The sequence below is a fragment of the Gastrolobium bilobum genome, unplaced genomic scaffold (genome assembly GCF_033153095.1).
Source record: "Gastrolobium bilobum isolate Gb01-03AN ecotype WA unplaced genomic scaffold, APGP_CSIRO_Gbil_v1 utg187581, whole genome shotgun sequence".
Taxonomy (NCBI): Eukaryota; Viridiplantae; Streptophyta; class Magnoliopsida; order Fabales; family Fabaceae; genus Gastrolobium; species Gastrolobium bilobum.
Genome location: NW_026898643.1, coordinates 1 through 55,353, shown reverse-complemented (window position 1 = coordinate 55,353; position 55,353 = coordinate 1). Strand labels below are relative to the sequence as shown.

Here is a 55,353-nt window from a genome sequence, read left to right as displayed (position 1 = left end):
TGCTCCAAGAACTCTACCCATTTGGCATGCCTTTTGTTAATTAAGGACTCATGGTCACTGTTGATGACAAACTCTTTGGGCAAGAGATAGTGTTGCCATGTTTGCAAAGCCCTTACCAATGCATACAATTCCTTATCATATGTGGAATAATTAAGAGCAGCCCCATTCAGTTTTTCACTAAAATAGGCAATGGGATGCCCCTCTTGCATCAAAACAGCCCCTATCCCCACATTAGATGCATTACATTCAATCTCAAAAGATTTAGAAAAATTAGGCAATACAAGAATAGGTGCATGAGTTAATTTATCTTTGAGGGTAGCGAAGGCTTTCTCTTGTTTTTCACCCTATTTAAAACCAACATGCCTTTTAATCACATCATTCAAGGGTGCAGCTATGGTACTGAAATCTTTAACAAATCTCCTATAGAAACTAGCTAAGCCATGAAAGCTTCTCACCTCACTTACATTCTTAAGAGTTGGCCACTCTTGAATAGATTTCACCTTCTCTTGATCAACTTGCACTCCTTGTGAGCTAACAACAAAACCAAGAAAAACAACATTGCCTTAGTGCTTCCACAACATACCTCAAGTGAACAAGATGATCATCATAGGATTTGCTATAAATCAGAATATCATCAAAATAAACCACAACAAACTTTCCTAGAAACTCCCTTAACACATGATTCTTTAGTCTCATGAAGGTACTAGGAGCATTGGTTAAACCAAAGGGCATAACCAACCATTCATACAACCCATATTTAGTTTAAAAAGTTGTTTTCCATTCATCCCCTTCTCTAATCCTAATTTGATGGTATCCACTTTTTAAATCAATTTTAGAGAAGAAACAAGCACCATGCAATTCATCCAATAAATCATCCAATCTAGGAATAGGATGTCTATACTTTACCGTGATGTTATTGATGGCTCTACAGTCAGTGCACATTCTCCAGGTTCCATCTTTCTTAGGCACTAAAAGGACTGGGACTGCACATGGACTTAAGCTTTCTTGCACCCATCCTCTTTTCATCAAGTCTTCAACTTGTCTCTGAATCTCCTTGGTCTCTTGGGGGTTACTCCTATAGGCTGGCCTATTAGGCAATGCAGCTCCCGGCACGAGATCAATTTGATGTTCAATGCCTCTTAGAGGAGGCAGTCCATGAGGCACCTCTTTGGGAAAGACATCTTCAAATTCCTGCAACAAAGAAGAAACCTCATTTGGAAGAGAGTTAGTAGGACTGGCATCTTTGATATTATTACACTCTTTACTCAAAAGTAAGAGCATTGGCTTTTTCAATTGTATATCCTTTTTCACCTCTTTTTCTTTTATAAACAAATTTTGTGTTTTTCTCTCTTTTTTTCTCTCTTTTTCTTGCTCTCTTCCACTCTCTTTCCCCTTTTTCTCTCCACTTTCTTTTCTCTCTTGCTTTCTTTTATCTCTCATTTTCAAATGATCCTCACTAACTTCTCTTGGAGTCAAAGGTGCAAGAATAGTCTTGCGTTCTTCATGCACAAAAGAGAATTTGTTGGTGTAACCATCATGCATAAACTTTCTTATCATATTGCCAAGGTCTCCCAAGAAGCAAATGACAAGCCTCCATTGGTACCACATCACATAAAACTGTATCATCATACTTTCCTATGGAGAAGTTCACCTCCACTTGTTTGCTTACGGTCACTTCACCATCCTCACTAAGCCATTGAAGCTTATATGACAGCGGGTGAGGTTTGGTTTCCATGCCCAATTTAGACACCATTCTAGCACTTGCAACATTGGTACAACTCCCTCCATCAATAATTAAAGAACATACCTTTCCTTGGATAAGGCATCTAGTATGAAAAATGTTCTCTCTTTGACTATCATCCATGTCTTTTACTTGGCTACCCAACATCCTTCTTACCATAAACAAATCTCCTTCCGATATAATTTCCTCGTCATACTCATCTTCATCATCATGTGAGGCAGAATCTGAAGAAGACTCACTAGTAATCTCTCCATCCTCTTTAAGTAACATAGTCTTCTTAGTTGGACATTCTGAAGCTATGTGACCTCTTCCCAAACACTTGAAACATTTTATTTCACTATTCCTTATCTTCTTAGGGGTCTCATTGGACTTAATTTGAGTCCTTTGAGGTGCAGCAGTGGGGTTGCTTGATGAAGTACCTCCCTCCTTCTTATTTCTGTCCTTCCAACTTGAAGAATTAAAATTAGAAGAGTTTTTCCTCATGACACCCTTTCTCTTGAGTTGTTGTTCTACCTTACAAGCTTGATGCACTAAATCCTCCAACTCCACATAATTTTGCAACTCCACAACATCCCTTACGTCACTATTCAGTCCATGCAAGAAACGTGCCATAGTAGCCTCCCGTTCTTCACTAACATTTGCTCTAATCAAGGAAACCTCCATCTCTTTATAATACTCATCTACACTCTTGTTACCTTGTGTAAGCCGTTGAAGTTTATTGTGAAGGTCTCTATGATAATGGGAAGGAACAAATCTTCTTCTCATTAGCCTTTTCATCTCCATCCAACTATCCACCAATGGTTCTTCATATCTTACCCTCTCCTTTTGCAATTGGTCCCACCAAATAAGAGCATAATCACTAAACTCCATGGCTGCCACCTTCATTTTCTTTTCTTCAGTATAGTTGTGACATGAAAATAAATGCTCAATCTTCATTTCCCACTCCAAATAGGCCTCCGGATCACTTTTTCCTTTAAAAGATGGTATATTAAGCTTCACCCCCTTAATTATATCCTCTCTAGCAACATCCTCATTATCTCTTCTCCTTCTATCAACCCTTCTTCTACCTCCATCATCATCATGAGTCCCTTGATTTTCTAAGTGCTCAATTCTCTCATATAAGTCCTCTGTTTGCTCCCTCATCATCGTTTGCATTCGATCCATAATGGCATCGATTAGCAACCTGTTTTCTCTCTCACGAGGAGGGCTACCTTCACCACCTGCACCTGCCATAATTCAAGAAAAAGAACAAGAATAAAAGAAATTGGACCTCACCATTCGCTCACGTGTTTACACTCTTAAAATGTATCACTCGTGTTTGTTGCTTTCTATTAGGCTTTTGTGTAATGTGCTCTCTTGCCTTTTTCCTCTCAATAGCTCTCTTTAAGTTCTTAACAGAATCTCCAAGAACACTCAAGAGTACAATCCCAAACTCAAGAATTCGTAATGACAAAATGGAAATATGTCAAAGAAGGCAAAACAAAGAAAACCAAAACAAATTGGAGGAATTATTCAAGGAAGACACTTTGGACCTGATTTGAGAGTAGTAGTGTGTAACAAGTAGCTGTATAGCATTTTTTTTTTTCAACTTTTTTTTTTTTTTTTTATAAAACCTGATGCTTCAATAAAATGGAATTTGTAATTTTGGAATGAAAAATTCAGATTGCAGTAATGCTAAACTGAATTTGATTGAATTCTCCACAAAACAAGCTATTATTTAACACACTAACATCATACTACTCAAGGAACAAGGATTGAAAGGATTAAAAATCAAGAACAATGATGAACATAGGACGAACCTTAAGAACACAAGTGCAGAAATTATGAACACAACAAGAAATTGAAACAAACAGAATATCAAAGGAACAAATTAGGAACCAACAACAAAGGCTAAAACAGAATTGCACAATTCAAAATTAAAAACACAAATACTAGGGATTAGGGTTACCAAATGTGTGATCAGAATTGATGGAAACAATGGAGAAAAATCAAACCCAATTCCAATCCTAGAACTGAGCTCTGATACCACATGATATGATCCCCAATAGGAATGGAGGAATGGATCTACTAGGAATGGAAATTCTAACCCCAAATTCATCCACCAACACGACCTGTTAAGAACAGAGCGTATCTTACGCTACAGACCTCGGATTTGGGTGATTCCAAAACTAGGTGAAAGATGGCTTCCTGAATCACGATTTTGGCACAAGAATCACCGGAAAAGGATAAGGAATTCGAGAGATATGAATCCAAGATAATATAGAACGAAATTGGAGTTTAAGGATTATAGGTAGGCGCCACAATTCGAAAGAATTGATAAGCCCAAGAACGCCACAAGGATTGATGCCCTTGATAAGTTCAGAGATTCTCAAAAGAACCCAAGAGAACTAGTCTCACCAAAATAGGTTAACTTGATATTCCAAATCTGTCTTCAAAAGCCATGGTGTTCCCTTATATAGTGGGCAACAACCATATTGAGTTTAACCTAAAAGTACTTACACATAAAAGAATATAGACAACCCAATAATCCAGCTCAATAAGCCTTATCACAAAAAGTTTAATTAAATATAAGAAAGTAAAAAATTAAGTGCAGAATTTGGGCCAAGTAAAATAAAGCCTTCATGCATATCCATTGAGGCTTATTCTTCAAGGTCTTCAATTTTAATTAAGTGTATCATTTTGGGCTCTTCTTCCTTTAGACTTGGGCTTGTCTCGAGTAAAGTGGTCACCAAGAGATTTAGAGCCTCTTTAGCCTTTTTAGCTTTTGCTCTTGTCATTGGGCCTCCAAGACCTTGTATGTCCTCCAAGTTTGTTGTCTTGGTCATGCCACCTCCTATGTCCTCATCAAGTTGCTGTCGTATTTTGTCCAAAGCGAATTCGGACTTTAGATGCTTTTTGCTGGTTGCAAAATTCAGAAGGAACTTTTGTCGAAATTCCTTAAAAGATCAATTGGAATTGGGAGGAAGTGTTAAGAACCATGCCTACGCTTCCACGGTCAGAGTTATGGAAAATATCCGATATATGAGGGGCTCATCTATCCCTCGGATATACATGTCTGTGTCGAAGGCGTCTATGTGGACCTGTGGGTCATAACTTTCCATCATACTTCGGTAAGCGTGCCGAACAAAAATCCTCAGGGAAAAGAGCATTCAGAATTTCACCACTGAAGGGGCTATTATTGTACTGCCCTCTACTGTATTTCCTCCTATATCACCAGGTTCAACTCGTCCTCTGGTGGTTTGAACACTTTGATTTGGATGTGTACCATCCCAGTTTCTCTGGCCATTTGCTCTTGTGAAGAATTTTGGTCCAAAGTTTGCACAACCGCGTTCTGATCACCTGTTCCAATGTCCTACATATTTGGACCCATTGTGCTCCCAGGATTAGGTCTTTCATTGTTGCTTGGGTTCGTACCCGGTGTGATCACTGGATCGGGCCTTCCGTGGTTTCCCACCTCAGCAACCGGGTTGCGGTCCCCTTCCCGGCCATTTACATCTCGACCTTGGGCTCCTCTTGTATTTTCAGATCCTGCATTCTCCTTGTATTTTCTTCCTGTATCCTCTAGAAGTCTTCTTTTCGTTGGAGATTGTTTCGATTCTCCATCTCTTCCATTTGTCTCAAAATTGTAGCGAACGCATTTTGAGCAAGCCAAGAATCAGGATTTGCAGATTTGGCGACGTGCGCGGCTAAATCGCCAGGATGTTGAGGGGGATTGTTTAAAATTGGAGCCACAACTTGGTTGGTATGTGACAGAGTGGAGACTGTGTCTGACACATCCTCACTGACATGAACATGTTCATAATCTATTCATTCTCAGGCTGGTTTTGAGGTTGATTCACCTCTTCCAAGACTGGATCCAGCGACTGATTCTGAGGGTGTGGCTGTTGGCGAGTGCTTCTTGTACGGACTGCCTGAAAGTAAAATGGCCTTGAAGGCCGTAGCATGTGAGAGGGAAAAACAAAATTTTCATATGCGGAATTACACATGCAATCAAGAATCATGCTTTATGGCATGTGATGTTACCTTTGATTGTGAGTTCAAAACTCCAAGACGATCAGTGTTAGGTTTGAAGGGTTCAAACCCTTTAACGTTGATCCGCACCACCCACGTCAAGATGCAAGAACGCTTTCTTGAAAGCCACCAATTGACCACCACAGAGAGGCTTGCTATGCGCTCAATAGGTGAAGAAGGAGGCTAGGTATATGTGTTTAGAAGAGTGAAGTCTCCAGCATGAAAACTTCACAATAGTGGGAATGGTATATAGAAGAATTGGCTAGGTTCTTTTGAAAAACCTTAAGGAGGAACTCACCAACTAGGCGCACAAAAGTGGCGCACAAGTGAGTGAGACAAAGGTGGAGTTGTTGCAATTCAAAAATCCCAACAACCTCCCCTTTGAATCCTCATAAGACTAGGTCTTTATCCAGTCAAAATTCTGAACCAATGGTCATCATATGACCACTAATTCATCCGCCCCTATTCAGCCTAAAAAGGGTCCAGATACATTTGAGCTGTTGTTGCATTCAAGTTTGAACCAACTAGCTCACTGATTCTCTCAACAACCAAATTTGATTGGAGCTTGTTGGTTTGACAAGATGACAATCATTTCCCACCAAAATGGCGCCCCAAATCAGCCCTTGGAGATCTCCATAGATCTTCTCTTGATACAAGGGATTTGTTCCAACAAGATCTCATCTTATCCTTTTGTTATGAAACAACTTTTCATAGCCAATTCAAATTCGATTTCAAACATTTAAATTCAAACGTTCAAACATTTAAATTCTTAATTCAAATTCAAATTCAAATTTCAAATTCAAAATTCAAATTTCAAAATTCAAATTTCAAATTTCAAAATTCAAATTTCAAAATTCAAATTTCAAATTTCAAATTCAAAATTCGAATTTCAAAATTCAAATTTCAAAATTCAAATTTCAAATTCAAAATTCAAAATTTAAATATTTGATAATTAATTTAACTAATTAAATTAATTAGTAATGTCTTGGACCATCCAAGCCCATTAACAATACCATGCGCCCTCTCCCTCTTAGGTGGGCTTCCAAACTTCATCTTGGGGCAACAACCATTATTAGGCCCAATACCTTTAATGCTATATCATCATGACATTAAGGTGTTAGTGTGTGACCCATTAGGTCCAACATAGCCACTGACATAAATGGGCTCGGGCCCAACAAGCCCATAACCCATTTAATGACAACACAGAGCACTAGCAATGCTTTGTTGCCCCAGAGCTAGTTAGATTAATGACTTGATCATCCTATTACACATATTTGGTTGCCGTATGTATTTCTTTTCGTCTCGGTTACCTTCCCATAAAACCTAGGGTAAGGAAGCGTATCAACCCTTGCGGTTTAGGGTAAGCTTTATTCGAAATAGGGAATCTTCAATTTACTGACTCTAAAGGCAGATCATCTCATGATCTCTTTTACTATGCATAGATTCCCGAGTCCCTGTAAATGTCATCCCGATTTCTCCGGTTTACAGATAACCTAATCTCTCACAGAGATTTGACGAATTCCTTCATCTTATCACCCTAGCCCTGTGCTCTTTTAGGACAAGCCCAACAGTATACCTATGAGTCTCCATGTTTCAGGCAGACGAGGTATACAGTTAAAGGATGCCTTCTAGAACACAGTCTAGGTAATAACTTCTGGTCTAAGGAAAGACATACCCAATTATAAAGAGACTACTCTAATGATACTCTCTGTGAGATTTCCTTGAGTGCCTTCTCCAAGATATTTGTGGAAGAGATATCCTTGAGTCAAGCAGATCACTGTGTACAATAGACTACTAATGGCGTTAGCCAAAGGGGTGTGTGTGCACAGTGACAGCATAACAGTAAGAGAGAGTGTAACATACCTTTAAGGTTTACCTTGTATTTATAGAGGTTGCATGTGGGTAATGTGATGTGGGCCTTTAGTACCTCTGATAAGGGCTCAGGTCTGTCCGCTATGCTGTCGTATTAGGATTAGTATCTTTGATGGATACTATCCATAACTATACTTGATTTGAATCTTGGATTACCCCTTATTAGGCCTGTCATTCTATGGGCCCTTTATACGGGTCCATAACAAAAACCAAAAATCACGGTAAGACAATTTGGGGCTTATGTTCTCTCTTTTCCCGATAACAATGAAAACAAACTTGTTGAGGTGTTGGAATACGAGCCAAGGTAACTTGTGTGTTCTAAATTTTAGTAGTACTATAGCAGATACGGTAGAGAGGGAAATTAGATCATATTATATAAGTGATTGGAGATCAATGTTAAAATACATCTGTGATCAATTGACTTTGAATCCGGAAGGGATTACAAATTCACAAGCTTTGATTTTGATAGAACATGTGATAGGATAATAGTTATTCTGTCTACCTGAAGATTTTATGTTCTATAAGCCTCCAAGATTCCATGGGGTAGTCAAGAAATGAGATAGATTGTAAACACTACTAGTGTTGATTAAATAAGAGTTAGTCATACTACAGAAATTATTTGTAAATATCTGTTAATTTTAATTTCTTACATTGAGTAAATGGAATCCTTACGCTGATATTTTATGGGATAATTTTATGCTTGGATTGTTTTTTTTAATTTATCATCAATTTGGAGCATTTTGGTGATCCAATAAAATCATGATAATTGCTAATTGCAAATATCAATTATGAGTTACAATGAGCTACCCATGACACTTATTAGTACCATGGAATAGTAATATTAGCACTTTTTTTTGAAGAATTGGTATCTATTCAACAAATATTAAATTTATTATGTAATGTATATATTTTAAAACAAATAAATAATTAAATTACTTGAGTTTAAAAAATAAATCAATAACTATAAAAAATCAAATAAAAAACAAGTTTTGAAACCAAGTTAAAAGTGGGTCAGGTAGGATTTGACCCGATTTTGAAACCAAGTCAGACCGACTTCAAAAACCAAGTCAGGTCGGATTTGATCCAATTCTGAATCAATTCAAAAAAGATTCAAATAATCAGACCTGACTTGGATCAAATTAAATTGGGTCGGGTCAAAATACTTTGACCTATAAAACCAAGTTGGGTCGGGTCGGCACAAAAACTCGACTCGACCCAACCCATGCCCAGCCCTAATCGTCTCTCTGTCTTATTATCCTTGGAAAACCACCTCCCAAAGCTGAAATAGCTGACTTCAAGTAATCTAAGAATAAAACTGGTTATAAACCATTGTCACTGACCCTACTAAAACTCCCAAGTAAGGACCGAATGCAGGTGAAACCCAAAACCTCACACCCACCATTCTCCAAGAAATTACTACCCATTTTTGTAGTTAATAGTGCCTTGAAACACTAAATATGAATGGAAAAACCAAGAAACCAAGGAGAGAAAGCCGATCAAAAGAGTAAACCATAGGGCAGCTTATAAGCTCTTTCCTGAAATATATGATGCAAAAATCTCGTTGCTAAAATAGAGTTTGGCTATTTAAATTCATAGCTTGACTATCTTGTTCAGCAATGTGACAATTACACAATGATCCTTTAAACTGAATTATTTTTTAAATGAATTAAATAATGATAACGGTCCTATAAAATAATAATTTTTTTTTATACAACGTTCCTAAAGATAAAGGAATTTAATTTATCCAAGATTACTTGAGGGACAAACAATCTTGTATGTTCAACTCATGTTGACCCTTTTTACTCACGCCAAGCCATTAATGGGCAGCACAGATCTCCAAACACTAATTGAATTCAAATCACCAATCAAGAGATTTAACGTAGTGATCAAGTGTTCTAATAGTTAGTACCCAAGTTTACGGATCTTGATCTTAGCCGAACATTGCCACCTTTATATTAAGTTGTTCCATTACTTCTAGTATCATATATAGTGTGCACAACACAATGGCTAGCGTTTGGAAGTCATGGTGTGTTTTGTTTACTGCACTTCATTTGTTGCACATCACGTCTTCAAATTTCTTGGTCGATAATCTACCAGGTTTTGGGAAACTTCCATTCATGTTGGAAACCGGGTGAGTTACTATTACTTACAAATTGATGAAGGCATGAGAGTGGCTAGTAATAATGATTAAACTGTGCTTGCTCAGTGACACTGACATACAAGATACAACATATAATGAAGGTACATAGGAGTGGGTGAAAGAGAAGAGGTGCAACTATTTTATTATTTTGTTGAATCTGAAAGTAGTCCCATGAATGATCCACTCCTGCTTTGGCTTGTTGGAGGTCCTGGTTGCTCTGGCCTTTCTGCTTTCTTCTATGAAAATGGTAAACATTTTTCTAACAAATCCTCTTAATATTTTTATATTTATTGAAATAAACAGTATTAAATAGCAATTACTAATGCATTACAAAAAATATAGTATTTTTTCTGTGAGAAATTAATATCTCGATATACAGAATTAATCTCCCTGCAGATATTCCTTACCAAAGGCCATTGCAGTGTTTAGATATCATTTGAGTCAATACAGTCATCCTAGGAAGCCGACGTTCCTATTAGGTTGAATAGGATGACTTGTCAAATTTATCGTTTAAGTATATTTTAGGTAACTTATTGACTTAATTAATATTTAATAAACGTTTTCATGCAAGAAAATCACATAACAATAGAAAAAGAGTGAACGATGCTTTGAAATATATTATTATAAAATTACGATTCGATAAATAAAATTATAATTTACTATGTAACTAAATAATAGTAATAAATAAATTAGTATTATATATATCTTTTGTTATCTCAAATAATAATTTTTTATCATTGAATACATAAATATATATAGTTCATTTTTTATTATTTAATAAATTATAAGCCTACGTAAGGATAGTATAATTATTGTTATCAACTACTTACCCTTAGCATTGAATTTAATTTTCTCTTTTAATGTATAAATTTATCTTGTAATGACAATATGTGTATAAAATAGTAAACTAACAAAAAGGATATTTTATAAAAGAAAAAATAGAAAAGTTTCATAAATTGAGTTTAAGTTTCATAATTTGAATAAGTAAAACACAAAATTTAATTTTAATTAGAGTCATTTAATTAAAGTATTTAGACTTCAGTAATTTCTATTATAAGGATTTAGTTCTATTTCTTTAATTAAAGGATTTCGTGAGTCCAAGAAGCCCATATTAAATCTTGAGCAGACTTGGTTGCTCATGGTACAATTGATTTTCCTTACTCGGTGAAGCTACGCTGCTTGTTTTAACATCTTTTGCAGGACCATTAAAGTTTAATTATGACAATGTTAATGGGAGTTTTCCAGAACTTCAATTGAATCCAAACGCTTGGACGAAGGTATTCACTTTGCAGAGTTAATTCTAAATCCACCTAACTGTTTCTCCTAATAATCTTTTTAATTGTTATCAAAAAAAAAAATCTTATTAATTACTAAATAAAAAATAATAATATTTATATTTTTATATTCTTAATATATATATATATATATATATATATATATATATATATATATATATATATATATAGCAATCAATAAATATAAGTCTTAAACAATAACGTTATTCATAAATCTCTGTAAATTTTGTTATTGTGTTAATATATGTCTTAAATTTTCAATATCTAAATTTTGAATAAGGTTACTTTAAAGTGAGATTATCTTTAAAGCGTAGAAGCAGTAATAACGTTTTCACTTTAATTATGTCAAGTATGATCGCAATGTACTTCAAATTAAATTAAGAATGAATACACTCTTACTTGTATGCGCATTAGGCTTTTTGAATTGTGAGGAAAGATGTGACAGTGAATTGTACACAGTCTTACTCATGTATTTTTTGTAAAAAAATGTGTCCTAGACTAGAGTGCGTAACCTTTCGATCACAAGGAGCTAGTTACTGTTGTTCCAAGACTTGCCTTATTTATTTTTAAAAAAACTCTTTATCAAAAATAAAAACTCAGTGTGATCCACCCTTAAATTTAATTTCAACTACAGTGTGGTTTTAGAGCCCATTTATCAAAAAGTAACTTTTATCTCTTCATTATTTTAAAAATATTTTTTACAAAAGTTAAAACTATTTATATTTTTATAACAATATTTAGTTTTTGAAAAAAATATTTGACTTTTGACTTCGGATTTTTTAGAAGTTAAAATTATTAGCTTCTAAAATAAAGTAGATTTTTGACTTTTTTTGTGACTTTTACTTTTTTTGAAAGCAGACATCCAAATGAACTAAAAAAGAGAAGTTATTTTTTTCAAGAAAAAAAGCAACTTTTGAAGGAAAAAAGCATATCCAAACGGACCCTTAACCCTTTAAATTTCATGTGAAACATCATTATTTGTATACTTTACAAATAAACTTAATTTAAAGGAACATTATTCAAAGTTTACATATTAAAAGGTTAACACTTACCTTAACACAAATAGTAAGTATTTTTCTTCATTAAGTTATTTACTATTCTTCCTCCTTGGTAAAGTTAGTTATATTTATATTTTTAAATTTTACCACTAGAGTTACATTTATATTTTTTTTCTTTTTAATTAAATTATTTTATTTGAAATAATCATGGGCCTATGACATGTGCGTGCAAGATTGATAAAATCTGGTCGTGCGTGTACATGTAAATAACCTTCAAGCTCTTAGAAATAACTCCTATTGACTGATCGATCCATATAAGTTTTCAGGTACTCAACATGATATATATCGATGCACCTGTTGGCACCGGATTTTCTTACTCAAAAACCCAACAAGGTTATTATAGCAATGACAAGCAATGGGTGGAGCATATGTATGATTTTCTGAGAAAGGTTCACAATGTTTTTTAATTATTACTTTCAAGGAAACTTCTAGTTGCTGTTGTATTTGATGTTCTTTGCGTATGATAGTTGGAAGTTGTGATTGTTTTATCTTCTTTCTAGTGGCTTGTGGATCACCCTAAATTCAGATCAAATCAACTTTACATAGGTGGTGGTTCATATTCAGGCATGATTGTTACTCCCCTTGTGCAAAAAGTATATGAAGGTGAATTTTGTGAATTTTGACATTAGGATGAAGCGATTCCACAATAAAATTGTAATTTTATTTTCCTACAAAAGTTATTATTATTGTCATTTTTATTGACCTGCAGATTACAAAGCAGGGAATTTACCGCTCCTAAACATTCAGGTACACAAAGATGTCCCTGATTTATGTTGTTAGATAATATGGATATTGTTGCGACTTCGACAAGTGTACCGATCGTAAAAGTAATAAAAGTGTACGTGAGTACGAGATCGTTCCCACGAGGATTAGATTTCAAGCACTAGTTCACTATTTGCGCTTTATTTGGAGAAACGATTACGAGAACTTTGAATTAAAACTAAAATCGATTAGAAGCATAAGAATTCAGAATTAAAAACAAGCAATTAAAAAGAGTGTTTTGACAATTAAGAAAAATGTAGTTAAGGTTTCGATTTCCCCCAATTTCCTTATTATGATGTTATAGATTAAACAATTAAGTAACTGTCCTTAATATAATGCCAATTGATTCCTCTAAATTAATGAAGGTTCAATCCCTTGTTACCTCAATTCTTTGTGATATTAAAATAATCCTAGTTCCCTGGCTATTCCTCAAGAAAACATGCATTAATATCAAGAATTACATGATTGCATAATTACCCTATGTCTATCCCCAGATCACAAGAACTATGATGAATTTATCAAATCAGGGTTCATGCACCAACATCTCTATTGTCATACAATTACCCTAAATTAGTCTACAGGGAACAAACTCATTAAAAGCATTAAACATAGACAAATTCATTCAATTATAAAAAGCAAAATTACAGAGACAATTTAATCGATAAGCATAAGAATTCAATTGGGTTCCATATACTCTTAACTATATAAAAATCTAGCCTAGTATAGTGAAATCAAAGACAAGAGAAACTAAAGAAAATTTTCCAAACTCCATTGGTGTCAAGGCGTGAAGAGACCTTAAAACTCCCAGCTTATTCTTGAATTCAACTCGCTCCCGATACTCCAAAGCATGAAAGACGTGCTTCTCTCTCCAAAGTAGGGTTCACTATTCTCAATTATCAAAAGCTTCTCTTAATGGATCTGGCATTCCCTTTTAAATAGTGAAAATCGTGCTCTAAGTGAAAACAACGAGTTGGGCCTTTATTGGATCATAGATGGGCGGTACAACACTGGTTATAGCATTTTAACGCGCTAGCTTACACTTTTTAATTGTAGGAGAGCATTTTAACGCTCTTTAGCGCGTTGTAACGCGCTCATCGAAGGAAATTTCCTTTGTTGTAGTACGTTGTAATGCTCTGGAGCACGTTAAACTGTGCTCCTCCCGAACCTTTTTTCATGATTTTCACGTGATTTGCGCGTTGTAACACACTTTGTAGCGTTTCAATGCGCTCCTTCACTGTTTTCTTTTCTTCTTGGGTGCATTCCCGGACTTCTCTGATCTTTCATTCCTACTCCAAGTTTTTTACTTCATCCTTGCACCCATTTAAGTCAATTTTCCTTCAAAACACACAAGAACGAATTACGTTAGATCACATTCCATCTTTCATGTTTTTTAACTATAAAACCTAAGTATTCATGCCTTTGACTCTATGTAAATCATGTAATATTAGTCCTAAAAACATAATAAATTAAAGGTATATATCAACCATTCCCAGATTTGAATATTGTTTTCCTCAACAATCAACTAGAATAAATTAGAAACAAGACTATGAAGTATTCAGACTTAATTATAGAACAATAATGATGCATCGCTCAAGCAAGATTTGTAATCCATCAATCATATAATTGTAACAAGAATTCTCAAGACAAAGAATAGGAAAATTTAGCTAAAACACCCCCTCACTAGGATTTTCAATTTACTCACACTCAAGTGTTTGAGAGTTTGTGTCTCATTCATCCTTCACTAAATGAACACCATCATAGGCTTGCTTATATTCTCACTCTCCACATTTTTAATGATATATAAAGCATATCAAGAGGCCTTTGTTAGAATTGTAACATGGCCTTGCTAAATGGAAAAGAACAATTAGCAGAGATTGTAACATGGCCTGGCTCATGGGGTTGCACTAGTTCTTCTGATTATACCAGATCTCATTCACTTCAGCAGACTCTTGTGCTCTGTAACACCCCGTGTATACCCTGTTTGTTATCATGTCATCGTATTAAGCTATGCTTAATTAAAATTGCGGAATAACTTTTTCTTTTCAATTATGACGTCATTAATATTACCAAGTTGATTACTTAATCTATTTTCATAAATATTGCCTATATGTAATTTGCAACAAAGCTAAATAAATACACTGAATAACCTCAATATATAAATAAAGGTGGGTATCTAAGTCACGGAACTACAACACGTAGTCCAGACCATAATCCTGATACATTTAAATAACTCAATACTAAAGTCAAAAATAGTTAATCAATGCGGCATGGACAACCCCTATGCTCACCAAATAAGGCAACAAAGCCCAACAGAGTCAAATAACAGAATAATAAGAATAAAGCAGCATCCAACCAAAGCAGTATAATCATCATGCAACAGTCAACTAAGCTTCGGCCTCCTGCCGCCCGAGGTCTCAACCCCTGAGTTACCTGAACCTGAAATATGTGCCCCAAACGTGGGGTGAGATCTCTAAACAGAAATCTCAGTAAGGCAAGGGGTCCTCAAGGATTTCTCCACCCCAAGCTCACTTACACGTGAAATATAAGTTCTAAAAGCAATATACAATATCAGTTCCAAAACCAGTGCAATGCAACAGATAATCATGTCATATGTGTCAAGATATTCTACTAGCCAGAGAAATGTAGAATTTACATACGTCTATTACCTACATCAGTGCAAGATGCCACTTGCACCACCCACAGAATCACAGTATTGTATGACGCCACAAACTCAGACTTACCGTCTAGGTGGAACAACACATGCATATTATAAGGCCCTTGTACATAACAACTAACAACATTTCAAAATCAATACATAAAAATACATCATGCATATAAATCATCCCCCCATGAGGTACGGTGGAACCAACAATGGCTAAATCGAGGACACGAAAGCTTACCTCTAAGCGATCAATCCAATCGAAGGTCCACACCTGCTCAAAGTCCACACACAACACAATCACAATATGTTTGGGAACAATAATCATATCAATATTCACACTCTACAAGCATATGACATAAAGACCACGCCTTCTTTTTACGTTTCATGTCTTTAGGCTTCTCACAAAGCCATAAGCCTTTAATCACTTAGATTATGACTTAGATTAATTATTACAGAAGTCCACGTTAACCAATCATGGGTTCACAAACCCAAAATAGCATTTTGTATGAACAGTACAGTTACTGTCTCGAAATTCCCAGAATATCCGGATATATATTGGGGCCATATATGGATATCCATATCCGGATATCACAAAGCCCATATACAGATGTCAATATCCAGATATCAATATCCGGATATCATATCCGGATATTTCGCGACAGAATGCAGTTTCTGCATTTCGCGAGATATCACTCCCAAGGTTCCATTTTTAATCCATTTCAACGACTAAGCATGCATTTTTACAGACATTTAGGTTCATATATAGGTTGGTTACTTAAACAATTCATTAAACATGCCAATACCCCACTTTTAACCAAGGAAACTCATGATCAAAGGTGGTGGAGCTTACCCAAAGGTTCAAAACAGAATAGGAATGCTCTTGGAGCTCACCAATCAGCCCCAAAGGTTCTGACTACAAGGAACACGAAAATGCCTCCACAAGAATGGTCATTTCTCTTCAAAGGTCACTCCTTGGAGCTCCCACAACCAAGGAAATGGTTCCCTCTTCAACAACCAAGAAATCAGCTTCCCTACCACTACTAAACAGGGGCCAAAGCTCAGAAAATGGCAGACTCCACCCTCACAAACCACTCTACCAAGTGTTTACCATGTATAGAGGAGAAGAATCAATGGAAAAGAGGTGACTTGAGAGGTTTTTCAAGCAAGAAAGACCATGGAAGAAGGTGACAAGCATGAAGACACACTCAGCAGCCAAAACCGACGCATAAAGGTTGAAGAATTAGCCTAGGGTTGTGTGAAAAGATCTATTTATAGGCCACTTAAATTAATCACAATGTATTAGCGCTAATAGCTACGCTTAGTATTTTAATCCCAAACTTTGGAATCTGAACCTACTCATTTTTCTAAGATTTGTCATATTTTTTTTTATTTTTCGTAGTACTTTTCCGGTACGCGCTTTTACATAGCCAATATCAGTTCTGACACCAATTCTCATTATTTCGACTTGAAACTTGTTTACAAGTCCTATATATTTTTCTAGGAATATTTCAACACTTATTATAATTTTTCGGGATACTTCATCGGTACGCATTTATACCGAGGAGCGGAAACGGTATCTGCACTTTTCGTCAGAAAAGCGACTTTCAGCATTATTAAATCATGTACCATAATTATTCAAGCCTTATCATAATTATTAGGGTCAGTATGGAATTATTTATTTAATCTCATATTTATTTAATTAATTTCTCAATTTAACGGTGCGGGTACTTACATTCACCCCACCTTTTTAGAATTTTGTCCTCATAATCAGAAACATACTTGTCCCGAAACTCGGGGTATTGCCGGAGAAGCTCGTCCTCTCTCTCCCAAGTACACTCCTCAAAGTTCTTCCCGTCCATTGCACCTTGACCATCGGAATGATCTTGCTCCTAAGCTTCTTCTCGCCACGATCGAGAATCTTGAGTGGTCCGACGGGAGTTTTCAAGTTCTCCCGAACTTCCACATCATCTGATTGCACCACGTGCGAAGGGTCTACTATGTACTTCTGAAGCTGAGACACGTGAAACGCGTCGTGGATGTTGGCCAAGTTCGGGGGCAAGGCAAGCCGGTAGGCAACAAGTCCTACTCTACCAAGGATCTGGTAGGGCCCTATGAATCTCGGGCTCAGCTTCCTCACTCTGAGGGCCTGACCAACATCAGTGACAGGTGAAACAAACACGTGCTCACCCTCACTGAACTCCAGTTGACGATGCTTAACATCATAGTAACTCTTCTAGCAATTCTGCGTCTGCTTCAGCTTTTCCTTGATCAACTGGATATGCTGGGTAGTATCTTGGACAAAGTCCAAGCCAAAAAGCTCCTTATCTCCAACCTCAGACCAGCAGGTAGGAGTCCGACACCTCCTACCATACAGTGCATCGTAGGGTGCCATGCCTAGGCTAGCATAGAAACTTTTGTTGTACGAAAACTCTACCAATGGCAGGTACCTATCCCATGCTGAACCCTGCTCCAAGGTGTAAGCCCTCAACATGTCCTCTAAGATCTGGATGGTCCGCTCAGTCTGTCCTTCAGTCTGAGGGTGATAGGCTGTACTCAATCTCAATTGAGTACCAAAAAGCTTCCTGCAACGCCTCCCAGAACTGAGATGTAAACTTCGGGTTCCTATCACTGATGATACTCTCGGGCACCCCGTGAAGTCTCACAATCTCGCAAACATACAGTCTGGCCAACAGCTTAGTAGTGAAGCTCACCTTCACTGGAAGAAAATGGGCAGATTTGGTCAATCTGTCCACAATGACCCAGATAGAGTCACAACCAGCCTGAGTCTTCGGCAATCCCACAACGAAGTCCATGGAAATGATCTCCCATTTCCATTCCGGAATCTCAAGAGGTTGAAGTTTACCAAACGACTTATGGTGCTCAATCTTAACCTTCTGGCAAATCAGACACTTGGACACAAAATAGCTATGTCTTTCTCCATGCCCGACCACCAGTAATTCCTCTTCAAGTCTTGGTACATCTTTGTTGCACCAGGGTGGACAGTAAACTGGCCCTTATGAGCCTCTGTCATCACCTCAACAGTCAAAGGACCCCGAGGAACCACAATCCTCTTCTGGAAGGTCAACAAACCATCCTCGTTCCAAGACACATCGTCCTGGTTCTTCACATTATCTAGGCATTCTATCTGCACTTGCGCCTCTTTAATCTTCTCCATGAGCTCATTTTCAACTTGCACGATTTCCATTTCGAGAAGTGCACCCCCAAACAAGGAGGTCACCGTCAGATCTCGAAACTGCTCAATAATATCATAGTCACCCATGGTCAAACTGGATAGACTCACGGATTTCTGACTCAAAGCATCAGCTACTACCACATTGGCCTTGCTAGGATGGTACTTCAGCTCAAAGTCGTAGTCCTTCAGATACTCCATCCATCTCATCTGTCCCATGTTCAACTCCTTCTTATCAAACAGATACATCAAGCTATTGCGGTCACTGAACACGGCAAACTTCATGCCATAGAGATAATGCCTCCAAATCTTGAAAGCAAACACAATAGCAGCCAAATCCAAAGCACGAGTCGGGTAGTTCTCCACATGAGGCTTTAACTGCCTCGAAGCATAGGCAACCACCCTGCCCAACTGCATCAACACACATCCCAGCCCCTTTCCAGAGGCGTCAGTGTAAAGCTCAACTTCCTCAGCAGGATGAGGAAGCACCAACACAGGTGCAGTCGTCAGTCTCTCCTTCAACTCCTAAAAGTATTCCTCACATTTGTGAGTCCATACAAACAGAGTCTCCTTCCGGGTAAGGCGAGTCAATGGTAGAACTAACATGGAGAATCCCTTGATGAACCTCCGGTAGTAACCTGCCAAACCCAGAAAACTCCTCACTTCAGTAACTATCTTGGGCCTCTTCCAATCTAGCACGGCCGCAATCTTGTTGGGATCCACTGCAACTACCTCAGTAAAAATCACATGCCCAAGAAACTTCACAGACTTGAGCCAGAACTCGCATTTCGAAGGCTTAGCATAAAGCTTTTTCTCCTTCAGCACTTGCAACACAATCATCAAGTGCTCAGCATGCTCCTCCTCTGTCTTGGAGTAAATCAAGATATTGTCGATGAAGACGATCACAAACTGATCTAGGTACGGCTAGAAAATCCTGTTAATGTAATCCATGAACATTGCGGGTGCATTGGTGAGTCCAAATGGGATCACCAAATACTCAAAGTGACCGTATCTCGAGCGAAACACGATCTTGGGGACATCCTCTGACTTAACCCGAATCTGATGGTATCCGGACCAGAGATCAATCTTTGAATATACACAAGCACCCTTAAGCTGATCCAACAAATCGTCAATACGAGGAAGAGGATACTTGTTATTAATTGTCACCTTGTTCAGCTGCCTGTAATCGGTGCACAATCGCATAGTCTCGTCTTTCTTTTTCACAAAGATGACCGGTGCTCCCCATGGAGACACACTCTTTCGAATGAAATCTTTCGCTGAAAGATCTTCAATGTGCTTCTTCAGCTCCGCCAACTCTGGTGGTGACATCCGGTATGGAGCTAAAGAAATGGGCCCCACACCAAGCAACAAGTCTATGGAGAACTCTATCTCCCGCTATGGCGAAAACTCAGGAATCTTCTCAGGAAATACCTCAAGGAATTCCTTCACCACAGGAATGCCAGCGATATCCTCCTGTGTCCCACTCACCAAACCTCCCAACATGACATAACCAAATGCCCCTGCTCTCAAGGCTCTCCTAGCCTGCACCACTGAAATATAAGGCGAGGAACTGGTTGTGGAATCACACGAAGACATCACCACTCGCTTGGCACAACAGTCAATCATCACATAATTTCTGGGCAACCAATCCATGGCCAGAATGATCTCCAGATTAGCCATCGGCAATCCTATCAGATCTATCGAAAAATCACGGCCATCCCACTGAAACACGACATCTCGATGCACAGTGGAGGTATCACACTTTTCTCCAGCGGCGGTGGTCACCCGCAACGGTGGAGAAAGCACAACAATGGGAAACTCGAGCCCCACAACAATCGGGGTTGCAATAAAGGAATGTGTAGCCTTGGAATCAAGTAACACATCAACTGCAGAACCACCAATAGAAACGGTACCTCTCACAAGGTCCGGAGCTCTATTCGACTGCTGACGATCTAGCGTATACACGCAGCCGGTGGCAGGTGGCACAACAGGTGTCGCAGAAGATGCAATAGAAACCATCTGTAACGAACTTCTTGAACCGCTGCAGCTCTCGCCGTCGACGATGGACAATCTTTGGAATAGTGGCCCTCCTTGCCATAGTGAAAACAGATCAGCTGGCCGGTAGCACATCGTCCTGCATGCTCTTTTCTGCACCTTGAACATCTAGGAGTGGAAAGAGGTCTAACAAAATCTCCCTGTTGCGAAGAGGTCCTCTTGAACTGACTAGGCGCCTGCCTAACAGCTAATTGCTTTCCATTTCCCTTACCAGCAAACTTCCTGTCCTTCCAGGAAATGGAACTACAAGTTCCCTTGACCTCAGCAACCTTGGCCCTCTTGGCCTTACTCAGGATGCATACATCCTCGATGTCCCGACACTGCTGTACCAGTGTCCCAAAGTCTCTCGACGCAGCTCCAGCAATGCGATCAGCTATCTCCTCATTAAGTCCCCTACGGAACTTAGCATCCAAGAAAGATGGAGTAGGCATAGAGATCTTGAAATGTGAAAACTTGACTAGTTCATTGAACTTAGCCAAGTACTCGTCAACAGACAACGAGCCCTGCACCAATCGGTCAAACTCTCCCTGCTTCCTCTCCTGAGCATCATAAGGAAAGTATCTGCCCAAAAAGCAGTCCTCGAAGAATGGCCATGTCATAACATGACCCTGCATCTCATAAGCTTGAGAGGTGTTCGTCCACCACTCGTGTGCATCGCCCTCCAGCATATATGTCACAAACATCAACTTTTGCAGATCAGTGCACTGCATGCCTCGGAAAATCTTATCTAACGCCTGAAGCCATCTCGCAGCAGTAATAGGATCATAAGATCCATCAAAGGAAGGTGGCTTATGCTTGCGAAAAGCATTAAGCCGGCAGTCTATCACATTACGGTCCTCCATAGGCTCATGTTAGGGTTCCATCACCCTAGTATGATGACTGATACCCTCCACGTGACTCAGGCTATCGTCCTGAAGACTGGGTGGAGGCGGTGGTGGTGGTGGCGATGGAGGTGGTGGCAGAGGGAACTGACCCTCATTGCGGCCAGCCCGCATCTCCTCCAACATGACCCTCATCATGGTTATGTTCGCCAACCTGTTCGCCTCAAGAATATCTTCTGTGGGCTTCCGATTCGCCTCGCGAACGACGTCTTTCATCGCTTGGTTGGCCAATCTAGCGGCCTCCTGATTGGCTAGTCTAGCCGCCTGCATCTCAGCTAATGCAGTCAGGACAGGATAAGGCTGATCCTCGTTCGTCTCTCGGTTTCTCCTAGGCATTACCATGACTCTGCATAAGTTCCACAAAGAATGAGTTGATCAGGCCCACGCAATGTGGTCACAATTGCATCATCATAGCAAAACCAAACAGAGAAACACACAAGACAAGACTTACAGCACAACATCCTAAGTTATTGCAATACATACAGACTTTTCTCTAGAAAGTGCTCTGATACCATAAAATGTAACACCCCGTGTATACCCGATTTGTTATCATGTCATCGCATTAAGCTACGCTTAATTAAAATTGCGGAATAACTTTTTCTTTTCAATTATGACGTCATTAATATTACCAAGTTGATTACTTAATCTTTTTTCGTAAATATTGCCTGTATGTAATTTGCAACAAAGCTAAATACACTTAATAACCTCAATATATAAATAAAGGTGAATATCTAACTCACGGAACTATAACACGTAGTCTGGAGCATAATCCTGATGCATTTAAATAACTCAATACTAGTCAAACATAGTCAATCAACGCGGCAAGGACAACCTCTATGCTCACCAAATAAGGCAACAAAGCCCAACAGAATCACAAGTCAAATAACAGGATAATACGAATAAAGCAGCATCCAATCAAAGCAGTATAATCATCATGCATCAGTCAACTAAGCTCCGGCCTCCTGCTGCCCGAGGTCTCAACCCCTGAGTTACCTGAACCTGAAATATGTGCCCCAAACGTGGGGCGAGATCTCTAAACAGAAATCTCAGTAAGGCAAGGGGTCCTCAAGGATTTCTCCACCCTAAGCTCACTTACACGTGAAATATAAGTTCTAAAAGAAATATACAATATCAGTTCCAAAACCAGTGCAATGCAGCAGATAATCATGTCATATGTGTCAAGATATTCTACTGGCCAGAGAAATGTAGGATTTACATACGTCTATTACCTACATCAGTGCAAGACGCCACTTGCACCCACCTACAGAGTCGCAGTATTGTATGACGCCACAAACTTAGGCTTACTGTCTAGGTGGAACAACACATGCATATTATAAGGCCCTTGCACATAACAACTAACAACATTTCAAAATCCATACATGAAAACACATCATGCATATAAACCATCCCCCATGGGGTATGGTGGAACCAACAATGGCTAAACTGAGGACACGAAAGCTTACCTCTAAGCGATCAATCCAATCCAAGGTCCACACCCGCTAAAAGTCCACACACAGCACATTCATAATCTGTTTGGGACCAATAATCATATCAATATTCACACTCTACCAGCATATGACTTAAAGACCACGCCTTCCTTTTATGTTTCATGTCTTTAGGCTTCTCACAAAGCCATAAGCCCTTAATCACTTAGATTCTGACTTAGATTAATTATTACAGAAGTCCACATTAACCAATTACGGGTTCACAAAACCAAAATAGCATTTTGTATGAACAGTACAGTTACTGTATCGAAATTCCCAGAATATCTGGATATATGTCGGAGCCATATCCGTATATCCATATTCAGATATCATATCCGGATATCATATCTAGATATTCATAATCGGATATCACAAAGACCATATCCGGATGCCAATATCCGGATATTAGATCTGGATATTTCGCGACAAAATGCAGTTTCTGCATTTCGTGAGATATCACTCCCAAGGTTCCATTTTTAATCCATTTTAACGAACAAGCATGCATTTTTACAGACATTTAGGTTCATACAAGATCCCACTTTTAACCAAGGAAACTCATGATCAAAGGTGGTGGAGCTTACCCAAAGGTTCAAAACAGAAAAGGAATGCTCTTGGAGCACACCAATCAGCTCCAAAGGTTTTGACTACAAGGAACACGAAAATGCCTCCACAAGAATGGTCCTTTCTCTTCAAAGGTCACTCCTTGGAGCTCCCACAACCAAGAAAATGGTTCCCTCTTCAACAACCAAGAAGTCAGATTCCTTACCACTACTAAACAGGGGCCAAAGCTCAGAAAATGACAGACTCCACCCTCACAAACCACTCTACCAAGTGTTTACCATGTATAAAGGAGAAGAATCAATGGAAAAGAGATGACTTGAGATGTTTTTCAAGCAAGAAAGACCATGGAAGAAGGTGACAAGCATGAAGACACACTCAGTAGCCAAAACCCACCCATAAAGGCTGAAGAATCAGCCTAGGGTTGTGTGAAAAGGTCTATTTATAGGCCACTTAAATTAATCACACTGGATTAATGCTAATAACTACGCTTAGTATTTTAATCCCAAATTTTGGAATCTGAACCTACTCATTTTTCTAAGATTTGTCATATTTTTATTTTATTTTTCGCAGAAACGCGCTTTTACATAGTCAGTATCAGTTCTGACAGCAATTCTCATTATTTTGACTTGAAACTTGTTTTTACTAGTCCTATATATTTTTCTAGGAATATTTTCACACTTATTATAATTTTCCGGGATACTTCATCGGTACGCATTTATACCGAGGAGCGGAACCGGTATCTGCACTTTTCGTCAGAAAAGTGACTTTCAGCGTTATTAAATCACTTACCATAATTATTCAAGCATTATCATAATTATTAGGGTCAATATGGAATTATTTCTTTAATTTCATATTTATTTAATTAATTTCTCAATTTAACGGTGCGGGTTCTTACATGCCTCTATGACATCACATTCTCCAGTAGCATGTTCACCCGCACAGACCTCGCAAATAGCCAGAGGAGTGTTAATGTAAGAGACTTGTTGAGAAGCTAACTATTTAGTGAGAGCATCTAATTGTTGTTGTTGTTGCTTCTTATGCATCTGCATCATCTGATCGTTCTGCGCCAACAACACATCATAACCTTCCAACTTCATGATCACTACTCTCCTCTGAGGCACTGGAGCATTGTCAAACTCTTGAGAGGCTAAAGATCCAGCAGCTCCAATTCATCCTCTAAAGTCTTTGTTTTCAAAGATCCTTCTGTTGTAGCGTTAATTAAGCATCTTGAAGTGATCTAAGCTTTTTCCTAAGCCGGTAACCCGTGTTGCGGACATGTCCTGAGCAATCCCTTGAACCTTTCTCATGCTTCATAAAGGTATTCGTTGTCCTTCTGAGCAAAGCAAGCTATATTAGATTTAAGCTTGGCTAACTTCGAAAAGGGAAAAAAATGGGCTAAAAGCTTTGTTGAAAGATCATCCCAGGTTGTGATACTTCCTTGAGGTTGTGTCTGCAGCCAAGTTCTTGCATCTTTCTTTAGTGTAAAGGTTTCGCCTTAGAAAGATTGCATCACGAGAAACTCCATTCATCTTCAAAGTGTCACACAATAATAGAAAAAAATTTACATGAAGATGTGGGTCTTCTGCGCTTCCTCCTCCAAATTGTTCCTTTTGAATTAATGACAACAATAAGGGCTTGATTTCAAAGTTGTTAGCATCCACGTTTGGCCGAACAATACTTGGAGTAATGTAGTCCCTCAATGCCCATGGAAGATTTTGTATTTGGTTGTCCTCAGCCATGTTTTCCTCCTTTGGTTCAGTAGAGCTTGAAGCTTCTTTTTCTTTTCTCTCTTTTTGTGATTTTTCTGTTTGGTCCAGCTGTCTTTTCTATCTATAGGTCGAGCTGCAAGAAGATGGATTAACAGTACCTCATATAAACCATAACATAGAAATATTAAAAATAAAAACTAAAACTGAATAAAAATGCAAAAAATTGAAGTGCACAATTTTAAATTGCAGAAAATTAAAAATCCAATCTAAAGTACTTATAGCTACTTCTAATGTTGAAGATTCTAATCCTCAGCAATAGCGCCAAAAACTTGTTGCGACTTCAATAAGTGCACCGATCGTAAAAGTAATAAAAGTGTACGTGAGTACGAGATCATTCCTACGAGGATTATATTTCAAGCACTAGTTCAATATTTGCGCTTTATTTGGACAAACGATTATGAGAAGTTTGAATTAAAACTAAAATCGATTAAAAGCATAAGAATTCAAAATTAAAAAGAGTGCGTTTTGACAATGAAGAAAAGCGTAGTTAAGGTTTCGATTTCCCCTAATTAAAAAATGCCCTTAATATAATGACAATCGATTCCTCTAAATTAATTAAGGCTCAATCCCTTGTTACCTTAATTCTATGTGATCTTAAAAGAATCACACGATTGGATAATTACCCTATATCTATCCCTAGATCACAAGGATTACGATAAATTTATCAAATTCACGGTTCATGCACCAACATCCCTATTTTCATACAATTTTCCTAAATCAGTCTACAAGGAGCGAACTCTTAAAAAGCATTAAACATAGACAAATTCATTCAATTATAAAAAAGAAAATTACGACATAATTTAATCCATAAACATAGGAATTCAGTTGGGTTCCATCTACTCTTAATGTAACAGCCTGTTACATACCGGTAATGTTATCATTGCATATGGTATTAAGCGCAGTTACAATCACAGTCATTGAGTTAATTAAATTACGGGTAAACTTTTCTTTTTTAAATCCTTATAGTTAACATTAACCAATTCCATAATCAATTAAAAACAATACCATAATTGTAAATGCAAAACTCGCGGAAGTATAAAACTCATTTATTACAACCCCTCCAAGTAATACCCTTAACTCTAGGTTATAAAACACTTATTTTCAAAAATTACACAGTGGTAATCGATTACCCTTCTTGAGGTAATCGATTACCAAAAGTTCTAGAATGAGACAGTAGCTCAATTTGGGCTCCCCTGTTTTGGGTAATCGATTACCTTGACATAGATAATTGATTACTGAACTAGGTAATCGATTACCTATGCTCAGGTAATCGATTACTTTGATCACAGTGGATCAAATCTTGCGTCCTCTGTTACAGGTAATCGATTACCAAATAAAAGTAATCGATTACCCTACTGTCAAATGACAGATGACAGCTTTTAAAACACCAAATAGGTTATGTATTCTACGCTCGACACTTTACTACTAAATATACAACTTACACAAGAACTAATGTAGGCTATAGGCCCTTCCATCATGCATAATCATTATCCAATATGTCAATTACAATGATTCCCAATACCATAGCCATTTAAACATCAAATGGTCTATTTACAACACAAGTTTCCAAATGCCTTTAAGAACAAAATATGTGGCCATGGACAAGTCCCATGCTCACTCTAAATGTCAATACAAACCATAGGCATCAATGTACAACAACTACATAGACTTAGAATCTAGTCATGAACACCCAAAAGCATGGCAATAATAACATGCAATATGTTCATGATCTAAGTCCAAAATACTAAATGTAATGTTATGTGCATCAAATAATACTCCTCCAAAATGCCATGCCCTCCATATGCACATCATGCTCAAACTCTTATACGCAAGCTTCTTGCCCGATGGTCCTCCATGCTCACCATAACTTGAAATGATGTCCCCAAACGCAGGGTGAGATATACAAATATATCTCACTAAACCAAGGGTACTAGAGGATCACTCCACCGCATGGCTCACTCAATGTGGAACAAGAAACATCATGTAAAATGCATAACATACAAAGTCACAACCAACTGGGCTTACATCCAAGAACATCCATAGCAGGATTTCGTTCAAGGACCCCGTCATATAACTCCTGGGAATCTTCCTAGTGCCTCTCCCATGGATGAGATGACCCTATGGCAAAACCCAACTGGAACTCCTCAAGAGACCTATCTAGCGGAAGTCCCACGTTTGGATCATCCTGGTACCGCTCCCAGAGTCTGCCCACGGCAAAACCCGATCGGAATCTCCCAAAGGGATATCTCCAGCGGAAGTCCAAACCACACACTTCTATTGGCCAGAGATCATAGATATATCACACAATTCAAGCAACAATGCATGAACATACAATTTCACATAATGTCAAAAACACAAAATCCAACCACAACCTTCCACCAGGTGTGGCGGAACACACGAGGGAATAAAACCCAAGTTCCAAAGGTTTACCTCAACTCCGTACAAAGCTCCACAACATAAGCTCCAAGTTTAATCCTCCTCTATTGCGTCCGTAAGAGGCAACCTATATAGGCCAATACCAAGATCATCAACACATGTATTGCCATAAATTCAAATACACAACAATACTACCCAACTTAATTACATAGGCCTAATGGTCGAGAACCCTTAAAATCAAAAATTATAGTGATTCAACGGGTTCTCACAAACAACAAACCTATTCAATTACAATTCAAAAACATAAAAAAGTTAATGCAACAGAAAAATCCCTTTTTACTTTACATAGGGTTTATTTCTCCTTTTTGATTTTTTGGTTTTATTCATTTAGTTACAAAAAACTATATATCTTACATTCATTTCAAATAGCTCAACCATTTTAATCATCAATCTAACTCACTAATCCACCAATCATGCACTATAGCATCAACCATTGATTAAACCACATTTTTCACTTTATTTTTTCCTAAATTCCCTTTATGGTTCGAATTCTTCCAAGAAGCATACACCAAGGCTTTCAATTCAATTTAACACTTTTACACATCCTTTAATCCTATAATTAATTCATACCAATGCTCCATAATTCAATTATTCAATCCTACCTCCACACCAATACACAAAGTATTGAAATCCCATCACAAAATTACCTAAGTTATAATTTCCAATTCACTATAATTTTTATTACATCAATCATAATCATTTATCATTCTAAGCATTTAATTCCAAAGGAGACATACCATTTAATGCTCCTAACTACCATAACTCAACATACATCATCAAAACCTCATCCAATTTATGATCTCCATTAAAACTCAAAAAGAGTAAGAAAACTTACCACCAATAGCTTCCTAGGATCCAATGGGATGATCTCCAACCAATGAATCAACACAAGGATTTCCAAAAAACTCTCCAAAATATCACAAATTTTATGGCTCACTTTGGGGTATATCTCCCTCCACAATGCTCCCCTCAAGATGCACTCTGAAAGTCATTCACAAGAGGGTGGGGAACAACTTTGTAGTTGGGAGTTTCTCCTAAAAATGGCTAGAAAAGGGAGTTGGAATTCAAAGAGCTCAAACCCCAACAATGGCCAAGACTTCCACGGGAAGAAGGAGAAGGAGGAGAGAGAAAGTGGGAGGAAAATCAGATTTCAAGTCACTTTATCCACTTAAGTCACTTAAGTGGGTCCCACAAGTCACTTAACTTTCTTAAATCACCTAATTTAATCCACAAATTCATAACCTACGTATTTTTCTCGTCCACGTCATATTTTTACTTTCTAAAAATACTGATCATATTTTCGCGCTTATCGGTACAATTATACTGCAGTATTTTACACTGGTAAAATCACTATTCATCAAAATTTTCAAAACTTGCCTATCCACTCGATTTTTCGTTCTGAATCCATTTCTGGCATTATTTTTACCATTTGAGACCTTTTACTCAATTTTTCATGCCTAGGGTTGCGTGTTTGGTAAATTACCATTTTGCCTTTTTTACGTATTTTGGCCCTAATTTCAGGATTTTCACTAATCCTACCCTTTAAACCATATTTTCATATATAATAATACATTTTAGACATACGAGGTGTTATATTCATCCCTCCTTTTTGAAATTTTGTCTGGAAAATTAATTCATCCTCCCGTTCCGAAGTAACGTCCTCAGGTGTACGACCTTCTCATTGAATCTTTAACATAGGGATTACTATACTTCTTAATCTCTTTTCACTGTGGTCCAGTATTTCAATGGGACCAATGAGAGTCTTCAGGTTCTCCCAAATTTCAATATCATCTGGTATCACCACATGTGATCATCCAGAACATAACGACGCAGTTGCAAACTTTCTCTGATTGACCAATTCATTTCCACTAGTTGGGTTATCTTACTTATAGAGCCCATAATTTCTTTTGAAGAGTGTGATAACCTATTTAGCTTATCACAAATATCCATATAGGATCATATCTAGTCTAAATCTAGGGCAATTCAATCCCTCATTTTCCTAACGTTCAATCCTTGCCTCACTGACACATATCACCCTATGGCTCATTTCAACCAGAAATTTTCCTCGATTGAGTTTTAGTCCTGCAAACTCTAGAATGTTTCCCTCACTTTGATATACAACTCAAGTTTCTAAATATCTTAGTTCACATTAAATACCGTTCCGGAATATCATCAGTTCCTCAGTGCAATTTCACCGATTTGATCATATAGTTTACGCTCATGGTAATTTCATTCTGTGAGGGAATAATCCCCATTTACGGCCTTTAGCCCCAGGTTGTACATACGTGTATTCCTACCCATGTTTTTAATCTAAGAACGTGCAGTTGCACTTCTGCACCCAATACAGAACATGCACATTTTCTGTACCTTAATATCACATCTAACCTTACAGGTTTACTAACTTCCACCAAAACACATTGGCGAATCAATATCGCACCCCCTTTCACTTTTACCTAGTGGACCACTCATTATAGTTTGTATATCATATTGGTCATTCCAAAGCCTTCAACCACAAATCCACTCATGAAATTCTACATATAAGGCCGTACCTACAATTTACATCAATTGTTCATTTCTTCATCAAATTAGTCATCTCAAGGCTTACATACAATCCATCAATGATTTTTCACATTCAAGGCACCTGCCTAAGATTTCCACCAAGAACTTTGTTTACATATCGTTCTATACTCATGCTATAAATTTTCACATATATTTCAGTCCTGTATACCTCAATTTTATGATCATCACATTTATCCATTGATGTACCATTCGAATATATCATATCATATCTCTTGTAATTAGGTCCCATCATATAGGGATTTTCAGAACCTACTTATCCTGTCATATGGAACTAAATCCATCATTGTCATTACTTTTAAAATTCGACATCAGTGGATATACAAATCTCTCAAAATATTTCAGGCTACTACAAGCACATGACCATATATCGTAGTATCGAGCCAAAAACAACATCGAAATTGTGCATTTTCAACACATCTCCCACCATAAGTTGCATATACAATATACAATACTCCATAAGTCACTCTACCAATAAAGCAAAACTATCAATTTTTTAGTTAACCAATTGCAATTTCAATTTCCAACTATTATTACACATTCGTACTTGACTCCATCACAATTAACCTTTCATGAAAGGGTAATAGGTTACTGCCTTAACTTAAAATCTCGATCCTCACTAGCCTTCCTAGAAAGACATTTACTCAATCTGTCAATGCTTAATCAAGCTATTACTTCTTTCACATAGGATGAGAATCCCATCAAACTTCACAACCTCACTTGAAGCCGAAAATTATATCATACTTAATTAAAACACACAACAGTGTGCTTCAAGATCACACCTCAAAAAACTCCTACACATTATGCCTCACATCTGATATCCACTTTGACACTTTATTGTCTACTTACAAGTACATGACATCACATCTTGCGTTATTTACATGGCACAATCTCAGTTGTGCACAAACATACAACCTCTCACTTATACCAGTCATCTCCTCAATTTAGGATACTTCCAAGGATCATAGTCCTTATAGAAGATAACAATAGTATCTGGGAATATAATCCGCACAGAGAATACAATAGTCTCCGGGCACATAAGCCGCACAGAGGTAATAACAGTCTCTGGGCACATAAGCTGCACAGAGGTAATAACAGTCTCCAAGCACATAAGCCGCACACAGGTAATAACATCAAGTCATATAATGTGCACCCAGTGCATAGGGGAATCCATATTTATAATATATCCATATATAACGGCAAAACATGTACCCAGTACACTCCGGATCACACATGAACCTAGTCCATTTGGTGTCCTATCACATCCGTATATAACGGCAATATGTGTTTTATATAAACCCATGAGACTACCCCTCATCATAGGAATAGTGGTATACTAACATATTTCATATATGCATAAATCACTGTGACTTCCTGGGTATGTTCCTTTCCATGAATGGTCTACACATTTATCTTGACTAGTCATCAGACCTATTCCATAACCTAATCATTATCACATGATTCCATAATCTTTCTCATAACCTGCACAACGTTACAACTCTGAATAGTTCTCATCTCGTGTTACAGCTTGATTCCATTGCCCATCATGGCTCATATAACCTATGCTCAACATTGTAGGGCAACCCATCAATTTTCTCGATTAATCCTCTATTTTGTGGTTGGAGAATATTTATCACATTGAAAATACCACCACTTCAATACTTCACTATGACACGAGGAGTGCCATCATTTACTAGTTTCCACTATCCGCGTACAGAGATCGCTCGACAAGCCTTAATTTTAAGCGGTGTCCAACTGGAACTTCCAAGAGTCACACCTCTTAGGATCCAATCCCCAAAAGGGAAGTCCAGGACATTTTCATTAGTCACGTTACTTCAAAACATATATGTCATCATGTAACTTGTACACCAGGACTCCTTAATGAATCCAATATTAGTTGAGCGTCCAACGACACTCCTAAGAGATAATATCTTCATATACTTCCCATCATAGGGGATTTCATTCGACATCATTGTCCTTTTACCAATGAATTTAATAATTTATTTCAACACGGATATATAGGCACTCAGGCCATCCCAAACTGAATATATATATATATATATATATATATATATATATATATATATACTAGCACTTAGGCTATCATAGGATTATCATCCATCTTTTCATCAGAGAATGTATACAGGCCATTAAGCCATTATGTATTATTCACTATCCCTTACAAACATCCCCTAGCAAGTAAGTCATTTCATAATACAATATTCATCCCTTGGGATTTTTGAGAGACATCCATCATGGATCAATTCTCTTATGCATTATACCACCTGAACCTTTACGAAGGAGCCATTTCCAATAAAATCCCACACATTAATGCACACCTATAAGCATGTTACATCATAACAAAATCACAAATAATCTGACATTATAAAAGCATACTACTATTATTAGTACATAACATTTCGTCATACTTTCTTATATAACATTTGTTTCCTTCATGGCATATCCTTCCAGTTAAACTAGTATTTTCTTATTGACAATCGTGCTTTCAATGAACCTTGTCCAATGCCATCTATGGCAATTCTCTCAACTTCTTCCATTGTACTCACAGTACATCATGATATCCTCACTTATGTCCAATCAATATTGAATCATCATGGACTAAAATTCCATATTCCGACATTGAAGTACCTATATCACTATCATAGACATCCCAAGATACTCACATTCCCCAAAAATCACATTTCAAAGATTTAGATTATTTTTACACCCGATCTCAATTTATTCAAGAATATGCCCTTCATTAGGGATTTATAACTTCCTTATCTTTCCTCAATGTATCTAAGTTTACATATACACATACCTATTCAAATTTTCAGGAGTTCACCGGGGTTCCAAGTCACCCTCCATGTCAACGTTCGACCACTAAACCCATATGTATCTAATTATTTTAACTACTCCCCACATATAGGGAACGTTCACTAACAATAATTTCATGATATTATCCCATCTCCTTTATCTTTTCTAACCGTAATACCACACAATCCACCTATAATAGTGTAACATCCCATGTATACCCGGTTTATTATCATGTCATCATATTAAGCTACGCTTAATTAAAAATGCGGAATAACTTTTTCTTTTCAGTTATGACGTCATTAATATTACCAAGTTGATTACTTAATCTTTTTTTCAAAACAATTCCTGTATGTAAATTGCAATAAAGCTAAATACACTGAATAACCTTATGACATAAATAAGTGAGTATCTAAGTCACGAAACTACAACATGTAGTCCTGACCATAATCCTAATGCATTAATACAACTCGAATCTAAAATAAGACATAGTCAATCAATGTGGCATGGACAACCCCCATGCTCACCAAATAAGGCAACAAAGCCCAACAGAGTCTCAATAACAACAACATGGTAATCAATATAAAGCAGGTCAACATCCAAGCATATCATTATAAAGCATAAATCTCAACTCAGCTCCGGCCTCCTGCCGCCCGAGGTCTCAACCCCCGGGTTACCTGAACCTGAAATATGTGCCCCAAACAGGGGTGAGATCTCTAAATAGAAATCTCAGTAAGACAAGGAAGGGATCTTCAAGGATTTCTCCACCCCAAGCTCACTTACATGTGCAAATATAAGTTCAAAATCAGTAATATAATATAAGTTTTAAAATCAGTGCAATGCAGCAGAATAATCATGTCATGTTTGTCAACTATTCTACTGATCAGAGAAATGCAGGATCTACATACGTCTATTACCTACATTAGTGCAAGACACCACTTGCACCCACCCACAGAATCATCCTATGGCATGTCTCCTACATACACAGGCTTACCGTCTAGGTGGAACAACACATGCATATTATAAGGCACTTGCACATACCAACTCAACAGCATTTCAAAATGAACATGAAAATACATCATGCATATAAACCATCCCCCCATGGGGTATGGTGGAACCAACAAATCGCTAAACCGAGGACACGAAAGCTTACCTCTAAGCAATTAATCCAAGCCAAGTTCACACAAGCTCAATGTCACCAAACAACACAATCACAGTCTGTTTATACAATAATTAATCATCAATAATCGTTGCCCAAGGTTCCATTAAGTGATTAAGGCTTTCCAACTCATTTTAAGTGATTTAAGACTAAATCTGCAGGAGGTATTCGAATACTCCTCGACGAGTATTCGAATACTCCAAGTCTCCAGAAAGTATCCGAATACTTTCACTAAGGTATTCGAATACCACATGGTATCTGAATACTTTTCCCATGATATCCGAATACTACTCAGTATTCGAATACATTTCCCCCAGTATCCGAATACTTCCCAGTATTCAGATACTTCTTCAAAGGTATCCGAATATTTTTCTTTCCAGAAAAGTATCCCAATACTCCTTTAAGGAGTATTCGACTACCACAAGATAAGTATTCGGATACTACACGAAAAGTATTCGAATACTTATCAGACAGAATGCATAAATTCGTGCATTCTCTGCATAAGTCCCATTTTAATGATCCAAACTTGATCTAGAGTCCATTAATTCCATCAATAGATGTTCATTTATGTATTTTAAGCATGGTTCATCAACTTTTAGCTTAAATGATTAAAGTTTAACCCTTTAAGGACACACACAAGCTCAAATCATGAAAATACCAAAAAACGACGGAGTAGGCATAGCGATCCTGAAACGTGCAAACTTGACTAGTTCATTGAACTTAGCCAAGTACTCGTCAACAGACAACGAGCCCTGCACTATTCTGTTAAACTCTCCTTGCTTCCTCTCCTAAGCATCATAAGGAAAGTATCTGCCCAAAAAGAAATCCTCGAAGAATGGCCATGTCATGACATGACCCTGCATCTCATAAGCTTGAGAGGTGTTCGTCCACTACTCATGTGCATCGCCCTCCAGCATGTATGTGGCGAACATCAACTTTTGCGGATCGATGCACTGCATAACTCTGAAGATCTTATCCATTTCCTGTACCCATCTCGCAGAAGCAATAGGATCATAAGATCCATCTAAATAGGGTGGCTTATGCTTACGAAAAGCATTCAGTCGACGATCAACAACATCACGATCCTCAGCGGGCTCCAAGTAGGGTAGCATCACACTAGTAAGCTGACTGCCACCATCAACGTGACTTTGGCTATCGTCCTAAAGACTGGGTGGATGCGGTGGAGGTGGAGGTGGTGGTGGAGGAAACTGACCCTCATTGCGGCCAACCTTCATTTCCTCCAACATGACCCTCATCATGGTCATGTTTGAAAGAACGATCCTTGAAGGCCGTAGGCATGTGAGGATGAAAACAAAAAAATTTCAAAGCAGAAACACACATACCAATCAAGATACATACTCTAGGACAGAGAGATACCTTGTTCGTAACTCAAAACTCGAAGGTGATCAGTGTTAGACTTGAAGGTTCAAACCCTCTAATGTTGATCCACACCACCCTTTGTCAAGATGCAAGAACTCTTCTTGAAAAGCCACCAATTCGAACACCACAAAGGAGCAAGCTAGGCGTCCAATAGGAGATAAAGAGGCTTAGGTTTCAAGGTGTTTTGATGAGTGAATTTTCAGCATGAAAACTCACAAAAAGTAGCGCATAGATTGTAGGAGACAACGACTTTTTATTTTTCAAAAAACGCTAATAAGAACTTGACCAAAAGGAAGCATTTTAAGGAGATGAAAGAGCAATAATTTTGAATCAGATTTTTCACCAAAAATCTGATCATGGAGCGCCCCTTTTGTGGAGGAAAGAGTGAAGTTGTTGCAAATAAAATCTAGTCAACAAACTCCTATCCCATCCTCTTAAAACTAAGTCTGCACCTAGTCAAAAATCTGACCTAATAACCATTATATGGTCAGCCATATTGTGCGCCCCAATCAGCCCAAAATCATTCCAAAAATATTGATTAGTTGCAATTCAAATTGAATCAACTAAATCAAATATTTCTACAACCAACCAAATTTGAATGGAGCTTAATTTGTTGGTTAAATTACCATCATTAAATCACCAAATCAGTGCCCCAATCATCTTTGATGATGTCCAAAGATCTCCTCTTGATACTCGGGATTTGATCTTGACAAGATACTATCAAGATCTCATCTTATCCTTTTGTTATGAAACTTCCTTTTACAGCCAATTCAAATTTGAACATTCTAATTTAAATATTCAAATATTTAAATTCAAAATTCAAATTCAAAATTATAATTTTAAATTTAAACATTAGGTAATTAATTTAACTAATTAAATTAATTAATAATGTCTTGGATCATCTAAGCTCATTACAACAATCCATGCGGCCCTTTCCCTCTTAGGTGGGCATCCAAACTTCTTGGGCTAACAACCATTATTAGGCCCAAAATCTTTAATGCTATAATGTCAAGACAATAAACTGTTAGTGCGTGACCCATTAGGCCCAACTTAGCCACTGACATAAATGGGCTTAGGCCCAATAAGACCACAACCCATTTAATGACAACACAGAGCACTAGCAATGCTTTGTTGCCCTAGAGCTAGTTAGGTTAATGACATGATCATCCTATTAAATGTATTTGGTTACCGTATGTATTTCCTTTCGTCTCAGTTACCTTCCCATTAAACCTAGGGTGAGGAGATGTATCGAACCTTGCGGTTTAGGGTAAGCTTTAATTCGAAATAGGAAATCTTCAATTTACTGATGATAAACCCTTGGTTTACCATGGTTTTAGGCTTAATTATGCTTGATATATATCATGAATTGCAAGGAAATTAGGGTTTTAAACTGTAAAGTTACAGTAATTAAATATCTTGCTAACATGTTATCATAATTCTAATTTTCAAGGGTTTTTGACACCTATTATGGCATTTTGGAACCAAAAGAAGACATCAAGTTGAGTTGAAGTCACAAGAAAGCAAGATTCCAAGTGTGTACTAGCTGAAGAATGACGTTTTGGCATCCATGAATCATGTTTAAACGCACAAAAGGAAGAAAACAACCATTACTTCCTGGAGGAGAGCGTTTTGGCGGCCAAACAGCACGCCAAAACGCTCCTGAAGCAACAAGAAATCCTTCGAAGAGCACGTTTTGGCGTGCTGTTTGGCGCCAAAACGCTTGGAGGCAGACAAGAATGCACTGTAAGCACGTTTTAGTGCACAAACAGCACGCTAAAACGTCTATGCACGGCCAAAGCTAACTCCAGGAAAGATTTGATCAAGATATGCAGCGGATTCTATAAGATACAAAGAGGAAACACATTAACCTTGATTGAGATAAGATATAACTCCAATAAGAAGATGTGGTGGAAGATCACAACGAGGATTCAAAGCTCAAAATCGTCAACCAATCTCCAAGATATCAAATGCAAAAAGGAAACAAACATGAAATCAACCACAAATCTGATATGGATTCATTGGAGATTTAATGAAGAATACAACTCCAAAAAACTATAAATAAAGAGCTTGGGGTCAACAACAAGTCCAGAGCATTACACCAAGACGGAAGGAGGAATCCTGTTGCGGAGCGCTGGAACACTGAGGAACCAAGTCAACATAACACCAATGGAGACTTGGGGTTCTCTTTTCTTTATTGTTGTTTTTCAAATCAGTATGCTAGAGTAGTTTTTTTATGTAGTTAATGGTAGATGGAACCCAATTGAATCTTTATGTTTATGAATTAAATTGTCTCCGAATTCTGTTCTTTTTATAATTGAATAAATTATCTGTATTTAATGCTTTCTATGAGTTTGTTCCTTATAAAATGATTTTGGGAAATTGTATGACAATAGGGATGTTGGTGCATGAAACCTGACTTGATAATTTATCGTAATCCTTGTGATCTAGGGATAGACATAGGGTAATTATGCAATCTTGAAATTCTTGATCTTAATGCATGTTTTCTTGGGGAATAATCGGGGAACTAGAGTTCTTTCAAGATTACATAGATTTATGGTAACAAGGAATTGAGCCGTAATTAACTTAGATAGAATTGATTGGCAATATATTAAGAAACGGATTCTTGACTGTTTAATTCATAACATATTGAGGATGTTGGGGGAAGTCGAAACCTTAACTACGTTTGTTTTTAAATTCTTCATCAAACATCATCTTTTCATTCATTCTTTTTAAATCTGAATTTTCTTTAATTGAATGCTTTTCATTACTTGTCTTTATTTCCAAGTTCTTCAATTACAACTCTCTTCATCTAAACTCTTGATTGTCCAACTAAAACGCAATTAGCAAACTAGTGCTTGAAGATTCTGATCCTCATGGGAACGATCACGTACTCAGTACACTTTTATTACTTTTACGACCGGTGCACTTGCTGAGTCGCAACAACTGACTCTAAAGGCAGATCATCTCATGATCTCTTTTACTATGCATAGATTCCCGGGTCTTGTAAATGCCATCCTGATTTATCCGGTTTACAGATAACCTAATCCCTCACAGAGATTTGACGAATTCCCTCAGCTTATCACCCTAGGCTTGTGTTCTTTCAGGACATACCCAAATAATAAGAGGCTGCTCTAATGATATTATTTGTGAGATTTCCTCATAGAGCCTCTTTGTGGGTCTGTTCAAGGCGAGCTATACCCTTATAGGTCCACCCATGACTTTAGCTAAGACATCTCCATATCTGTAGCTCATGAGGTCTTTACCTTGCATCTGAATACAAGTAGATAAGTCGTGCTAGTTTTACTCGAGATTACTGATCCCCATCCTCAGTGTCTCTAGACTAGGAACATAAAATTAGGAATAAACATCTGGTATCCTTGAATCCTCATGATCGTGATCTGTGATACTCAAGAGATACCTATTCTATTCCAAGAGGTTTATCCAGTTACTCATATAATATACAAACAATGATATCGAGACAAAATATGAAACAGGATAAAGAGTGCTTATGATTCTATTTGCGACAATATAAAAGGTACACATATCTCCTAATCTAATCAAAAGATTGTCTCTAGGACATCCATATACTAACAATATTCGCCAGCCTGTTCGCCTCAAGAACATCTTTTGTGGCCTTCCAGTTCGCCTCTCGAACGACATCCATCATCGCCTGGTTGGCCAGTTTAAGGGCCTCCTGATCGGCTAGTCTAGCCGCTTGCATATCAGCTAATGCAGTCAGGACAAGATCAGGTTGATCCTCGTTCGTCTCTAGATTTCTTCTAGGCATTACCATGACTCTGCACAAGTTACACAAAGAATGAGTTAATCAGGTCCACACAATGTGGTCACAATTGCTACATCATAGCAAAACCCAACAGAGAAAATGTAACGCCCGACCGCTTCAAGAATCAATGACTATCCCCACATACTAACACGAGACTTCTCAGTGTGCTTTTTCCTCACTCGCACATTTCCCGGGAAGTGTGCGAGTGAGGAAAAAGCACACTGAAAAGTCTCGTGTTAGTATGTGGGGATAGTCGTTGATTCTTGAAGCAGCTAGGCGTTACAAGTGGTATCAGAGCAGGGCCTCTCATCCAGTACGGTGTTGTTCGAGGACGAACCAGACGAAAGCTGGTGGGCATGTAACATCCCGAGCGCTGACGAGGGCGGGGAGTGATCACCGGTGCAAAGAGGCATGGACAAAGAGCGGCTCCTGACAGGCTTCCAGCAGGGTGTTACATGCATGAATGAATCGAATCGACACCCGGAAGAGAGGGATTCCAAAGGCTGTGCAGGTATAAGGCTGCACAGTTTGGGATAGCTTATAAGAATTAATTGGTACTACCTATGCAAACAAGATGCATCTGCTTTTCGGTAGCCCGGATCGGAAGAACTCCACAGTTAAGCGTGCTTGACTTGGAGCAATTCTGGATGGGTGACCTCCTGGGAAGTTTTCTCGGGAAGTGTGCGAGTGAGGAAAAAGCACACTGAAAAGTCTCGTGTTAGTAGTCGGGGATAGTCGTTGATTCTTGAAGCAGTCTGGCGTTACAGAAATCACACAAGACAAGACACAAAACATCCCATAAAATGCGATACCATAAAATGTAACATCCCATGTATACCCAGTTCATTATCATGTCATCATATTAAGCTACGCTTAATTAAAAATGCGGAATAACTTTTTCTTTTCAGTTATGACGTCATTAATATTACCAAGTTGATTACTTAATCTTTTTTTCAAAACAATTCCTGTATGTAAATTGCAATAAAGCTAAATACACTGAATAACCTTATGACATAAATAAGTGAGTATCTAAGTCACGAAACTACAACATGTAGTCCTGACCATAATCCTAATGCATTAATACAACTCGAATCTAAAATAAGACATAGTCAATCAATGTGGCATGGACAACCCCCATGCTCACCAAATAAGGCAACAAAGCCAAACAGAGTCTCAAAAACAACAACATGATAATCAATATAAAGCAGGTCAACATCCAAGCATATCATCATAAAGCATAAATCTCAACTCAGCTCCGGCCTCCTGCCGCCCGATGTCTCATCCCCCAAGTTACCTGAACCTGAAATATGTGCCCCATGAAGGTTCAAAAATTGCACCATAGTCATACTATGGAGCGCATACATGGGTGAAAAACAAAAATTTCGCAGCGGAAGCATAGACCATCTATACACCCCATGTATGAATGCTTTACGTTGAAACAATATGGGGTTTCAGAATTGCCTTTTTCACTTGTAGGCACAAAAAGATGATCCCCTCCAATAGTGATCCACCCGATGCTTTACGTTGAAACAATATGGGGTTTCAGAATTACCTTTTTCACTTGTAGGCGCAAAATGATGACGCCCTCCAACGGTGATCCACACGGTTATCTCCTTCTTGCTAGCGAGAACTCTTTCTCCTTGATCCCTCCTTATCCTCGATGGCTGGCTAGGCGCATGCAAGGAAGAGGCTACCAAGTGTTTGGATTATCTTTCTCAAGACTGTAATGGTGTCTTGAGGCTAGGTGATGGTGCAAAAGGAGAGAGAAGAAGAAAGGTTGGAACTTTTCCTAGAACCCTAAGAGGAGAGAGGGAGCATCGGGTTTTTCTAATTATTTGATCAACTGCATCAGCCCCCATTTAGTTAGGCGCAAATTTGAATGGTGAGAGGATCTTTCTTTGCTTGATCCTCTCACTTAACAACTGACCAGACTGTTGGGAGCCTTTGGAAGCTTCATGACTTGAATTCAAAATTCAAGTATGGATCATATATCCATTTGTTCCGTGAAATCTGATACAGAATCCAGTCAAGATTTCTCTCTCCACATAGGCGCCCCTCTTCCTCTTCTTCTCTCAGAAATTTTGTTGCAACAGTATTCATTCGAATTCTAAATTCAAATGAAAAAGCAGTTGAGAGAATCTCCATCCAATCTCTATTGGATAATTCTTTTAAATAATTTTAAATTATCCTCAACAACCTAACCTCATAGAATTTAAAATTCAAATTTCAAATTCCAATTTGAAACTTAAACTCAAATATAAATTCTATCTTATCCCAGTTCGTAATTCGAAATCCAAATTCAAATTTCAAATTTCAAATTTCAAATTCAAATTCAAATTTGAAATTTGCACAAACCTTATTTTAGTCAAGTCAACTCTTTGACTTACTAGGATTCATGCCCCGAGGCCTCTTTGGCCTACCATCATATTTGGGCCCATTAGTGGAGAAAACTCTTTCACCACTAATGCCCCAAAAGGGCGCATGGATCAAGTGGGCTTGGAGTCCCTACTCCAACCCAACTTGACTCATAGTCTTGACAAAGCCCAATAACTTATTATTGGTCCAAACTTGCTATAACTTGCAATAAGGAATAACCTTTGTGTGTGACCCATTAGGCCCAATTAGTTACTGACATAAATAAACTTGAACCAGTTAAACTCCTTTAAAAAGGCCCAATCCATTTAGTGACTACATGATACACTAGCAATGCTCTGTAGCCCCAGAACTAATTGAGTTGATCAAGTGATCTACCTTTCTGATTTGGATACCGTGCCAGCATTATCCCTCACATCGTTGGTCACATTTAGTCGAGATCAATTTACTAAATATAATATTTCACAGGAACTAGGAATCTTCTTCTATTGACTCTAAGACAGATCATGACTCTTCATGATCTCTTACTATGCATAGATTCCCGAGTCAACTAGAAGTCATCTCAGCCCTACCGGTCTTTGTGAACGACTAATCCCTTATAGAGGATTGTGAGTCCTTTCGGCATGTCCATCTATACTCATGTATTCGGGTTATTCCCAAGAGTACACTGTTCTCCCCATTTTCAGGCGAATAGAGTTGTACAGTCAAAGTAGAACTCTAGGACATTGTATTCGATGATATCCTTAAGTCTAGGACGATCCGCACTACCAAACGTTCAGAGACTTTACAAATCCAATGATACTCACCATAATGAATCCTTGTGGAGTCTCTAGGGGGTCAGTTCAGTGTTATCTGTTCTCCAACAGATCAACCCACGACATCAGCTAAGGCATCACCATGCTTGCATTCTATGAGGTCCCTATCTTGTATCTCCATACAAGTAGATGATGTCGTACTAGTCTTATTGAGATCACCAATACCCTTTCTTGGTGATTCAAGACCAGGAACAGATTTTAGGTAATAGACATTTAGTGACCTTGAGTCCTCATGATCATGATCCCTATCATAGATCCTCGAGTGTACACCTGTTCTATTCTTAGGGTCTTTATCTTTAAACCTATATTTACAATGAAATATTGGCGAGACATAAATATGATAAAGATAAAGTTTGATCAAATTTATTAATCATGAAATACTAAATAGAAAAAGGTGTTCATCTGATAATTGTCTCTAGGATACCTATACTAACACCCCAAACGTGGGGTGAGATCTCTAAACAAAAATCTCAGTAAGACAGGGATCCTCAAGGATTTCTCCACCCCAAGCTCACTTATATGTGCAAATATAAGTTCAAAAACAGTAATATAATATAAGTTCCAAAATCAGTGTAATACAGCAGAATAATCATGTCATGTGTGTCAACTATTCTACTGGCCAGAGAAATGCAGGATTTACATACATCTATTACCTACATTAGTGCAAGACACCACTTGCACCCACCCACAGAATCACCCTATGGCATGTCTACTACATACATAGGCTTACCGTCTAGGTGGAACAACACATGCATATTATAAGGCACTTGCACATAACAGCTCAACAACATTTCAAAATCAATACATGAAAACACATCATGCATATAAACCATCCCCCCATGGGGTATGGTGGTACCAACAATGGCTAAACCGAGGACACGAAAGCTTACCTCTAAGCAATTAATCCAAGCCAAGTCCACACAAGCTCAATGTCACCAAACAGCACAATCACAGTCTATTTATACAATAATTAATCATCAATAATCATTGTCCAAGCTTCCATTAAGTGATTAAGGCTTTCCAACTCATTTTAAGTGATTTAAGACTAAATCTGCAGGAGGTATTCGAATACTTCTCGATGAGTATTCGAATACTCCAAGTCTCCAGAAAGTATCTGAATACTTTCACTAAGGTATTCGAATACCATATGTATCAGAATACTTTTCCAACGATATCTGAATACTACTCAGTATCCGAATACATTTCCCAGTATTCGGATACTTCTTCAAAGGTATTCAAATACTTTTCTTTCCAGAAAAGTATCCCAATACTCCTTCAAGGAGTATTCGACTACCACAGGATAAGTATTTAGATACTACATGAAAAGTATTCGAATACTTATCAGACAGAATGCAGAAATTCGTGCATTCTCTGCATAAGTCTCATTTTAATGATCCAAACTCAATCTGGAGTCCAATAATTCCATCAACAGATGCTCATTTTATGTATTTTAAGCATGGTTCATCAACTTTTAGCTTAAATGATTAAATTTTAACCCTTTTAAGGACACACACAAGCTCAAATCATGAAAATACCAAAGAGGTGATCATGGTTTACCTCCAAGGCTCAAAACTCCAAAAATGTGACAAATTATAAGCCTCCAACACAGCACCAAGACTCTGACTTTACAAAGATGCAAATTTGATGACCAAGCTTGGCCCTTTACACTTAAAGATGGCTCTTTGAAGCCACCAAAGACAAGAAAATGGCTCTCACCAATGAGAACCACTAACTCAGCCCACAAAACCACCACTCACAGCCACAAAACTCATCACACAACAGCCTCCCTCCCACACAAGGATAGTTCACACCTAGTGAAAGTGTTTAGATGAAGAGACAAGGTAGAAAGGTGGTTACTTGAAGGTTTTCCATGGAGGAAGTTCAAGTTTTTGAGAGAAAGAGAGGGTGGCAAGGGCACTCAGAATTCTGAAATGAAAGTCACGTACGAAATCAAATATAGCCTAGGGTTTTGGGCCAAAAGGATATTTATAGCCCACTTAAGTGTAATCGCACAGTATTAGCACTAATAGCTACGCTTAACATTTTAATCCCAAACTTAGGATTCTGAACCTAGCCATTTTTCTAAGATTTGTCATTTTTTTATTTTATTTTTCGCAGTACTTTGCCGGTATGCGCTTTTACGAAGCCAGTATCAGTTCTGACACCAGTTCTCATTATCTTGACTTGAAATTTATTATGCTCATCCTATATATTATTCTGGTGACATATACATAATTTTCTGGGATACTTTATCGATACGCATTTATACCGTGGAGTAGAACCGATATCTACACTTTTCGTCAGAAAAGCGACTTTCCACATTATTAATCACTTACCATAATTGTTTAAGCCTTCTCATAATTATTAGGGTCAATTATGGAATTATTTCCTAAATTCACATTTAATTAGTTAATTTCCTAAATTAACGGTGCAAGTTCTTACAAATAGCACTCTACATAACAGGTTAGACATACCTCCAAATTGTTCTCACTAAGTCATCAACTATATATAATTTACTTACAAAGTATTTGTCTGTGGAGCAGTCAACACTGCAGCCACAACCTTAGGCTAAGGACTTGTATTAGGTGCTCCAGGGTTACCACGCAGGCTTCTTATGATGACCACACATATAAAACAAAGGAATGGGCTGATCAGACCCACACTAAGGAATCACATACGCAGTAATCAATAAGAGTCTACATACAACTATACGGCACTTAACCCAATCATACAATAATCAGAGTTCCCTAAGAAACTGCTCTGATACCATAAAATGTAACAGTCCGTTACGTACCGGTAATGTTACCATTGCATATGGTACTAAGCGCAGTTACAATCACAGTCATTGAATTAATTAAATTATGGGTAAACTTTTTCTTTTTGTTAAATCCTTATAGTTAATATTAACCAATTCCGTAATCAATTAAAAACAACATCGTAATTGTAAATGCAAAACTCGTGGAAGCATAAAACTCATTTATTACAACCCCCAAGTAATACCATTAACTCTAGGTTATATAACACTTATTTTCAAAAATTATACAGTGGTAATCGATTACCCTACCAGAATGAGGAAAAAATTGCTCTTAATGGATTTGAAATTCCCTTTTATATGAGTGAAATATGTGCCCTAAGTGAAAACAATGAGTTTCGCAGATGGGCATTACAACGCTGGTTAAAGCGTTTTAACGCGCTAGCTTACACTTTCTAACTGTAGCAGAGCGTTTTAACGCGCTAGCTTACACTTTCTAACTGTAGCAGAGCATTTTACTGCTCTCTAGCGCGTTGTAGCGTGCTTATCAAAGGGAATTTTCTTTGTTGCAGCGAGTTTTAATGCTCTGGAGCGCGTTAAAATGCGCTCCTCTCGAAGCTTTCATCATGATTTCCATGTGACTTGCGCGTTGTAACACACTCTGTAGCATTTTAACGCGCTCCTTCACTATTTACTTTACTTCTTGGATGCGTTCCCAAGCTTCTCTGATCTTTCATTCCCTACTTCAAGTCCTTTACTTCATCCTTGCATCAATTTAAGTCAATTTTCCTTCAAAGCACACAAGAACAAATTATGTTAGATGACATTCCAACTTTCATGCTTTTTCACTATAAAACCTAGGTATTCATGCCTTTGACTATGTAAATCGTGTAATATTAGTCCTAAAAACATGATAAACTAAAGGTTTATCATATACCTTTCTAGTATAGTATATATAGAATATGTTTTAATCTCATTTTTGGGTTTTCCCCCCCTGAATTGCACTAGGGTTTTGTGCTTGCAAGTCCATTGATTGACGCTTACATGGACTTTAATACAAGAGTTCAATATGCTCACCAACGAACACTTGTATCAAACGAGTTATATGAGGTTATTATTCAACTCATTTTGTAGCAATTTAGTTCATTAAGTGTATTTTGATGTTCTCTCTCAATAATGAACCTATTACGATATTTTGTGAGAAGTTGGCTCAGTATTTGGAGAACATATCTCTATGTAAACTAAGGTGCCATTTCACTTTTACAGTCAATTAAAGCTAGTTGTAATGGAGATTATATGAATCTTAATCCGAACAATACAAATTGCATGTCAGATTATGAAGCCTACTCAGAGGTCAGAAACCATCTTTGGATGTATATATGTTTATATTTCTGACCTTGAATTTGTTCATTTTCTTGGCATCCATTAATTTAATACTTCATTACTTTGCACAGTTAGTTCGTTACATAGACATGTATCAAATTATGAATCCAAGTTGTATCAAAAGGTCTCACAAAAATCAAAGAAGTCTCTTTGAAGACCTCCAAACTATCCACCAATCAACATCTTGGTGTCGGGTAATTAGTAAACCCCTCTCTTTCTATTTTCGAAAAAAATATTTCAATTTTCATGAAACGTATAATTTACAACATTGATTTAGGACGATGAAGATGCTTTTCTCGTAGAATTGTGGGCAAATGATCCAAATGTTCGAAAGCATCTTAATGTTAGAGAGGTAAAAAAACGTTTTCTTTAATGAGATTTTCCACACACAAAAACAAAAACAAAAGGCAAATTAGAAGTTGTATGACTAAGAAAATGTGTGATGTGTAACGTTATAGGGAATGAAAGGGCATTTCAAAAGATGCAAAAATATTAGTGATGCATATACAATGAATGTTCATAGTGTTGTTGAATATCTTCAAAATCTCACAAACACAAACCTTCGATGTCTAATTTATATGTGAGCTTCTCTAACTCTTGTTTGCACTTTGCATAAGCAAAATTCATTTTCCTCATACTTTTCAGGTTAATGCTTAAGCAATATTTATTTTTGGGTTCTTTTGCAGCGGCGATCTTGACATGACGATACCTTATCTTAGTACACATTCTATAATCAAGTCACTTAATTTGAAGTTGAATAGCACTTGGCGTCCTTGGTTCAATGAGGGTGAAGTGGCAGGGTTAGTTAAATGAATAAGTTTACTTAATTTTATGAAATTTATTTTATGATCAATTATCTACCATGAGATGTTTTGAGTTCATAAATTCTAATTAACTTACAATTATCATTATCATGTTTTGTTTTTGTTTTTTTGGATTTTTAACCCGATATATCGGACACTCGACTAATTATGTCATACCCAAGCAAAGTACATTTATCCTAAGAATACTTTCTCCCTACTAATTCAGTTTTTTTTTTCTGCTCACAGGTACACAGAGAGATACAAAAAGAATGAGCATCACCTAACATATGCCACTGTTAAGGCAAGTTACTCATTTAATATTATAAGAACTTATTATTATTATTACTCTAACAACTCTATTACTATTATTGCTATTTTGTTCCGGAGTCACATAAAACCCTGGATGAGGTTTTTTTCCCCCTTTCAAAAACTTTTTTTTAATAAAATAAAATAAAATTTCTTCTCGTTACAAATTAGTGTTAGAATGTCTACTTTAAAAAAAGGAAGTCACAAAAAAGTTAAAAATCTACTTTTTATTAAAGCTAAAATTTCAAGCTTCCAAAAAAAGCTCAAGTTAAGAGTCAATTTTTTTTTTTCAAAATCCAAATTTACTTCAAATCCAACCAATTTCAACTCTCGTTGTCACCACCACGGTAGCCGTTGACACCGTTACTATCACCGCCACCACCACCACCACCATATAACTCCAACCATCACTATCACCACATTGTCATCGCTACCGCCATATCTATCACCATCGCTACCTCTCCGCCACCACCTATACCATACTCCCATCACCGTTCAACCACCAATCGTCGTTTTTACCACTACCTCTACCATTATCACTACCATCTCGCTACTATCTATACTCATCGCCGCTAAAATAATAAACCTTCTTATTATATACTGCCATCACTATCTATACCATTATCATCGCCGCCAACACCACCAAAGCCATCCCTTTTTTTCTCTCTTCCATAGCTCCTTGTTGGCTTCCCCCAAGACCTTGAAGCCAAAATAATAAACTTTTAAATTAATTTTTTGACCTTCTTATTATATTAGTATTTTCTTAATAATTTAGTCAAAAAATGAGAATTATATAACTGTATGAAATAAGTATATCGAAATTACATTATTGTGTGAATAGTTATGCCCCTTTTTTTATTTTCTATTTTATATCTTTTATGGATTTTTATAAATTTTTTTTTTTTTGTTGAAATTTAGAATTAGAAAGATATGAGTACTTAAAAAAAGAAGAGAACTATACATAATTATATACTTACTCTTTTTATTAAATTTGAACAAGTACCTTTACTTTCAGGGAGGGGGCCATGTAGCTCAAGAGTACAAGCCTAAAGAGGTTTATGAGATGATCCAAAAATGGTTCTCATATTATGATATCTAAATTATGCTTTTCACATGTACTGCGGGAGTTATTAGTTTTTATTTTTCTTTCTTTTATGCTACTATGGTAATGTTTCCCGTCAATACTCATTCACCTAATCTTGTTATTTGAAATAAAATGAATGTTTGTATTTAACTGGCACAAAATAGAGATCTCAACTGTAATAAATTTTTATCTTTATTCTTATATCAAAGGAATTTCTGTTTCAGAAAATGTGAAAAAAGATTGGATTAGATGTATTAAAGCAATCAAATTTATTTGAGTTAATACAATGCTAGAATGATTTTTGAAGATCTTTTTCATCAATATTTGAAGTAATTTCTACCAAAAATTAATTTTCGACGGATCAAGTTCACTCCATCTAATTAGTTCCAGTCGTTGGAATTGATTTTTCTACAGACATATTTTTCGGTTTAAATATTTGATAGAATTGTAGGAGCAATTGTATCTGCGGAAGCATATGAGACCATTGTGATTTGGATGAATAGGATCATCATAGTTTTATTATTACTTACCTCTTGTAGTGCAGATTCGAGATGATGCTCCACGAACTAGAGTCCTTTGGTGGTGTTGGCGGCGATGATAATGGTATAGCAAGTGAACACTCGTTCCTTCAAGTCTTGTACACATGGGTGTGGATTCAGATCTGGCAAAGCATGAGACAAGCAACTAGCTAGGCCTTAGGAATCTTAGTTTGAAGCTCCAAGGTGGATTAACCCGAGAAGGAAGTTCCTAGCGCGCTAACACTGATCTGTCCAAAAACTATGAAGCCTTGAGAAGTTGAAGCACAAGGGATAACTTTTAGGCAAGAAAAACCAAGGAGCGAATTGCGGAAGAGAGCTTAGGACTCAGAAATTTGATGGGTTTGAATCTTACCACATGAGACAAATTTGAAAGCTATAAGGATGAAAGAAGCCAAGCGACAAAACACTTGATCCTTCAAGTCTTGTACACATGGGTATGGATTCAGATCTGGCAAAGCATGAGACAAGTAACTAAGCCTTAGGAATCTTAGTTTGAAGCTCCAAGGTGGATTATCCCGAGAAGGAAGTTTCTAGCGCGAAAACACAGATCTGTCTAAAAGTTATCAAGCCTTGAGAAGTTGAAGCACAATGGATCACTTTGAGGCAAGAGAAACCAAGGAGTGAATTGCGGAAGAGGGCTTAGGACTCAGAAATTTGATGGGTTTGAATCTTACCACAAGAGACAAATTTAAAGGCTATAAGAGCGAAAGAAGCCAAGCACCAAAGTGCCAATGCTCAAAGCTAAAAATGAAAGATGCAAGGTGGACACTCGTTCCTTCAAGTCTTGTACACATGGGTGTGGATTCAGATCTGGCAAAGCATGAGACAAGCAACTAGGCCTTAGGAATCTTAGTTTGAAGCTCCAAGGTGGATTAACCCGAGAAGGAAGTTCCTAGCGCGCCCACACTGATCTGTCCAAAAGCGATGAAGCCTTGAGAAGTTGAAGCACAAGGGATCAATTTGAGGCAAGAGAAACCAAGGAGTGAATTGCGAAAGAGGACTTAGGACTCAGAAGTTTGATGGGTTTGAATCTTACCACATGAGACAAATTTGAAGGCTATAAGGGTGAAAGAAGCCAAGCAACAAAGTGGCAATGCTCAAAGCTAAAAATGAAAGATGCAAGGTGGACACTCGTTCCTTCAAGTCTTGTACACATGGGTGTGGATTCAGATCTGGCAAAGCATGAGAAAAGCAACTAGGCCTTAGGAATCTTAGTTTGAAGCTCCAAGGTGGATTAACCCGAGAAGGAAGTTTCTAGCGCGCACAAACTGATCTGTCCAAAAGCGATGAAGCCTTGAGAAGTTGAAACACAAGGGATCACTTTGGAGCTTCTAGGAACTAAGATTTGAATTACAAGGACAGATCAGTGCGGGCGCGCTAAGAACTTCCTTCTCGGGTCAATCCACCTTGGAGCTTCAAACTAAGATTCCTAAGGCCTAGTTGCTTGTCTCACGATTTTCTAGATCTGAATCCACACCCATATCTACAAGACTTGAAGGAAAGAGTGTCCACCTTGCATTTTTCTTTTTTAGCTTTGTGCATTGGCACTTTGTTGCTTGGCTTTTTTCACCCTTATAGCCTTCAAATTTGTCTCATGTGGTCAGATTCAAACCTATCAAATTTCTGAGTCCTAAGCCCTCTTCCGCAATTCACTCCTTGGTTACTCTTGCTTCAAAGTAATCCCTTGTGCTTCAACTTCTAAAGGCTTCATAGCTTTTGGACAGATCAGTGTTTACGCGTTAGGAACTTCCTTTTCGGGTTAATCCACCTTGGAGCTTCAAACTTAGATTTCTAAGGCTTAGTTACTTGTCTCATGCTTTGCCAGATCTGAATCCATACCCATGTGTACAAGACTTGAAGGAATGAGTGTTTTGTTGCTTGTCTTCTTTCATCCTTATAGCCTTCAAATTTGTCTCATGTGGTAAGATTCAAACCCATCAAACTTCTGAGTCCTAAGCCCTCTTCCGCAATTCACTCCTTGGTTTCTTTTGCCTCAAAGTGATCCCTTGTGTTTCAACTTCTCAAGGCTTCATCGCTTTTGGACAAATCAATGTGTGTGCGCTAGAAACTTCCTTCTCGGGTTAATCCACCTTGGAGCTTCAAACTAAGATTTCTAAGGCCTAGTTGCTTGTCTCATGCTTTGCCAGATCTGAATCCACACCCATGTGTACAAGACTTGAAGGAACGAGTGTCCACCTTGCATCTTTCATTTTTAGCTTTGAGCATTGCCACTTTGTTGCTTGGCTTCTTTCACCCTTATAGCCTTCAAATTCGTCTCATGTGGTAAGATTCAAACCCATCAAATTTCTGAGTCCTAAGCCCTCTTCCGCAATTCACTCCTTGGTTTCTCTTGCCTCAAAGTGATCCCTTGTGTTTCAACTTCTTAAGGCTTCATCGCTTTTGGACAGATCAGTGTGCGCGTGTAGGAACTTCCTTCTCGGGTTAATCCACCTTGGAGCTTCAAACTAAGATACCTAAGGCCTAGTTGCTTGTCTCATGCTTTGCCAGATCTGAATCCACACCCATGTGTACAAGACTTGAAGGAATGAGTGTCCACCTTGCATCTTTCATTTTTAGCTTTGTGCATTGGCACTTTGGTGGTTGGCTTCTTTCACCCTTATAGCCTTCAAATTTGTCTCATGTGGTAAGATTCAAACCCATCAAATTTCTGAGTCCTAAGTCCTCTTTCGCAATTCACTCATTGCTTTCTCTTAACTCAAATTGATCCCTTGTGATTCAACTTCTTAAGGCTTCATCGCTTTTGGACAGATCATAGTGGGCGCGCTAGGAACTTCCTTCTCGGGTTAATCCACTTTGGAGCTTCAAACTTAGATTTCTAAGGCTTAGTTACTTGTCTCATGCTTTGCCAGATCTGAATCCATACCCATGTGTACAAGACTTGAAGGAACGAGTGTTTTGTTGCTTGTCCTCTTCCATCCTTATAGCCTTCACATTTGTCTCATGTGGTAAGATTCAAACCCATCAAACTTCTGAGTCCTAAGCCCTCTTCCGCAATTCACTCCTTGGTTTCTTTTGCCTCAAAGTGATCCCTTGTGTTTCAACTTCTCAAGGCTTCATCGCTTTTGGACAGATCAGTGTGTGCGCGCTAGAAACTTCCTTCTCGGGTTAATCCACCTTGGAGCTTCAAACTAAGATTCCTAAGGCCTAGTTGCTAGTCACATGATTTGCCAGATCTGAATCCACACCCATGTGTACAAGACTTGAAGGAACGAGTGTCCACCTTGCATCTTTCATTTTTAGCTTTGAGCATTGCAACTTTGTTGCTTGGCTTCTTTCACCCTTATAGCCTTCAAATCTGTCTCATGTGGTAAGATTCAAACCCATCAAAATTCCGAGTCCTAAGCCCTATTCCACAATTCACTCCTTGGTTTCTCTTGCCTCAAAGTGATCCCTTGTGTTTCAACTTCTCAAGGCTTCATCGCTTTTGGACAGATCAGTGTGCGCGCGCTAGGAACTTCCTTCTCGGGTTAATCCACCTTGGAGCTTCAAACTAAGATTCCTAAGGCCTAGTTGATTGTCTCATGCTTTGCCAGATCTTAATTCACACCCATGTGTACAAGACTTGAAGGAACGAGTGTCCACCTTGCATCTTTCATTTTTAGCTTTGGGCATTGGCATTTTATTTCTTGGCTTCTTTCACCCTTATAGCCTTCAAATTTGTCTCATGTGGTAAGATTCAAACCCATCAAATTTCTGAGTCCTAAGCCCTCTTCCTCAATTCACTCCTTGGTTTCTCTTGCCTCAAAGTGATCCCTTGTGTTTCAACTTCTTAAGGCTTCATCGCTTTTGGACAGATCAGTGTGCGCGCTAGGAACTTCCTTCTCGGGTTAATCCACCTTGGAGCTTCAAACTAAGATACCTAAGGCCTAGTTGCTTGTCTCATGCTTTGCCAGATCTGAATCCACACCCATGTGTACAAGACTTGAAGGAATGAGTGTCCACCTTACATCTTTCATTTTTAGCTTTTTGCATTGGCACTTTGGTGGTTGGCTTCTTTCACCCTTATAGTCTTCAAATTTGTGTCATGTGGTAAGATTCAAACCCATCAAACTTCTGAGTCCTAAGCCCTCTTCTGCAATTCACTCCTTGGTTTCTCTTGCCTCAAAGTGATCCCTTGTGTTTCAACTTCTCAAGGCTTCATCGCTTTTGGACAGATCACTGTGTGCGCGCTAGGATCTTCCTTCTCAGGTTAATCCACCTTGGAGCTTCAAACTAAGATTTCTAAGGCCTAGTTGCTTGTCTCATACTTTTCCAGATCTGAATCCATACCCATGAGTACAAGACTTGAAGGAACGAGTGTCCAACTTGCATCTTTCATTTTTAGCTTTGTGCATTGGCACTTTGTTGCTTGGCTTCTTTCACCCTTATAGCCTTCAAATTTGTCTCATGTGGTAAGATTCAAACCCATCAAACTTCTGAGTCCTAAGCCCTCTTCTGCAATTCACTCCTTGGTTTCTTTTGCCTCAAAGTGATCCCTTGTGATTCAACTTCTCAAGGCTTCATCGCTTTTGGACAGATCAGTGTGTGTGCGCTAGAAACTTCCTTCTTGGGTTAATCCACCTTGGAGCTTCAAACTAAGATTCCTAAGGCCTAGTTGCTTGTCTCATGCTTCGCCAGATCTGAATCCACACCCATGTGTACAAGACTTGAAGGAACGAGTGTCCACCTTGCATCTTTTGTTTTTAGCTTTGAGCATTGCAACTTTGTTGCTTGGCTTCTTTCACCCTTATAGCCTTCATATCTGTCTCATGTGGTAAGATTCAAACCCATCAAATTTCTGAGTCCTTAGTCCTCTTTTGCAATTCACTCATTGGTTTCCCTTGCTTCAAATTGATCCCTTGTGTTTCAACTTCTTAAGGCTTCATCGCTTTTGGACAGATCAGTGTGTGCGCGCTAGGAACTTCCTTCTCGGGTTAATCCACCTTGGAGCTTCAAACTAAGATTCCTAAGGCCTAGTTGCTTGTCTCATGCTTTGCCAGATCTGAATCCACACCCATGTGTACAAGACTTGAAGGAACGAGTGTCCACCTTGCATCTTTCATTTTTAGCTTTGAGCATTGGCACTTTGGTGCTTGGCTTCTTTCACTCTTATAGCCTTTAAATTTGTCTCATGTGGTAAGATTCAAACCCATCAAATTTCTGAGTCCTAAGTCCTCTTTCGCAATTCACTCCTTGGTTTCTCTTGCCTCAAATTGATCCCTTGTGCTTCAACTTCTCAAGGCTTCATCGCTTTTGGACAGATCAGTGTGGGCGCGCTAGGAACTTCCTTCTCGGGTTAATCCACCTTGGAGCTTCAAACTAAGATTCCTAAGGCCTAGTTGCTTGTCACATGATTTGCCAGATCTGAATCTACACCCATGTGTACAAGACTTGAAGGAACGAGTGTCCACCTTGCATCTTTCATTTTTAGCTTTGTGCATTGGCACTTTGTTGCTTGGCTTCTTTCACCCTTATAGCCTTCAAATTTGTCTCATGTGGTAAGATTCAAACCCATCAAATTTCTGAGTCCTAAGCCCTCTTCCGCAATTCACTCCTTGGTTTCTCTTGCCTCAAAGTGATCCCTTGTGCTTCAACTTCTCAAGGCTTCATCGCTTTTGGACAGATCAGTGTGTGCGCGCTAGGAACTTCCTTCTCGGGTTAATCCAC

General features: G+C 37.9%; 1 protein-coding gene and 1 non-coding gene across 2 annotated transcripts; both read left to right on the top strand.

Moving 5' to 3' along the window:
- Nucleotides 1-9,627: 9,627 nt before the first annotated feature.
- LOC133317966 (serine carboxypeptidase-like 17) lies at nucleotides 9,628-49,162 on the top strand. Its single transcript, XM_061519879.1, has 13 exons — nucleotides 9,628-9,755; nucleotides 9,866-10,011; nucleotides 10,965-11,041; nucleotides 12,384-12,506; nucleotides 12,618-12,720; nucleotides 12,827-12,864; nucleotides 46,838-46,924; nucleotides 47,026-47,148; nucleotides 47,232-47,306; nucleotides 47,413-47,534; nucleotides 47,641-47,754; nucleotides 48,004-48,058; nucleotides 49,079-49,162. The coding sequence occupies exons 1-13, from the start codon at nucleotides 9,628-9,630 to the stop codon at nucleotides 49,160-49,162; spliced, it is 1,275 nt and encodes a 424-aa protein (XP_061375863.1).
- Nucleotides 24,972-25,078, top strand: LOC133317967 (small nucleolar RNA R71). The gene has a single exon (XR_009752410.1). It is a non-coding gene; the product is annotated as a small nucleolar RNA R71 (small nucleolar RNA).
- Nucleotides 49,163-55,353: the final 6,191 nt, after the last annotated feature.

Coding starts and splice junctions, on each gene's coding strand:
- LOC133317966 (XM_061519879.1), top strand. CDS start 9,628: ATGGCTAGCGTTTGGAAGTCATGGTGTGTTTTGTTTACTGCACTTCAT. Junction 10,012..10,964: donor TGCTTTCTTCTATGAAAATG/GTAAACATTTTT, acceptor CATCTTTTGCAG/GACCATTAAAGTTTAATTAT. Junction 47,755..48,003: donor AATGAGGGTGAAGTGGCAGG/GTTAGTTAAATG, acceptor TTCTGCTCACAG/GTACACAGAGAGATACAAAA.